This window comes from Rhipicephalus microplus, chromosome 3 (assembly GCF_043290135.1).
Source record: "Rhipicephalus microplus isolate Deutch F79 chromosome 3, USDA_Rmic, whole genome shotgun sequence".
In the NCBI taxonomy this organism is placed as follows: Eukaryota; Metazoa; Arthropoda; class Arachnida; order Ixodida; family Ixodidae; genus Rhipicephalus; species Rhipicephalus microplus.
In genome coordinates this window covers 89939849-90004529 of record NC_134702.1, presented here as the reverse complement: position 1 = coordinate 90004529, position 64681 = coordinate 89939849, and the positions used below count along the sequence as shown (strand labels likewise).

Genomic DNA, 64681 nt, shown 5'->3' with positions numbered 1-64681 from the left:
TGGAGGCGCAGCACCCAACGTCCAAGATGGCCAAAAGGGTTCTTCAGAGAAGCTAACCCACAGAGTGCCTGATGGTCAGTGACGACGTCGAAGGTCTTTCCGTACAAGTGAGGACGAAACTTGTTTAACGCCCACACAATTGCGAGGCACTCTTTCTCGGTGACAGAGTCGTTGGCTTCCGCTTTTGTGAGTGTGCGGCTAACATATGCGACAACGTTTTCTGGAATACCAGGCTTACGTTGCGCGAGTACTGCGCCAAGGCCGACGCCACTAGCGTCAGTGCACACTTTGGTCGGGGCTATTGGATCATAATGACGTAAAATAGGTGGCGCAAAGTGTCGATGGCGTCCGATGGCGTCATCGCATGCTTGGGTCCAATTAGAAAGGTTGGCAGGCGGAGCAAGTAGATTCGTGAGCGGTTCTATGACTGATGCAAGGTTACGGACGAAACGACGAAAATAGGAGCACAAGCCGATGAAGCTCCGCAGTTCTCTGAGTGTGATTGGTTTGGGAAACTCGGCGACTGCACGAAGTTTTTCCGGGTCTGGAAGCATTCCATCCTTTGAGACCACATGGCCAAGTATGACCACATGGCCAAGTATGCCCCGAGTTTCGATAGATTCGGTGAGAATTTGTCACGAAAAGAAAAATATAAATTGATTCGGTTAACTGGCTTTCACTTTCCAGTAATACGTCAGATGAGCCAACATTTGTCGACCCACATTGATTAGAAGGTCATGTTTTGATTGAAGTTCCCAAATGAAACGTAGAGGGCTGTAGCGAGTGTAAAATCCGAAAACTTCTTTCGTGGAAAACCGAATTCAAAGGACTAATACGCCTGGAGATGGAGAACAGAGCGTCTAGACGTCCGTTTATTGCGACGTAGATCCAAGAACCACCGTGCCACGCGCATCCCTCCTCTTTCCCTTCCTCTCCTGCACCCTATATCCACTGTTTTTAACATTACCGGCCCACGAATTGCTGCGGGCGCATTTCTAGGAAACACAAATGTTGAATAGGCCGCGTTACATTTTTCCCATCTGCTAGCTTTAGGCGACATGCACGAACAATGCCGTCGTTTCCCGTATTGTTCTTCAGAACACGTGCGGGTTTCCAACACAACTTGGGCAGAGCATCATCGCGCAATATCACTATATTGCCTTCCGCAATACTAGTAATGTCCATCACTGGCCTATTATGAGCGCTTCTAAGAAGTAATAAATATTATTTATACCAGCGATTCTAGAAGTCTTTTTGTAGCTTTTGTCGCTGTATTCAAGTTTTAAGAAGCTCCGTATGAGAGCTGGGCACCACGTCTGCAGTTTGCAAGTCGGGCAGCACCGTCATTCACTTGCCATGTAAGAAATGGGCAGGTGTTAAGACTTCTAGTTCCTCTGGTGCAGAATACAAGTACGTCAGCGGTCTAATATTTATGATCTCATCAATTTCTGCTAGGGCTGTGCTCATTTAACCATAAACTTCCTAGAGCTTTTCTCAAGTTGTCTTTCACTGACCTCACCATACGCTCCGGAAATCCGCCCCACAAAGGAGCATGGTCAGCAGAGAATTTCCACGTGATGCTATGAGCAGACAGATAATCGCCGACCTCACTTCCCCTAAGAGTGTTATACACAGCACGAAGTTCACGAGAAGCATGCTTTAAACGTTCTCGTTCAAAGCACAAAGCGTTGTCAGAGTAAATCACTGAAGGAAATCCTCGACGTGCAGTGAAACGCCGAAAGGCTTCCAAGAAACTGTCTGCTGTTGAACGTAAAACAAGCTCTATATGAACAGCGCGTATACTACCGCGCAAGTGAATAGCACGATGCATGATTTCGTCATGCAGAAGCGCTCTCGAAGTTCTGGGATGATTGTTGGGACTCTCGCCTGCAGAAGCCTCTGGTGTAAGCCGGTGGCGATGAGTTCAGTGGCGATGTGGTCACCGGCAAGCAGAATCGGGCGTTTCACGCCCTTGCGGTACTCGACATTACGAAGCCTTGCTTGATCTCTCAGCAATATACATTCTCTTCCGCAAGAAATGTGAGCAAATCCCGAATTGTCGACGCCTTGGGTAGATCTCGCCCAAGCTGGAGGACTGCCACTTCAAGGCCCAATCGTTGTTTTCGGGTAACGGTGTCTACTTCCGCATTTTATTTCGCATCGTCTTCAACATCACTTGGATTGGGGGTCAAGTGTTTCAACCATTCTTCGTCTTTTGCCAACCAAACTGGTATTTGCCACCAAGTTTCCCTGCCTACAAGCGACTTGACGTGTCTCGGGAAACTATGCCCGCGGCGCTTTCCTTCCAAGCGTATAGCCATTTGAACGCTTGCGTAGGACAATTGTGCAAAATCTTTAAAGGCGTGTACACTTTGCATCTTTGATCGTGTAACTCAATGGTTCCATTGAAATCATTGCAAACCGTTTCATCGTGAGAGGATAATACATCTGCATTAGTGGTCTCTATGCTTTCTAGCTGCCAAAACTTTCTCAGATTAGAGCCTGCACGTTCCTGCATCTGTTCATCGCTCATACAGCAATCCGTCCGAAGTACACACACGTTTGCATTTGTGCGTGGCTGAATGGTTTCGTTGCTTAATGGTCCTGGGAATGTCAAATCCAGTGCTACTTCAATAGAAAGGAGACCATTGTGGTCGTCATGCCAACTGACGTCTTCAAGGAATTATTATAATTGGTCTGAGCCAATCAATAGGATCATGCCTTGTTCTTGAACTATGTGGGAAAAGCAAGGTGCATCAGCTACTCGTTGACCACGATTCTGAAACCTTTCGATGAATTCATGACTTTGGGGTACCTCAACAATGGCTTCACAGATGTATCCCATTTCAATGGCTTCAATGACATGCGGAACATTATCGTACTGGCTTCGCAAAGTTACTTGAACTAGTCTTCGACCCGTACGTCGACCACCATGTTTGGTTCCAAACACGTCGTCGAGTAATGTCGATTTCTCCCAGCACCTTTAGGTTCAATTTTCTGAAAACGTCTCTTTGATAAAAGAGCGCTGGCTATCGTTATCCAGAATGCCTCTTATATAGCAGGAACCCTTTGCGTCATTTATCCATGCTCTGAATGCTTGCAATAGTATTGTATCAAGGCTTCTATTGCTATCTGACACAGCATACATGGAGGTATTGCTCGTAGCGTGTTGTGGTGGCGTCATTATTTGAAGAGCTTTGCTAGCCTGTTATGAGCACATCCAAGAAGCGTGTCTTCCATGACAATGTGAGCAGCTAACCTTCTGTCGACAGTCTCTTGCTTGATGTCTTTTTGTGGTACATCTGAAGCATGCAGCACCCAGTCGTCGACACAAGACGCTTTTTTTCTGAGTCAGGAAGCGATGCGTCGCAGTTCAGCGTTGAGTGTGACTTCTGGCAGAAAAGGCAAGCCTCCTCCTTCGTAACAGCACTGTTATAGAGGACTGCAGCTGATGCTGTCGGCTAATTATCACGGCTGCCGGAAGTCTTCTGATCCCTGGTTGAAGTAACTCGCCACTGGTAGCTGGTGAACTCTCTGCACTTGACCTCGATGCGTAGGTACTTGAGCAAGTGTCGAAGTTCTTCCGAGCTCAGCGGGTTGTTCGCATTCGACGCTTCAAGTCGCCATTGTCGGTGATATTCCACCCTTATGTCCTGTGGAATTTCTTTCATTAGCACCTTGCACAACATGGCAGAGAAGCAGGATTTCGAGACACCGAGGCCTTTGAGCCCTGTTATGTTGACTTGAACGAAGTCGTAAAGGCTTCTCAGGGCACTAGCATTCGCCGATGTAATGACGGGACGTAGAGTGCGAAGATTTTCGAGATGCCTCTGCTCAATCATGCGCACGTCTCCAAACCGCTTCTTAAGTATAGAAACGACGTCCTCATAACTGTTGTCGGTTGTGAGTATGCCTACAATAGCCTTTGCCACAGGGCCGTTGAGAAGAGATGGGAGGTAGTGAAACCAATTGACGTTACTGAGACGTGGGTTCTCGTGTACGGAGTGTCGAAAGAGGTCCTAAATTGGCAGCCATATCGTGGGGGACCCCTCGAATCTCATTAGGTCTAGCTTAGGAAGTCTTGCTCCTGTACCGGCGGAAATATCTGACGGGGCTGCTTGACGCGGTAAAAAAGAGTCGGTTGGCAACTCACCATTGGACTTGGCTGACCCTGATGTTCGGACAGCCAGCTTTTCGATGTGATGTTTAAGGAGGCCAACGCTTTCTACAGTTCAGTCCTTGTACTCTAGCTCCGAGATCGCCAGCACTTCATCATCCGTCATGTGGGCGTGTAGTGCTTCGTTAGCCTTGGAGAGCTCGTCGGGGTTTTTCTCGAGGCGCTGAACAATGCTGCGAAGCCCCGCCAAGTCAGATTCATTGGAGGCTAGAAGCTCATCAATGGCATTGATGATCTTGGTGCTGTGCCGCCGTCTAGCTGCTCTCGTGTTTCGCAGGCGTTCCATGGTCCTCCTTGAAACCGGGTCGGGTTTCGGCACCAATGTAAAATTCGAAGACTTTTTTCGTAAAACACCGGGTTCAAAGGACTAACACACCTGGAGATGAAGAGCAGAGCGTCTCGACGTCTGTTTATTGCGGCGTAGATCCAAGAACCACCGTGCCACGCGCATCCCTCCTCTTTCCCTTCCTCTCCTGCACCCTATGTTCTTAACAGCGAGGATGCTGCTCAACCAGTACGAATAGCGCGATGAGTGAACTTTTGAGGAACTGCGCAAACTGCGATGGAGAACATAAACGAAAGGCGGCACATGGGTAAATTGCCATCTTAACATGAAAAATACATTTACGTGAAAGTGGCGCATGATTGCTAAAATATTCGTGAGAAAAGAAGACGGGACAAGTCAAAATTGTTTTCAAGAAACCGTCCGACCTGATAATTCATTGAATGCAAGTATAATCAATCTGCATGTTGTCAAGTTGTCAGATTGTTGGCTGAAGCTTTTCGTACGGCTCGTTCGCGAGTAAACATCGATTCATAACGTCAGTCTCCATTGTTCTTGCCAACCTTTTGATTCTACATAAGCCAACATAGCAATTGGAGACGGGCAGCTTGCATGGTCAGTGATACTGCATACAATGTCGACTTATACCGCTCTGTTGTTCATCTTGGGTGCGGGGACGTCTTCGGCAAGAGTTACAGGCAGCACTCCTCGTGACTGCAGAGAAAATGATGATGGATGGGCGGCAAGTATTTCTTTTCCTGTTGTCGAAACAATTAGAACAAGTTGGTAATAGGTGATTTTTTTTCACTGACTACAAACCGAAATACTGTTGATAGTGCTGCAACAGAAATGTGAAAGCCGGCGTACTATGGCTGTAAAGCGAGAGCAAACTCTGTCAAAAACAGTGTTTCTTTTTTTCGAGGCAGGCTCGCTGGCCTTGTGGCCTGATAGCAATTTTGTTATTTTGCAGTTTTGGTCGATTCAAAAAAATTGTCGCATTTGGTCAAGAACATGGCGCGCGATTCATTTGAGGTCATTTGTTCATAAGTATACTTTTTTGAGCATTACGGAATAAACTAAAAAAAAATACCTTCCGAAACTAGAGACGTCCACTTCTATGACTGTTTTGGTATTTCCATACTAATACTGCCCTTCTATAAGGTGAAGAACACTCTGGGCGCCTCTACAGCAAAGAATCGATCGATGATTCGGGTTCTTCATTGCCATCTCAACAAACCTACGCCATTTAAAAACGGACGTGACAGCACCTAAAGAAAAGGAGCATTGATCTTATATTGGTCAAAGTTTGAGCCCATGGAGATGCAGAACTATGGTCTCGAAAGACGTGACCATTAAGTGACTGCATCTTTATTGATGATTTCATCGAAATTTTAGACGAAGCATTAACTCGATAGCGTTACAGAGCTGGTTTCGCAGAAATTCTGGAGTCGGCGTCGGCATCGTTAGCTGTGAACGAAAAAAGAGTAATCTTGTGCGTAACCCAAAAATCGAGAAAGATGCAAATAAAAAATAAATAAAGAATACTCAGGGTATGAGTGGGGATCAAGCCCGGGTCGTTTGCGCGGCAGGCGGGTGTCTCATCACGCAGCCACGCGTCTGATTCTGAATACCGTGAAAATAACTTCCTCTGCTTGAAAATGAAGTGAGAGTAACATGCTTCACCGAACACACGGCTCCTGTACATATGCTTCCCAATACAACATGAAATATTGCAGTAATAATGCATGGCAGAAGCGTAGATTGCCATCGGGTGTCGGAACATGGGATTGCAATAATGACTTCATGGTTGATTGATATGTGGGGTTTAACGTCCTAAAACCACCATTTGATTATGGAGACGCCGTAGTGGAGGGCTCCGGAAATTTCGACCACCTGGGGTTCTTTAACGTGCTCTCAAATCTGAGCACACGGGCCTACAACATTTCCGCCTCCATCGGAAATGCAGCCGCAGCAGCCGGGATTCAAACCCGCGACCTCCGGGTCAGCAGCCGAGTACCTTAGCCACTAGACCACCGCGGCGGGGCTGACTTCATGGTTCAAAGGTGGTCACCCGTTACAAAAGGCACGCATGTTACTGCGCCTATTCCTTTGAGGCCATGTAGGGGTTGCATAGCAAATTCGAAAAGATGTCATTCAGTAAGTGCTTGAAGTACGTATACATACGTACAGGATATCGCGTTTACGTTCAAACCTTAAAGATGGTGTTTAATGATCCCCCAATTTTCGAACTACGATTTTAAGAAGCGTTCGCAGCAACAATAGTTGCTCTCCATGCCAAGAATTGTTGGCCTTTGCACAGACATTCATAAACAGGGCGTAGCTACCAGCGATGCAGCGAATTGTGTACTCCCCAAAGGCTATCAACAATCGAAAAAAATCATTTCATGCCAAGAATTTTTGGCCTTTGCACAGACATTCATAAACAGGGCGTAGCTGCTAGCGATGCAGCGAATTGTGTACTCTCCAAAGGCTATCAACAACCGAAAAAAAAATCATTTTCTATGAGTGACCAAGACGCTGCGAAAGAGCAAATAAGCTGTAATTTAGCGCAAAAAAGTAGTTTTACTCGTCGCGAAACAAGGAATGTTAAAGCGAAATCCACAATTACCATGAATAAAAAGGCGAAAAAGTTCAGGACAACTTGCCATATTAGAGAAACATGGCCAAATGGCGCTTGGCTAGGGCGTGTCTAACGTCCAGTTCCAATTGAATTATTATATAGAGACTCACTTTATAAATAATTAAGTATTGATACATTCATAGGCAGCGGTGGTCCCCAAATGCCTTTTTTTGGGTTGAATCAGCATGACATCTTTCATTTCAGTCATTGTTCGGGTTCTTTTTATCATTCGTCAGCCGGTAAAATGGGCCCGCGAAAAGGTCAACGACAGCATACAGTAATTTTGTTTCCTGCGCACATAGGGCCAGTGGAGGGAGCTTTGCGTAACAACAACGAAGCGGTGCCCCACGAGGCACGAGGACTATAGAGTGCCGCGCACTCTCTGACTGGTCTCAATCTCCCGCTCCTGAGCTTATAGACCAGCTATTACCTTAGAACGAGACTACCAAGCACTATTTCCTATAGGATATTCCCCTTGTCACACTCGGGAAATAATGGCCCAAGGCGGTTATATTAGGGCATCTGCAGACACGCACGTATACTAACCCGATGGTCGTGAACAAATTTAATCTTGACTGTGAGGCTTGGGTGTTGGTGTAAGCTTGATCTAGACCATATGCTCTGGGGTGCTGCTCGGCGTCGGCCAGTGATGATTCTCAAAGCGAACAGTGGTGGCGGCGGATGCTGTGCAGTGGCGTGCTCACGAACGTACCAAGGGCTGTCCAGAAGGCTTTTGTTGTGGCGAAGGGGCTTGGCCTCTCTGTCCCGACAATCTTCTTAGTATGAATATGCTAAGAATAGCTATCTTGCATGCTCCCGTTTCAGTTGGTTCTCAGCACTATGCGCGTGTCGTGTTTTCTTTTTTTTTGGGGGGGGAGGGTGAACATGTCTCACAACTAGATGTTGCGCGTTGTTCCTTTGGTCGCATGACTAGCTGTCAGGTAATTGCTCAAGAAAACATGTCATGGTACTTGGTGTTATGTAGCTTTATGGAGAAAATACATGTGGCTAGCTGTTACGTGTTGTTACATCAGTAGTTAAGGGACTTGTTGTAAGGCGATGTTAAGTGGTCTATGTCACGCGACTAGTTGCGGTGCTATGGTACATGACTTGAATAAAGTGACAAGTTGTGACGCGTTATCACGTGACTTCAGTCACGTGTATAGCTGTTTCGTGGTTTATGGTGGGATCATGTGTCTTCACTAACTCTTACGTGATATTACATGACTTCAGTCGTTTGCCCTAATCTTACCTGATTTAAGGTACGCGAATAGATGTTGCGGCAGGTTAGTCACATGATAAGTTATGTATTATTGTGTAATTTTAGTCACGTGACCAAGTATTACATAATATTTCGTGATTTATTGACTTGGCAGTTTCTATACGTATACTGTTACGTAATTTTAGTCGCTTGACTTTAGTTACAGCATGTTACCTGATTTTGGTTTCATGACTAATTGTTCCGTGATGCTACGTGACCTTAAGTCACGTAACATGCTATTCATCGTATATCTAATACATTCAAAGGCAGGACACAATCAGTGCATGTGTTGCGGGAGCGAAGAGAAGCCCATGCAAAAGGAGAGCGAAGAAAGTGCATGCTGGTTGATTCCTGCTCGCACTACCCGGTGCAACAAAAAGCCCAGCAGCTCGGCTGTTGAAATCTCCGTCGTTCATGTAGAAAGAGCAGTGACCAGGCCCCATGTGTTTTTAATAAGTAAACTTTTAACTTTGAGTGTTATGGTCTCCTCAACGTTCCTCTTGCGCTCCGGTTTTACCTTCGCAAGCGGAAGCAGGAAGGAAAATAGGAAGAAAAGAATGACAGGGAGCCTAACCAGTCTATAGGCAGCCGGTTTAATACCATGTGCATGGGAGGGGGATGGAAGAGATGAAAGATATAGAGGAGAGAGGGAAGAGAGATAAACACAGCACACTAAGCAGCACACACGCGTAGTGGAAAGAATAGTAGCAGTGCGGGATAGGGTAAACGATCGACAGATTGTAAAAAAAAAATTGGCTCCGTATCTGCATGTTGTTCTGCAAACGTCGTCGAAAGACGGTAGTCTTGCGTCTGAACAGATTGAAAAAAATGTTTATTTGATGTTCTGCGCAAGAAAATTGGTGAATGGTATTCTGGAGGCGCTGTGTTAGAGTGCCTGGAGCGCGCAGCGGAGGCGAACGAGCGCACCAAGTCACGTTACACGTGAGGCATGAGCGCTATCTGGCAGTTATAGTAGAAAACTAAACGCGTGGCTCTGAGACGAACGTGCGCGCCCGTCTCAGAGGTGATAAGGTGTAGTACGCAAGGCGACGGGTAGGTGCCACCACCATGTCGTCTTAGCAAAGCTTTGGAAACACTTTCCTTTTCGTGCGAGCGTTGCACGGTCAGCGCCGCGTGATAAACGCTACGGTTCTTAGAATTACTGATGTATGTCTCTTCTAGTATAAAACGCACATACAGAATACGTATGTGTTCTTATGGTGCGTCACATATTCGCGATAATTGCTCTTTAATTGACAATCGCACAAGTGTGAACGCTAAATCGTGGGCAACATTGGTGGGCGCTGCGGATGAGGTCGACCATGTGGGGTGTCCGCTGATGCCATTCAAAGTGCCCGGTACCATTAAAAGTGGACAAACAGACAAATGGAGAGACATATCGAAATTTTTGCTACGATGGTCCCCAAGAAAGACTTGACATAGTGGGCACCCTGCCGTGGTGGTCTAGAGATTATGCCGCACGATTACTAACTTGAAGGTCGAGGGATCCAATCACGGCTGCGCGGCCGCTGCATTTTCGATGGAGGCAAGAATGTTTGAGGTTCGTGTACTTAGATTTAAGTGCACGTTAATGAACCCAGGTGGTAGAAACTTCCGGAGTCACTACGGCGTCCCTCATAATCATACTGTGGTTTTGGGATGTTAAACTTCAAATAATATGAAGACGGAATATGAAGAAAACTACTGCTTATATAGAGAAGTATGTTACTAATACAGTAATCACATGTTGAAGAAATTAAACAAATAAGTTTCAAGTTAGTTGTGTATTGAAATGTCATTTACAGTGTGCAAAAATTATCTAAACAGAAACAGAAATAAAACAACGTTGTTTGTCTACTTTCGCGAATATATTCCCGTAGTGTTCTCGTTATTTGAACTTCATTATAAAAGTAGAAAAAAAACTGCGCATAAACTACGGAGAAGACATAGAGAAACGACGCAGGACAAGTGCTGTGTAACAACTGAATTTGTATAAACAACGGTGAAAATTCGCGCTGTCCGTGGCCTGTAAGTGGCGTGTGAAGTAGACCAACGGGGCGGTCCGTGTGATGATAGCGAGCGAGTGGGAGAGCATGAAAGCGTGCTGTAGAACTTGTTTTCATAAATGTAATCACGCCAGGCCGTTTTCATTAAGTGGCACCGCGGGCCGTATATAAATAGATTTGAATTACGCGGGAAATCAAGGGGAAATCAGTAGAAATTTGTTAAACACCATCCATACGGTGGCAAAAACAAAGAACAACTAGCGAGCATTGAGTGCCACGATTCTCTGCTGCACTTACCCGCTTGTGTACGCAGATGCCACGCCAGTTTCCCACGAATAGATGTTGCGACTATACACACCATTTGCGGCTGCAATGTCGGTTTACTAATTGAACAGCAGCTTCATTTTTTAGTGTGACAAAGCTCAGACACTCGGTGTCTTGTAAGGCGTCACGGTCAGTTTACAAAGAGGAAAAGGGTAGAATTGCACCATCTATGCCATACACAGCGCTTTGTCACTCGTGAAAACAAATCGCGTCAAGCTGTAATGTTGATCAATTGATTGAATTATTGATTCATATGTGGGGTTTAACGTGCCAAAACCATCATATAAATATGAAGGACGCCGTAGTGGAGAGCTCCGGAAATTTTGACCCCGTGGGGTTTTTTAACGTGCACCTAAGTCTGAGCACACGGGCCTAGAGCATTTTCGCCTTCATCGAAAACAGACTCAGCCACGCAACGAAGGGCCATACAGCGGCTTGAGGAGGCCCTGGCAAAGCAGAGGGCAAAGGGAGCCGACGCCCCGGGAGCGGAGGAGCCCGAGTATCCAACGCCTAGCCGGAGCACAACGTCCTCAAGATCTAGGCCCTGGGACTATAGGACTATTAGCCATAGTCTTCAGATAGGGAATGCCCGCGCCCTGCGTGGCCGGTGACTTCCCGCACGCCGGAGGCGTAAATAAATGTTGTTTCTCTCTTTCTCCATCGAAAAACACAGCCGTCGCCGCCGGGATTCAATCGCGTTACCTGCGGGTCAGCAGCCGAGTACTTTAGCCACTAGGCCACCGCAGTAGGGCAAGCTTTAATGTGATGAAGAAATTTTTTATCTCTGAATGATTTAGACCACTTGAATCATCATCATCATCATCATGACTACGTCCACTACAGGACAAAGGCCTCTCCCATGTTTCGCCAGTCATCTCGGTCCTGTGCCTGCTGCTGCCAATAGGTGACCGGTAAAATGGGCAATCGCAGGGAACTCTGGGATACGACGGCTTCCGGTTCGACGCACCACACGGGTCAGCATCGGCACGCGCGCATTTTTGTTCTGATCCGTTGAAAAAAGCACCTCGCCGTGCAATGTCAGTGCTTTAGGAGTTGTTTTTTTTGTTGACCAACCGTGACTGTGACAATGACAAGCTACGAAAGCCATGAACGGTCCGGAAACATTTTCGTCGCACTAAAATGATGTGCAATGTTTTTATGCTTCTCGGGGGTGCTGTCAGTTTGACTAGCAGATCAGTCGATACGCAAAACAGTTTTCCTTCTATGATACCGTACTGCAGATAAATAATCAGCATTTTAAAGATGTCAGGGAATGGGGATGACTGTAGCAGTGTGCTAAAAGTTCATTTCGAGATCGCTGCTTCGGCCGAACTCGGCAGTCGATCAACATGAAGCGCAACACTTATTGAGCGCGATGAGATATATATTTTTTTCTAGCCTTCAGCGCGCTATAAAATGAATTTCTTAGTCGAAGCCGGATGCTTATTTAAACTCTGGTCTTGGTCAAGCTGCACGGCACGGTGGCACATAAACAATACAGTCAGACATAGACGGCGCCGAATAGTCGAAACCCTGCGCTTGTTTAACGCACTTCCTTTGGGTGCCGTCCTGGCGCGCAGTTTGACCAAGATAACTGCAAATGGACTCGTCCAGCGCTTCGTGTAAACTTACTCTTGAGTGAAGCTTTCGCGTTTTTTTTTCATGTATATTGGTGCAATGGCCGGCGCTCATCTCGTATGGCAGGTAGATTTCGCTCGCGCGTTCCCATATTATTCTTGCTAGGCGCATCTGAGCGACAATTTATTTCTCAATATATTATTCGCAGCAAAATTATGCGTACGTTTTTTTTTTAGTGTGGAAAACACACGTACCTGTGATAAAATGGTTTTCGCACACTCTGGCTTCAATGTTACGTATTCAAAGGCTACCTATCGCTGTGGCTCTCTTCACAGCCGCGGCCCACCTCATTTTTTTCTTCATTCCGTGGAAATTTTACCTGCGCTTGCCTTTCACACTCAAGTAGGAGCAGCCAACGGCTGAATAACCGACCGTGGTTTATCTGGACAAAGATAAACGGGTGACCGCGCGTGCGAATCCCGAATAATCTGAGGCTTGCGGCGAAGTGGTTCGCCGTTGTCTACTCTTCTCGAACCGGAAGCTGGTAGCAGACGGTGCATCCCACCATCCCTCGCTCTCTTACTGGTCACCTATTTATACCCGCAAACTTCTTGATCTCATCTGCCCGCCTAACCTTCTGTCTCCCCCTAACCCGCTTGCCTTCTCTGGGAATCCAGTTAGTTACCTTTAATGACCAGCGGTTATCCGGCTATACGCGCTAGTGGCCCGGCCCATGTCCATTTCTTCTTCTTGATTTCAGCTATGATATACTCAACCCCCGTTTGTTCCCTAATCCACTTTGCTCTCTTCTTGTCTTTTAAGGTTACACCTATCATTTTCCTTTCCATCGCTCGCTTCGTCATCCTCAATTTAAAATGAGCCCTCTTTGTAAGTATCCATGTTTCTGCCAAATAGGTAAGTACCGGCAAGATGCAGCTGTTACATACCATCTTCTTGAGGAATAGTGGCAATCTACCAGTCATGACTTGAGAGGGCTTGCCAAATGTGCTCCACCCCATTCCTATTTTTCTAGTTACTTCAATCTCGTGGTTCGGCTCCGCAGTTATTACCTGTGCTAACTTTAACGACGTGAATAAAATGCTTTAATTTACTTGATTTAACATGAGCATTAAGCTTGTGAAACAAATCCTTTACAGGTATCGGCAGTCTTGTTAGGAAGTTTTTGAAGTCTTGTAAGAAAAGATGCACGTTTGTCGGGTGAAAGGTTGGGTGGTTTGGTGAAATTAGGAAGCGCCCAGAAAATGCTGACATAAGTAAAGCACATCTCGACAGTAATACCCCAACACACATGACTCGACTAAGAAGAGTTCTTTGTATTTTCATCTTCTTTTATCATATTTTTTCTTGTGACCTAAACGTGACAACTACATAGCAGTCATATAGTGCATTCGGCGAAGCAACTTCGAGCACGACCAACTTCAAGCAGGGGCGTAGCTCTGACAATAAAGAAAGAAGAGATGACGGGCGCATCTCTTTGGTACAACAGCCGTAATGACCTGGGTTCGTTGGCGTACACAGCTGGTTGGAGCCTCGGTGGTGCCCCCCCCCCCCTTTTTTTTTGCCATGGCATACTAGAAGCGGCCCAAAACGTGTTAAAATGTGTTCCAAAGACCCAGTAAAATTTTCCCATCCATCTATGGCACACAGCCCAAAGTGACCTTTTGCCTGCCCGGCGCCCTCTTCATACCAAAAAGGTGCTCTCCTCCCCCCGGAAATAAGTTCTGCCCCTATTCTATCTGCATTTACCTCGAGTTTGTGCTGACGGCCAACGCTGATTTGTGCTCACAACCAATTACGCTAACATCGACACCGGAATTTCCACAACATATGCTCTTTAACGCTATTCTTTTAAGCGTGCATACGTAATTCGTGATCCCACAAACAAGCAGAAGGCACCAATACGCAATAATCCTGAATAGTTTTGTTGATGAAGGCTTTCGCGAGCTTCCGTGTCCTTTTATACTCGTGCTTGAAGAAAATGACAGTGCTACTAGAAGAAGCATTACGCTCAGAAGTCTTGCAATGAGCTAATAGGTGCGACGTCAGCGTTCCTTTCGAGGTGTTTTTGTGTCGGTGAAGTTGTTCGTTGATGCAATGGCCTGTTTGTACTAAGTATAATTTTCCGAAGGAGACGAAAATTCTGTAAACAACACCAATATCGCAGGCAGCTGCTGGGTTGCAATGCCTAACTAAGATTCTACAATTGCTGCTCCTCTAGCCTTTTTCTCAATGGCAGCACATGCTTTTCCGAATCGCCCCGCCACGGTCGTCTAGTGGCTAAGGTACTCGGCTGCTGACACGCAGGTCGCGGGTTTGAATCCCGGCTGCGGCGGCTGGATTTCCGATGAAGGCGGAAATGTTGCAGGCCCGTGTGCTCAGATTTGGGTGCACGTTAACCCAAGGTTAACGAAAACGAAAACGAAAGTAATGTACAACAACCTCGGCAAGGAGCAGCGCTTCGAGATAAGTAATAGTGCACTTGAAGTTGTGAAAGACTATGTCTACTTAGGGCAGGTAATAACCGCAGAGCCGAACCACGAGATTGAAGTAACTAGAAAAATAAGAATGGGGTGGAGCACATTCGGCAAGCACTCTCAAATTATGACAGGTAGTTTGCCACTATCCCTCAAGAGGAAGGTATATAACAGCTGTATCTTGCCGGTACTTAGCTACGGAGCAGAAACCTGGAGACTTACAAAGAGGGTTCAGCTTAAATTGAGGACGATGCAGCGAGCAATGGAAAGAAAAATGGTAGGTGTAACCTTAAGAGACAGGAAGAGAGCAGAGTGGATTAGGGAACAAACGGGGGTTAAGGATATCATAGCTGAAATCAAGAAGAAGAAATGGACATGGGCAGGGCATGTAGCGCGTAGACAGGATAACCGCTGGTCATTAAGGGTAACTGACTGGATTCCCAGAGAAAGGAAGCGGGTTAGGGGGAGACAGAAGGTTAGGTGGGCAGATGAGATTAAGAAGTTTGCGGGTATAAATTGGCAGCAGCAAGCACAGGACCAGGTTAACTGGCGGAACATGGGAGAGGTCTTTGTCCTGCAGTGGACGTAGTCAGGCTGATGATGATGATGATGATGATGATAACCCAAGGTGGTCGAAATTTCCGGAGCCCTCCACTACGGCGTCTTTCATAATCATATGGTGGTTTTGGGACGTTAAACCCCACATATCAATAATCAATCAATCATCAATCACTTTTCCGAATCAAAATTATTCGCCATGATTCTATATCTCAGTCTTCTGTTCATTTGCTGGATTGCAAAGTATGCGTGCTCCGAAATTTTGTACACGTGATACAGAATCCTGCGCACACTCGGCGTTGGTTTTACGCCTGGTCAGTGTTGTTTTTATAGATTTAGGTTATTAGACAGCGCTCGCTTTAGGTCTTTCTGCGTGTTCTCCATCGTCTCTATGATGTTTTTTTTTTCTAAATACGCATCAATTCCCACTCGCCCACCTTTCTACCTTGCAGTTTATGACTGGGAATTCTCGGATGTACTTGATTGAAAGAAACTTTAACACCGACTGGAAGAATCGCAACGTCACCGAGTGCGTTTCTGCAATAACACTGTGTAAGGATGAAAGGACGCACATTTTCGTGCAAAACATCACGTACCATAACACGTCGTCTGACGTTTGGTAAGTTTTTACATAAGGCTGTGTAAGATAATAATAACGCGTTTCTTTTAACGCTGGTGACTCTCGGAAACTAGCATGCTTGCTTGCATTCTATGCTTCCGTGATGAAGTGATCTCGGGTACATGGCTTTAGGTGCATGTTAAAGAACACCAGATGACCAAACTTCCGGAGCCCTTGATCTTCTGGGTCTCTCATAGTCAAATGGGGTTTCGGTACATTAAAGCCCAACAGTTATTAATAATGAATAAAGTGATAAAGATACCTATAAGAGGACGTTTGCATTGACACATGAAGATGAGTCACGTGAAGGAAAAGTGTACATTTATGTATCGTATGTACTTCAAGAAGTGCAAGTGAAGGGGTTATAAAATGAGTTCGCGGGCTTCCAGCCACTCATATATATATTTGAACAAGCTAGAGCCGGGGAAAGCAAAACAGGTGTTTTAACTCGAAATAAAGGAAATAATGGAACACAAAAATAACAGGGCAGGGGAATAAAAAATAAACTAAAGGAAGTTTCATCTCAACTAATATAGGCAGCATGAATTCGCCTTTTTTGTATTTATTTTGTGTTTATCAGCTCTTTTCGGCAGTCTTGTGTGCTTTTCTACTGATAACCGGCTTTTGCTCTTTTCGTGTGATTATGAGATATTTTATATTGCGGTGATGGAACGTTCTATTCCTTTTCCTGTTGTTTTCTTCCGATCATCGTCTTTATCTTGTGGTTACGAATTTTGTGTTCTATGGTATCTTTTCTTGTGCTCTCAAACTGTTAGATATTCAAAGCACGGCGCGTTGAACTCCTGGTTTCGTCGTTTTAGGGACGAAGCTCCTAAAGCTGTAGGTCTGTCCCTTATAGCTCGTACGTGAACGCCTAGTTCAATGACCCACTCAGCAGTTGCGGACGGACGGACGGACGGACGCACAGACAGACAGAGAGACAGAAAGACGGACGGGCGCACGGGCTGACGGACAGACAAACAGACAGACAGACAGACAGACAGACAGACAGACAGACAGACAGACAGACAGACAGACAGACAGACAGACAGACAGACAGACAGACAGACAGACAGACAGACAGACAGACAGACAGATGAACGGAAAGACGGATGGACACATGGATGAACGGATGATTCACGATTTACCAATAAAACCCTCCGAAGCCTCGCCCCACTCATCATTCAATTTGTGGATATGCTGGGATTTTTTTCTTTTATGTAGCAGCCGACGCAGGCGTATCGCTGTCGCTTTCCTAGCTCGGGCAGACGAATTATCCCTTCGAATAAGTACACTCCACCTTCGGCGTCACTTGCCGCCGTCAGAGGAATGGAGAGTGAAGAGCAAAATAAGGACGTGATGAAGAGTCATCCTTTTCTTTTTGCAATCTATATTTCATGTTGTTCCCCACCATGTCATCGATCGGCTTTACGTGATTCGGCATGACCAATAGGATGTATCTGAGCATTTCGGTTGTTCAGCGGTCTGGCTTTCTGCTCATGCTCTGCCCTGGCCAGCCATTCCCCAAAGGACACAGAGGAGTGTGCTTATTGGACAGTGGACATTTGAGAGAAAGAGAACAGACTTTATTCGCAGGATCCTGCGTGGGGTAGGTGCCGGCATCGCAGGGCGTGGTCTACCCTTCTAATGTCCTAGTCTATGCAGTCCTAGAAACACTGGGCCAAGAACATCTGGACATTTCACTCTCCATGCTATAAACACAAAGGCCGTGTTGTGAGAATCATGCGGATAAAAAGACAATCGCAGGGCTTTGTTCAAGTGCTGACGCCTTCGTCAAAATAAGAGAAGGTACTTTATTAGAATAGCAGTAAATGATCATCAGGAAAATTTCTACCTCCCCACTCGCTATAAGTTGTATGTCTGAATTCTTTGAGACACTGTGGCGGAAAGGGCTGGACCGATGATGTCATTCTGTACTTTAGGGACTTGGTTGCGCAGCAGAGCGTCTGAAGATCCCACAGCGTGTGAGCTATGATACTGGGTCGGACATGTCCACATCAACATAGACGGAACTCGCTGCCTCATCACATTTTTACTAAGACCTAAATACGCGTGGTCCCACTTGCTGTAGAGTACGGGTTTGAAGAAAAACCAGTGTTTAATTTTTGCCCCCTTACCTCCCATTTATTCATGAGTTATCTGTCTGCTCAAAAGATAAGTAGCGAATTTAGTCTGACGCGGGCTGTGATTTTTTGGTATGCACACATATCCTCTCTTCTGTTTTATCTTTTAGTGACTTAGGAGGTAATGGAGTCTCACCTGTGAGTAAGGCCTCTGGCAACCGAATAAGCCTGCCTATTCCCTTCAAGTCCCTGGTGAACTGGTGCCACCACCCTTCCCGGTTTGTTAATTCTGGCAGATTTTCTGCAATTGTGGATGGCCCCCCTGATCCTCTCTTGACTTATGACCAAGGCTATGGCAACTTTCTCAGCCTCCATCACCTCTACGACTCTGATAATATCACTTTTTGGCTTGCTGAAGTAGGCACAGTTCACCCACATCTTCGCTTACAATTATTTGCACTGATGTAAAAATTGATTGCGCCTGTATTTAAAATATTGGAGGCCTAAAATTTATCTTTCCTTCTTATTCTCGGCGCCTACAACGCGGTTTCTTTAAAGCCTAAAAATTCAGCCACTGATTGTCATAGCCTAGACGCTATATGTCCACACTAAGTCAATGTTACAGTAATGACATTTGATGATGTCGCCTAACAAATTAATCGCATTGTCAATTTAAAGTGAACGTGCAAACAGTCACGCCACTTGACGTGAAAGAAATAAACAGTGCGAGGTGGAACTTTAGTAATTCAAGTGAAGTTTTAAGGCAGCGATAAAACTGCGCACTGAAAAGTGTCAGTGGTAAGTGAAGAAAAATCAAAGCCTGATTCAACCTTGGTGACAACTCTACGAACAGCGAGGCATTAATTCACTCCTCTTTCATTCATGTTTATCCTATGTTCATCCGGACTTTTCAGGTGGCTGGTAACGTTGCCTTGAGGCCACTGTGAAACATCAAAATCGATATAACAGCACGGGTTTGGGGTGCACTCCTCATTTTGCGAATTTTGTGACAGCACCTATACTTCCTGCAGATCACGAGCTCAGCCTCCAAAAGCGTAAATTTACAGAAGTTAAGAAAAGTGCCAAAAAAAAAAAACGCCAGGTCTGCGTAGAAAGCGCAGCACAGTCACACTGAAAGCTAGACGAGCTGCATTTCAGAGCATTTTCTAAACACTCATTGGGTAACTGCTGTAAGCACACTTGCTTGATGCCAACTACGGCATCAAAAATGAAATGTTAGGGTAGTAGGCCAGCATTCGCTATGTCATTTTTCGTCATTCTTCTGAGAAGCTTGGTATTCGCTTATCTATTGCGAGGAATTTCGTGCCAATTGTTCATGCGGTGACTGACGACGATGAGGAATTATGCCTGAAGTGCACGTATGCGCCACAGTTTATAGCTGAACAAAAAGAAGCTTTTGTAATGGGTTGAAGCATTGGACGACCACCACGTTGCACTATTCGCATTGCGCGACGACTGCTTGTTCTTTCGCAGTTTTAAAGCGCTTTATATGTAAGTCCTATTAACGCGATTACTTTCCCGACATCAAGCCTGCCTAAGGCAAGTTTGCCAGGCGTGACTGAGTTGTGGCTCAGTGGTATAAAGGCGTGGCTCAGTGGTAGAATGCTGGGCTCGCACCCAGCGGATCCGGGTTCGAGCCCCGCTGTGTCATTGGTACTGGTTTTTTCCCTCTAATTTCACGCGATGTACGGACACCGGCGGCGGCGGACACTACGGCGCGGCGCTAGACCCGAGTTGTGATCTCAAAACAGCTTTCGATGTAAAACAAAAAGTATACAAGCGCCAGATGAAGACAAACTTTGAAAAAAAAAAAAACAGACAACAGCCACATACCACACATACAACCTGGTGATTACGTCCTTGAGAGAAAAGAAGTTCCACCTTCCAGTACTAAATATAACGGACCATTCCAAGTTGCTAAGACAGCATCTGAGCACGGAATAGTAAAAAAAAAATTGAGGTACACTGGAGCGTCAGGTAAAAAAGAGTGCGTCGTCATCGGGAACGTAGTCAAGTATTACACCAGAAGGTGTAATCAACGAAGTTAGGAGAAGTGAAGCGGTCTGAGCTCACTGCAGCAAGAAAGACGAAGAGTTGGAATCAAGGGGAGAAGAGAAGAAGGGAGAATAAAATGGCGGATGGTGCCTGTGTATTAGTGGTTACGTCCTTTTAATGTGTTAGTTTCCAGGAAGAACATACACCCTTTATTTTCGAATAATTATCTCGTATTTTTGCGACTATCTGAATCGTTTTGTGATTATCTATCTTATGTTGTATGATCTTCCTTTTGTTCTTTCTACTACTTGCTGATCCGAGAGCGGTGCGCCCAACAATTCTGGCACGGGTGTTTTGCCTCCGCTTTTCTCTTCTGTAAAGCTTTATGCACCACCCGAAGCTGGTAGGGATGAAGAACTATTACAGAAAAGAGGGCGTATGGACCCCCGAAGGCACCCTACAGACTAGGTGGCATACTCAGTCCGGGTCGGCATAGGACTGTACCACTGATTTTGGTCACGCAATATGTTGGGACCTGAGTTCTAGCACTTACGCTTCTCTGGCCTTTCTGCTCCACCGGGGTTCACGGGGAAGCGTGCGCTGGCGTTCCAAACATGCAGCCTACGAAGCTTATGTGTATAAAACTGACTTGCCGCTTTTAGTTGCCATTTTGTTGTACTTATCAACATGTATACTTCTGACAGGAGGTCCCCTTCCAGCTTTGTGCTATGGAAGGTCCTTCTGTATATACTGACCCCAATGCGTTTATATCTTTTCCAACAAATAAAAATTTTTTGATTGATTGATTGATTGATTGAAACGCGGGACCGGCGTGGGGTCAGCGCGATGAAGACATGATAATGCGTTGAACTAGGACAATCCCTGCTCCGCAGTTATTGACTGCGAGCAAGCACTTTTTTCATTGTGTCCTTCCTATTTATTGTTCTAGGATATCATTCGAAAAGAAATTTACTGCAAGGGCTTGGGGTACCAATAGCACAGACTACAATTATTATACTGCACCTGGCCCAGGTACGTGTTATATCCCTATTTTTACTATCTATCTATCTATCTATCTATCTATCTATCTATCTATCTATCTATCTATCTATCTATCTATCTATCTATCTATCTATCTATCTATCTATCTATCTATCTATCTATCTATCTATCTATCTATCTATCTATCTATCTATCTATCTATCTATCTATCTATCTATCTATCTATCTATCTATCTATCTATCTATCTATCTATCTATCTATCTATCTATCTATCTATCTATCTATCTGTCTGTCTATCTATCTATCTATCTATCTATCTATCTATCTATCTATCTATCTATCTATCTATCTATCTATCTATCTATCTATCTATCTATCTATCTATCTATCTATCTATCTATCTATCTATCTATCTATCTATCTATCTATCTATCTATCTATCTATCTATCTATCTATCTATCTATCTATCTATCTATCTGTCTATCTATCTATCTATCTATCTATCTATCTATCTATCTATCTATCTATCTATCTATCTATCTATCTATCTATCTATCTATCTATCTATCTATCTATCTATCTATCTATCTATCTATCTATCTATCTATCTGTCTGTCTGTCTGTCTGTCTGTCTGTCTGTCTGTCTGTCTGTCTGTCTGTCTGTCTGTCTAGCCGCTTACGTTTAGGTGCACTCGTGGTTATCCCTTAACTTGAGGCCAACCAAAATCAGCATGGGAGGGTTATATGGTTTCACGGACATGACGCGTTGGTCAAGACATGAATAATGTCACATTCCCGTCTCGTACATCGTCAAACACTTCCCGCCAGACTTTGGCACATACTCACGAGTGGGTATGTGCCACTGTTATGCGGGTACGTATGTGCCACAGGTGATAGACACTTAGTATCTACCCAGGAACGACGAGAACACACATCGGCAATTTTAACTCGTGAGCGTTAAAAAGTAACCGACAATAATAGCACCGACCAGATGAATGCAAAGACTAAACGTCAGCGTACCAGCAGGAATTAAACTCAAGCAATCTGCGTGGCAATGAAGCATTTTACCACAGAGCTATGCCAGGTCTCGAAACTACTTTTAAAATCTACGCTTATCATCGTGAAACGTCAATAGTGGCTGCAGTGCTGCCTACCTAATTTTAGAAACACTACATATGTACTGCTTTGATACAGCCATCACGTTGGGTTAACGTCAATTGTGGTTGGTTGCCATGCGCTGAAGTTAATTTATTTAGCAGTGTCAGGGGCCAACATCCTCGTGAGCATCAGCGCTTCATATCAACTTCTGGTGTTGCTGATACACATGTTTCATTTGGCACCGTTGCGCAAGGGCAAACAACTGGTTATATAAACATCTGCAACTCTTCAACATATGTCTGTGCGTGCAACATTTGTACATGTATTTAGCTTCATTTCATGACGCGTCACTCAATAAAACAAAATTGCAACACGGTCACCTTCACCCCGCTTGCTTCGCATAATCTCGATTCCCGGGATTCTGGGATCTGCCGAATGTTTAGTAATAATAATATAGAATAAAGAATCTAATGGCATTCTATTCAAACCGGTACTGCAATCGAATAGCACATAATAGAAAATCTGAGTATTTTTCGAATAATATTCATTTGATGAAGAAACTTCTAAGGAACGAAACGCTGAAACAAAGTGTTTTAACGTCGAATCACCTAGATGTATGCAGCTTAAGGTTGTTCACGACTATTGGCGCAACATTGTAACAGTATTGACAACTGGGCGCTTTGGCAAAGATTCATATTATATACCTATTACAGGATGAAGGCGTGCGTTGTAGCTAAGACTGAAGTGTTACCAAAGCGCCAGAATCGTCAGTTTACAATCTTTACTATGACATTCATGATGTTGACTCAAGAATATTGTTTATTATGTACATATCAAACTTTATTTAAATGTTGAAAAAAGATACCTTGAATACTGTAGTGACTCATGTATTGTAATCTTTTACAGTTACAAGATAATTCTAAGACTACAGTAGCTACTGAATGCGAGCTTGCCTCAGTTTGTGAAATTGGGGTATTTCTTGATAAAAGTAATAGCAGTGTTTTTTTTTGTTAAACTAGATAGTATTTGTTTCATTTGAAATACGACATTCTCGAGATGTTTTAAATATTGTTACATGATCATAATGATTGATTTGTGGGGTTTAACGTCCCAAAACCGCCATATGATTATGAGAGACGCCGTAGTGGAGGGCCCCGGAAATTTCGACCACCTGGGGTTCTTTAACGTGCACCCAAATCTGAGCACACGGGCCTACAACGTTTTCGCCTCCATCGGAAATGCAGCCGCCGCAGCCGGGATTCGAACCCGCGACCTGCGGGTCAGCAGCCGAGTACCTTGGCCACTAGACCACCGCGGCGGAGCATTGTTACATGACCACTCTAGGGCTATTTAAAGATGGTTCTTTTACTATTGAAAAACCATTCCAATAAGGTTGGATTCGTATTTTAAGTTGACTAACTATGATCACTGATTCCTTCAATAAAGGTTCGGCTCTAAAATCGATATTCAGACACTTTTACTGTAAGGCCTCTAAAATTTTGATTTTAATGAGTATACGGAGTACTTTCATATTTTTTAATTGTTTTCACCCCGGTTTTCACTCGTCTAGTGAACTGGCACATTGGCTAGAGGCAGCGGCCTTAATTTTTGTTTACCTAGGAATGACTTATTGTTGCATAATGACTTATTGTTGCATAATCTAGATGAGATGGTCTCCCACCTCTCATGTGGAGCTTTGATGATACTTGATCATGTCGTCTTAGAGTCGACACCTAACAGGGTTCATGGTACGTAGTCTAGAAAGTGCGTTTAGAGGACACTAATGTGATACACTAACTGAATTCCCAGAGAAGGCAAGCCGGTTAGGGGGAGACAGAAGGTTAGGTGGGCAGATGAGATTAAGAAGTTTGCGGGTATAAATTGGCAGCAGAAGCACTGGACCGGGTTAACTGGCGGAACATGGGAGAGGCCTTTGTCCTGCAGTGGACGTAGTCAGGCTGATGATGAATGTGATACTTTCCAGAAGCAGGTCTAAAACTCATAAATTGCTATTTGAACGGCTACAAAATATTGCAAACCCCTTAAAATAGCCATTCTGAAACATCGTAGAATTCACTAAGAGATATTTAGAAATTTCACCAATAAGGAAATAGAGTAGAGAGCCCACTGCGTAATCTCATAGGTTACATCTAGCCAAGTTGCTACGAGGCGTGGGAAAGGCATATTAGAAATGTTCTGAATGCGGTTGAAATATGTCTTCATGAGGAAGAATTCTTACTAATTCTGTGAAGGCCTTGTATGGCTTATTTGTTTGAAATAGCTCTTGTCTCGTATTCTACAGGTAACAGCACTTTGACATACCTGATGCTGCACGCTGATTCTGACTGCATGGTCGCAAAGATGCTGTACCGGAGTAGTGGTAAGCATAATTTTTACTCTCCGTTGTTGGGGTAAGGGCATAATTTGTGTTATTTGAGGGCTCAGGCAGCTATATTGTACTCGATAGTAAACAAAAAAACGAAGACACGTTTGCTTTCACGTTGCACAATGCCACTGACAACTCACGAGTGTTAAGTAAACGACAACAAACTACAATGAACTTGATTATGGGACGCAAAAATGTCCTACAGCTAATAGACTCATGAGTTCAAGTGTAGACTTCGCCGAGCTCAAAGCCCTTCTAAGGTCGACGTAAGCACAGAATTCGAACATCCACTTCAGCGGCGCCACGACTAAAGTTCGATATATAGTACTTGCTGCAAATGGGAAACAGGGAGCGCCTATGGAATGATGCTTCGGAATTGTATCGAAAAAACCCGTTGGAGCCACCTACACTGTTCTTCCGCAGGGGCGTCTGCACGAGCAGGCGTTTGGTGTGTGGCAACACCACGGACCCGAGCTGACGGGGGGATTTCGATCCTCTCCCACGCCTAGCCGTGCATGGCTGAGCCGTGTCCGGGGAAAAGGAGATCCTGGGGGTTGAGCCGACGCTGGATGTTTGAATCTTTGAGGCTCCTCGTCAGAGGCAACACATCTTTTTGCCCCTGGCACCACGTAGACGGCACCCCTGGGCTGACCCACCGAAGCAAAATCAGCAGTTACCTTTTCCTGTCTCAATCTCGTCCTAGATATTCGTCTTTCTATATTACATTCGATCTTTCCTGTCATCTTCTCACTTTTTATTTCCTCGTTTCTCACCGGCAAGGGTTGACGTAGTGTAAGTATCTAACCTCGGGTAGATATATTCGGTTGTAGCGGTCATGTACGGTTGACCCTTGCTTTTCCTTCGCGTCTCGCAGCGCTCCTTATTGGGCTCGGGGGTGCATGACTGACATGGTTATCGAATAAGGTACATAATTATGAGAACTTCTGGCCCCTTCCCAACCAGTCGCCCCTCCATGAGGTGGCGCCCTGATTGAATTTTAGAATTTCTCCCCACTAAGAAAGATGACTTCACCAAATACCACATCATTCACTGCAGATGTAACAAAAAACAACCATTTCACAATTACTTGTAACCGAATGTCTTATAAAAACTTAAGGCGTGGGCTACATAACTACCAAGACTGCTAGTGGTGACCTTATACTCGAAATAAAAGACTGCGCACAGTACCGCAGACAGCATTACCGAATACCACTTATTAATCAGCTCATCACCATCACACTATACCAAACGCTATGCAGGGTGTCATATCGAATGGTGACGTCGTAGAACTCTAGGATGATGAGTTTCTAACAGGCTGTAAAGATGAGAATGTCGTACAGGTGCAGCGCATCAAAAGAAAAAAGTCAACAAAATTTCCACAAAACACATCATACCGACTTTCCAATTCATAACTCTCCCCACTGAAGTAACAACAGGCTATTTCAAACTGCGAGTCAGACATTACATTCGCAACTCGCGGCGATGATTTAAGCATAAGCCGTTTGGGCATTGTCCCCAGAGTTGTCGAGGCCAGCTTACCTGCGTGAAATGCGGCAGCACAGGTCATTTTGCTGATAATGACTGCAATTCTCAAGCACACTGTGCCAACTGCAGTGGTGACCATCCTGCATACTTCAGGCCCTGTGTCACCTGGAAAAGGCAAAAAGAAATAATCACCACAAATTTGAAGCTGAGCATAAGCTTTTGTGAGGCGTAGTAGCTTGTTTCCCCACATTTAGCAAAGAACACATCTTAAGCTAAAGTTGTACGATGAATGAAGTGGCAGTGAATGCTCTGGATCAAGGAGGGTGTGCTGAGGCAAATGCCAGCAGCCCCCACGGGAGGACGGTGCAGCATCGACTGCCCCACCCTCCCTGAACATGACCCCTCCAAAGGCCCCTGCGAATCCTGGCAGAGGCCAATGCGGACATGCTCGATGGATTCCGTGCTAACCGGCTTCACCCTCGGGATCTCTGACGACAGCGCAGCCCTAGACGACTGGGCTCGCCCTACGCCATCTACTGATTTCTTGACGCTGATCTCCGACGACAGCGCAGCTCTGGCCGACTGGACTCGCCCTACGTCATCCTCACACGCCGACAAGAGCTCTCGTCGAGTGGTGCCCCGTCCTCGGACTCCTGCGACCGTGTCCATCTTTCTTATCTTAACTTCTGTCGCTCGCTGTCCCTGCGCCTCGCTCTCTTCTTCGTCTCTCTATATATACCTCTTAATCCTGTCCTTTTAATCTATCCTTACCCCCATCCCTTGTGAGCTACTCTTGAGGTGTCGCACTCTAATGCAGACATTTACGGGGTTCACTTTTCTTTTCTTTTCCATTTAAGAACCCCGTAATAAGAAAAAAAGAGGCCAGAACAGCACACAAACTAAAAACACCCCACTGGCCTCTGTCCTGGTGTGGTCGAAGGCTTCGTCCACTGTGACGAAGCCCAGTCTACACGCATGACCGTCTGTGGCCTCTCCAGAGGGGATGAACACCACTAATCCACCGGCACACACTGCGCCGGAGGAGCATTGAGAGCCCCTCGAGCGCTCAAAAAGAGACAAAAAGCTAATTACATGGTCTCCCAAGGGCTCTGCAAAAAATAAGCGACTTTCCCCTATTCAGACGGCAATTACTCCCACTTCGTACACGCAGCACTTTTTTACTTTCTATAAACACAAATGATAAAATGCAGCATCAGAAGAGCTGCTTCGAAACCTCGACAATGTTCAGGAACTTCCACATCAACATTCTCCAAAAGCGCTGTCTGTTGCAGAAACCGATCCAAAATAAAGAATACAATTTTTTTGGTGATATGCTGATACCGAAAGAACAGAGATGATGCTGTGGTGGCATCTGGTGGCGTGGCCACCATAGTCAGTCAAGTAGTGGAATGTACTCACGTGCCACTACAAACATGCCTAGAGGCGAGGCAGTGGCTGTTCGAGCAGTTTTGTTGAATAAAATTGTCACCTCTGCTCTGTATACGTAATACCCCCTCCCCTCCAATACCTGCTTGAAAAACAAGAATTCCAGTCTTTAATAGAGGAATTACCAGAACCTTATCTGGTCCCTGGGGACCTTATTGCGTATAGCGTTCTATGGGGTGATTCTCGCTGCGACGCACGAGGTCGCTTAAATCAACAGTTCCTATTTTCTTCCGGTGCGTGTCGGTTGGATAGAAAAGAGCCGACACACTATAGCCTCGCTAAGAAAACGTACTGATCCATAGACCTCAGTATCGTATCATCATCACTTGTACACCTACTCCAGGGGAATGTCATGAATAATCCTTTTGGAAGCGACCACTTTCTCTTTGTTTTGAGCACGCCAGTACGAAATGATTTTCCTCTAGAGATTTCTAAATTGCCCACAAATAAGGCCCATTGTGAACAGTTTCATATGATTACTCGTATAACTTGTACTGACATATGGTGTTTAGGCATATGGGCAGCTGCACAGTACTTTACAGCTTTACTAACTGATGCTGTAACTCAATGCATTCCGCAAACGTCTGGATGGCCCAGCAGATGACGTGTTCCATGGTGAAACAATGAATGCCGAAACGCGCGCAAGAAGCAAAATAAAGCATGGAAGTAGCTTCGGAACTCTCCAATAGCGGAGAACCTTACGAATTTTAGAAACACTAAGTCCCAAGGTAGAAAGACGTGCCGGCAGCCAAGAAGAAAAAGTTTGCGAAAATTTTTATTGGGCATTACTTCTTATATAGAAGAGGGAAAAGTTTTTAACAGGGTCAGGAAGTTGATCAGAAGAAAATTGCATTCTCTCCCTCTTGTAAACACACAAGGAGACAGCTTGGAAGACCAGGCTAACTTCCTAGGCGCCCAGTTGAAGCAGATCTCCTGTTCGGCGAAATGCTCCAAGGTTGTCAACAGTAGAAAACGAGAATAGACAAGCAGAATCTCGAGCGCAAACGTACAAAATATGAAGCATACAACCAACCTTTTAGCTTGGCTGACCTGCAAACATCGCTAAATAGCTGCAGTGATTCCGCGCAAGGTTCTGATTGTGCGGTGTGTGAAATGTTGAAAAACTTACCTCCCGAAATGCGACAGACCTTACTTTCCCCGTTACAATTACATATGGTTTTCCGGTGAGATCCTCACTTCTTGGAAAGATGCTATTGTGCTTTCAGTTTTGAAACATGACAAAGAGCAATCATCCGTAATGAGTTACAGGCGGATTGCACAAACAAATTGCCTGTGTAAGGTTTTGGAAAGGATGATTGACCACCGACTACTACATTTCCGGGAAACAAAGAACCCACTGGACCCATACCAGTGTGAATTTCGATGGGGTAGATCCACCACTGACCACCCTATACTCATTGAGGCACAAATTCACGACAATTCTCTCCATGAACAATTTTTTATTTCAGCATGTCTGGGTATGGAAAAAGTGTACGGCACAGCATGGTGCTTTGGCATACTGCGAGACCACTCACACTTAGGTGTCCGAGGCTGACCATAATTGAAAGTTATCTTTCCTACTGCACTTTCGTGTACGGGTGGGGAATGTCATGTCTCGAACTTTTGTACAAGAGATTGAATTACCGCTATTTGGTGTCCTGAGTTGCACACTGTTTATTATAAAAATGAACACACTGCATTACGTTATTCCATGCAATATTGTTTACGACACACATGTCGATGACGTGCAGATCGGTTTCAAATCCTGCAATCTCGCAATGTGTGAGTGGAATATTCAACTTGGTTTGAATACAGCTACCAAATGGGTAGATAAAAATGGATTCACCCTTAATCCGCGAAATACACACGTTTTTTATTCTCAAGAAAGAGAGGTGTCTATCCCGATCCGAACATTGACCGGCTCCGTCAGCGGCTAACCGAATACCAATCTTTAGGGGTAACTTTAGACACAAAATTAACATTCGCAAATCAAATTAAACATATAAAAACAAGTGCTTGAAGGCTGTGAATGTACCCAAGGTTCTCTCGCAGACATCATGGGGCAGTGATAGAAAATGTCTGATGAATCTTCATTAGAGTAGATACGCACGCACCTAGATTATGGGGCGATAATATATCAGTGCACAGCACTAAGCGTCCTACAAATGCTTGATCCTATCCACCATTTGGGCATGTGGGATGCGCCGCCGTCCCCATAGCGAAGCCTCCCGATTATCTCTTTTTTATTCGAACAGGCTGATCTGATCCTAGTGATGATAGTGGCGCTCGTCGTCGTCTACATAATATACAGCACGTTATTCATATTTCTACGCGTGCTGTTTGAACAAGCCCCGTAGAAAGCCTGTACATAGAATAGAACGAGTGGTCACTCTACCTGCAGCGATGCTACATACCTTTTGTACACCATCTGAAAGTGAACGCAGACAAGGAAGACACATAATACACCGCAATCAATGAAACGTCCAGAGCCCTATTCACTTCATGTCAGAGGCCTAGCCGAGAAAACAGGTGAGCAACTTGAACGCCGTTTGATGGCTCCTGCAGCACACCTGCCACCATGGCAGTGGAAGAGTATCTACTTCGGTGTGTCTTTCGTGGAGGTTGTACTCTCTTTTGAGCTGACGACGTCGTCGTCTGAAGTGGGTGGCATCCTCATTCCAGGACACTGTCGAATTTTTTCGAGGCGTGTTACCCGGGCTTTGAAACAACGAATCCTGGGTAGCACACTTCGAAAACATTTTTTTTACATCGGAACTAGAGTTAACCATATAAGCAATCAGCAGCTACATACATACGTTATCAGCGGCGCTGGTGACTAAAACCCGCCTAAAGTGTCTATGTAAGTGCAACCGTGATGATAGGTTGCGCCTGCGCTCCAATGCCCTGTGAGAAAGTGCAGATTTCCCTGAAAAAATGTATGCTTACTGCTTGCATTACTGGTGTAGTGCCAGAGAGAGTGGTGTAGAAAAGTTCCTGCTAAATATTTATGCTTCTATAATTGTTGCCGGCTATGTCACCTGAATCCACAAATGGTTTTATAGAAAACCAACACAAAAAGCCTTACATGGTTCGTATCCATGCATATACATAAACTCATATACACTTAAAGATAGGCGTAACTGGTTTTTTCAGATATTCATTTTTTACCGTCTGCTTAGGTACAACCAAGGTGGGTACACCTAGTAACCAGGAATGAGGACATTCACCCCGATTCTAAACGGGTGCATTTTTCCACCTTTCTTGCAGAGAACCTGCGTGCCTGCGAGATTTGGGGATATGACAGTTACTTTGATCGTACGCCCTCAGCTCTTTGTTGCCAACATTTCTATAAGATTTATTGTGATAAAACAAAACAAATATTGTATAAAAAAGATCAGTGCTCTGAAAAGGAGGCACCTACAAAAGGGAAAAGGTAACCAGTGAAATACCCCTCTGATGTCGTAAGTCAATTACCATGGAACTCTATGTAAATAAAACACTTTCAGTTCAGATTGTTGACGGCTTAGCCGAGTGCATTGTTTGAAACGTTTGGCCTCGAACAAACGTACTCCACAGACCCATACAGAATACTGTCACGAGGTCGTGACGCAAATGGAGGGAGCAGACTGTAGGTAGAAGAACGAAACTGTTTATTTGGCCGAACTTGTGGCCCGAAAACTGAACGCCAGAGTACAGAGAGACACGCCGCCGATGATAGCGGTGAACAGAGCGTCGGCCGTCGATCAACTGCCAAGCGGCGAAGCACGTCGGCATTCATACATGTGCCGTCAAATATTCCAGCGTTATCCCTTGTCATCGCGCAAGCTCTGGAATAATCTCGAGTGTTCGTGTCTTGCGCGAAATCGTGACAGAACGATCTGCGATAATCACAAACCTTCTCGAACAACGAGGCGCAGTTCGTGCTGAGCATTCCTGACAGGCTTTGTGGGCGAAAACCGAATGAAACAAGAGTGAAAATAAGGAACACGTGCGGTAATAGATTTGGTAAAATGTAATGTACGTTTTCCGATTTGCAGGGTTGGCACCGTGCATTTTCATATTCAGAATTCATTATGTGTACCACCCTGCACTCTTTTCACACGAGGCTGTTGCGTTGGGAGATCGCGGTCAACATTCAAAAGAGTCGCTGCACGTATAAATGATGGTTGCACCGAGCCTTGGCGTTCTGATAAGTTTACGATGCGAAATATTAATTATAAAAAATAAACACGTGCTTGCTGTTGCATGCATCAACTCTCGTATTGAAATTTCTGTGCAGAGACAGCCATTTATGTAAACTCATGAGGACGGCAAGAATTACCGACTACAGGGCGGTAGAATTGTGAAGCCAGACTTACAGTCCTCTCTTTTTAAAAACTCATCCCCCATTTTCTTCCGATTCCCACATGATGGGTATCGGCGATTCCTGCAGAGATAACACCAAGAGCGGCAGCAACTATAACGGCGAAGATGTCAGGCATTATGACCTTACAGAAAGAGGGACACTGCCACGCTAGTTTCAAGGATTATTTTAATGATAGATGTGTAGAGTTTAACGTTGTAAAACCACCATATCATTACGAGAGACGCCGTAGTGGTGGGCTCCGGAAATTTCTACCACCTGGGGTTATTCAACGTGCCCCCCAATATACAAGCACATGGGCCTACAGCATTTTCGCCTCCATCGAAAATGCAGCTGCCGCCGCAGCCGGGATTCAACCCCTCGATCTGAGGGCCAAGGATTCTTTTAGCCTTGAAACTAGTGCGTGTGCCACTTTACAGACTTCTCAATCGAGCGACTTGCAGTACTGTTTATTGAATCGCAATCCATTTCATTCCCGCGTCTCTACGTTCACCGTTCAGAAGCAAGAGTTGCACCCAGCAGGACTTGAACTTCGGACTTTGGAATGCACATGACCATTGAAGCGAGTGGTTTTGTATAGACTCCAAGAGGTCCGTAAACAGCGTATGTCTTACACATTTTACCATGAGTGTACGTATTTAGGAATGAGGTCATAACTTTATTAAACAATCATGAACGACTTATCGATAAATCCCGCGAAACAGAATAACTATAGCATCTGTTTCAGAAGAGTGTTTAATATTTATTGATGGAATGAAAAGACATGAACGAACGTCTCGCAGAAGAAGTGATATCTTCGGCAACAGAAGTTTGAAAACATTGCTATATTCGTACGGGATGACTGAACAGCTTCACCGAGAAAAGCCTATTCAGCCACCAATTTAGACAACACGTAAGAAGCATCTTGCCTTCATTAAAAAATAGTGGAGTGCTAGGGCGCCCTATTTCCGAAGTGTAATGGGCTATTGATGCCGTGAGCTGGTAGTTGCACGCTTGCTAATGCGCTGCCGACTCGTGGTACCAAACAATGGAACATAATCTTGAACTAATAAACTGCTATTGACGTGCTATATTGCACAAAGACACTGCGTATTCATGTAAGACGTACGCGAGATTTTGGGTAAACCTTTCAGTTATTTAGTATATTGGACAGTCGAGAGTAACCATTATCGTAACGTAAGTTGAACGCACTGTAAAACACCACAGTATCCACTAACACATGTTTATAACCAAAGTCGCAGGGGTTGTTGGTGCCGAGCAATACGCGATTACATCTTTACAATACAAAAAATGATAAATACTTTGCAGGAGGAAGATATGTCTTGGTATTGCTGACCAGGTTATATTTTGAGGCCAGTGCAGGACGGCCTTCATCGTAAGTTATGTTCAAGGCGAGCACTTAAAGCATATGAATATAAGCTGAGGTCGCGGGATTTCAAATTGAACATTAAAACATACAATGAGCATACGTTAAAAATGAAACCAAGGCTTCGACGGATGCCCGTCTGGCCAGGAAGAATCACGTTTAGGCCACGTATTGTGGACTAATTAAGCACTCAGCTTCAAGATTCAGCTTTCATTGTGAACAATTAAAGCATGGCGTTCTCAGTGCTGGAATGTCTTATATTTTGATCTCTTGTGGTCCGCGTCTTCATATTTTTTTATTCAAAGAGTGTACATGAGCATACAGGAGCAACCAACCAAATGTTTCCGAGCTTCTACACAACTTCTCATCCTCATGAGCTTTCTGAGCGAAAGCTCTTCACACAGTTTCGGCAAAGATTACGCATCACTCGTTTTTACTGATTTATGTCTATATATCTGCGCTACTATTTTACAAAACTAGGCTGCTACTCTCCATACTTCATTCTCGATAGATAATGATAATTATGTCCTCTGAGTCACAATAATTGAACTATCAACAGCAGAGTGCGAAATAGTTCGCGCAATGTACGTGAAATGTTGCTTTTCCTGGGTAAGATTTTTTGCTCCACCATGAGGATCAGGGTCGACGTCACGGGCATTCGTGCTTGTCAATTATATTCACTTTCGCGAGCTCGTGCGTGTAGTTTGCGGATCCCACGATCCTGGCGGTGCCCGTGAGGTTGACCTGCGACGGCCGCTTGTTGCACTGATTCTCCCAGTCTTCGCACTCGACGTCGAACAGTGCCATGCCGATCTGGTCGTACACGCGCCTGATGCTGCAGTACTGCAAGAGAAGAAGAAGCTTTGTCGCTCGTATAAACACATTGCGACGACCATTTGCTTCCCCCTTTTGTTTTGATATCGGGGATAAATGAAGCGTCCGAGCCCGAGTGACAATTCAAGGTACAAAACGCAGCACAAATGAAAGGCACAATGTAGTGAGCAATAGCGAGGATAGGCAAAATGACTGCATGAGCAACAGCGTAGCCAGGAACGCGTGAATTGTGCAAGGTTTCGTGAGAATAACTATCGCATTTATAAAAAAAATGGCGTGAATTGGCATCCGCAGCCGTATAAACTGCTAATGACATATGAAATTGAAGAAATGGAAGCACGAGTGGTTTAGAATACCGTCATGTGAAACGACGTACGGGAAACTCACATTGTTATACCCTATACGTGACCTCCCGCACAACCATAGTTATATCCACGAACATATCAAGCAATGTGGTTACTATTCTGTCACTATTCTCAAACTAGCTTACTGCGTTAAATATACTTTTCTTTTATGACCTATTTGTATTTTATTGCTCTAAGAACAGTCTTAAGCATGTTCTCAATTCCGTTTACAGCTTTTTTTGGTTTATTTTTGTATGAGTGGATACTGTTTAAATATGGTGCGATACCATATTACGCGCGTGTTGGCCATGTTATTTCTGCAACTGAACTGGTGTTCATCATGATTTAATGTTAGAAAATCACGTTTTTTTGTCACTGTTGCTACACAAATTTTTGAGCGCACGTACATAATGCTGAGTGAATCACCATTAGGTATCTTCAAGCTGTGAAATTTGCATCTGACGTAAATCAAGAGAGGATATTACCGCTAGAAGGGACAGTACAGATGTTAACCAGTGAAGCCGACACATGCGGCGCCGGTGTTTGTTATTAGATCAACCTGCACGGTTAAGCTAGCCTTTCTCAATAACTAGTTGCGTCAGCTCGGAGATCTTAACTGACGTTTGCAACCCATGTGTTCTTTTAATTTTTAATAAAACACCCATGAGCAATAAGATTGGACCACTTTCTGAGGCAATCGTACGCGCTAGGAGTTTTCACTGATATGCGATAGATAGACGAATATTAGCGTCATTTAGTCATATACAGATTTAATGTACAAGAAATTCAGTGGAGACATGCTGCTGTGTAGTTTAGACCAATAACTCACTCAGGAATGTACGAAGTAATGTCGATTTCATAGCCCCTCTGCAATGTGAGAGAAAATATCACTTTGCCCGAAGTACACACGTGTGCGATTCATGACAAGATTGGGGATATAAAGCGCACCCTTCACCTTGTCGTCGAAGAAGGTGGATTCATTTCGAGACCATTTTCAACAGTTCATCTCTTTTAACGCGCCATAACGCCCTTCTCCCCACGAAGAGAAACACCGACATCAGTTCTAGGCCAAGCTAATCTCTATCGAATGTAGACGGATGCTTTTTTTTACCTCGATTCATAGCTTTACGCGCTGTGCAAAGGAGAACAAGTTTAATGCAATGAACATGAGGTAACGGACGTCGCCTATGCGCTGAACAGCAGTGTAGCCATGGAATGGTTTATAGAGATGAACAAATGCCAAAAGCAAAGGGAGACCAACCGAAAATGACCTACTTTGTACTGAATGGTATGCAAGCTTTCGTACGCCGTCATTATGTCATCTTGCGAGCTCAGCTGGCACATCATCACAAACTGCTGACCGTCAGAAACTGATCCGTTGTACCAGTCCTCGCTGTCCAGGCAGGTCTGCAGGAAGAGAGTAGATAGAAAAAAGAGTTATGTATTTCCGAATTTAGAGTGAAGCTGTAACATTTCCCGACAAAAGTATATACACGACGTGTTTGCATCCAACTCCACGCATGCACCCCGATTTCGCAAATAGGTGTCGTCGTCTGGCAGACTAATATATGTGGGGTTTCACGTCCCAAAGCTACGTTGAGAGAAGCCACAGTGGAAGGTTCTAAAAATCTTAACCATCTTATGTTCTTTTACGTGTACTGGCCACTTACAGGACACGGTCCTCTAGCACGTTGCTTTCATCGAATTGGCAAGGCCGAGCCCGGGGATCGAGCCGGATGACCTTACTTTCTGCTCAGCAGCATAGCTCCGTAACCTCTGTGCCACATGGCGGAACGAAATCTTCGCGGGACACTCGTTTTGTTGAAAACCATGCTTCGCTCAACCCACAGTCATTCTTTTTGATATGAGCTTTGCTCTGTTCTACGACATTGTTGTACACATGGCACAGACACAGTTCTTCCCTTTTTAAATGCGAATACATATCTTAGCCGGGCTATGTCAGGCGTCCGTCGGGATCCGTCTACCACCCTCTCCTAGAGTAACAGCTGCGGGCGTGTGCGTCCCTAGCAGTCGCAGCTCCCGCCATGTCACGCTTCGGCGTCGGCCGCTGTCAGGAACAGCTGCGGGAGTGCGCGCTTATTTTAATCGTGGACGGAAGCCGCTAGAACTAGAAACGTGCATACCGCGTTTAACGGCACGCGTAGCAAATGGCACTATTCGCTGCATGGTGCAACAAAAAGAAAACATTTTTCTTTTGCCGCTGGGTTCTCACGTGCGAAACGCCATTGTGGACACTGCGCTATGCATTCGCATTTCCTCACGCTCCCTTCGAGAAGATGAGGGTATTTCTTTTTCTTCTCAATTTACCTTGTGCTTAATTTTTTGTAAATGGTCAGTATTTGTTACCATTTTCTTCTTATATCACTTGTGTTGTGTGAATCACTTATTTAGGGAACACATTCATGGGATGTGTCCGCCAGCACACTCACGTCCGCCGACGTTCTTGGCGGAGGCGGGATGCCAGCGGATGGAACGCAGACCCTATCCAGGCGCGCTGGCGGCGTCTGCGCCGTGTACTGGCGGGTACACAGCGAGAAAGAGATGGCGAGTGAAGGGTAGTCGTCGATCCTCGTGATGTTCTCCAGGTCATCCACGCTTCTTCTCTGGAACATAGGGAAGATTAACGGAAAGGGGTATAAGGCGCTTGAATGAGGCAGTGTCTGAAACCATACACTTACGCAGGCCATGTTATGCAGACAGTAATGCAGGCCTTGGCTTCTGCTTGAGAACTGTCGTCTACTCCTTATAGAATCGAAATCTACCGATAGTTGCCCGTGCGAGCTTCTTTTCTTGTCACTGGTGATGCCTCCACACCGATGTTGCGCCCGTGCCTCAGCCGGATGTAGGTGTCAACTGACGCGTGGTTATACGTTACAATGCAGGCCTTGATGTCGTATGTGCATGGGTCCAAGCCTCACAAGACGTGGCATGTCTTAGCTATTTTTGGTCATATCATATGCCATGCGGTCCTTCCGTTTGCATTATAATCAAACACTTGCTCACTAGTTGCGCGTCGTTCTGCTCTGGCAGTATTCCAACTGGCTAAACATGAGATAACCTTTTAATCTCTTGCTGGTAGTTGTCGTTGTGAGCGCTCGCAATGGCATTCACAGCTACAGGGAGGAGCTTCATATAAAGAAAAAACAACAACGCAGTGTTCAACTTTCTGATCACTGGTCTTTCTTACTAGCGAAAGTGTTCGGATATTGACATAGATACCTCCCAAGGGACGTGTGAGGCACCGAGGTGCAACATGCACACCAATATATTGAAACAAAGCAGAAGTATGGTGTCCGTACTTCTCGTTCACGATCTACGTTGCGAACACTCAGGGCTGTGACTATCACGGTGAAGTAATTTGAATGTCGTATTATCATAGAAATGCGCTAGAGTGAAATTGACGCGGCAATGATCGATGAAAAAGATTTGCAGCGCGACACATGTACGACCAGCAGTACCAGCAGGGTTCACAAGTGCGATGAAGGGGAACTTAAGGACCTTGGTACCAGTAACTGCATCAAACTGGTTGCCATTATGCTTGAACAGCTAAAGCAACCATGCTTGGAACTTTTCCATTGTGTCATCGAACGTTGCACTTTACCATTTTTTCTTGAAGAAAGTGAGAAAATCTGGGCCCGATAGGAACAGATTTAGGGCTGCAAAAAAGACCTTGACAAAAAATGCACAGGTTGCGGAAAAATAAAGAAGAGATCGCTTGTATTTATTGGCGATAAAAAGAGTTGGAATAAGTAATCAAGCTCTGAGAGGTTTTTGTACCCGACTTCAATGTAAAGAAAACATATACTCTATACCTCTATTTGCGAATACATCATCATGTACCACCCAACTTTATGCAGAGCGTGAAACACTGCCTCTGAAGATGGGCCCCGAAGTACTTTTTCATTTGCAGAAAACGCTGCTGATCGGTAGTCGAGGCTCGTGGAAACGCGTGCGCCAATCGTGATAACGAAACTTGAAGCTTAGAATTTAGAAATAATTTTTAATGTCAGCTGAATATCATTCCGTCTTTTTTCTAAAAATGATATCATAACTCAAATGACCACACCATATAACCGAATTCACGGTCATTGGCTGATTTGAACATCGTGGGCTACATGGTTACAGTGGCCGCCGCAGGAGGCCACCACGTGCCTGCTTACACGCTCGAGATCTCACTTATGGTACGCCGTGCGTTTGAAGAAAAAATATAAAAAGTGCTGAAGGTGCAGACAGGAGCGTGACGTAACTTCTTTCCCCCTTGCCACCTCTTCCTGCTCAGCTGAAACCTCTTCGACGGGACGAGAGAAGAGAGAAAGCAATTACAGCGTACGACCAGTACCTGTTCCCCCGTTCACGCTTGATGGTTTCTAAACATTTTTGCGGCCGTCGATTTGAACGAACTCTTTTAGTGAAGCCCTTTCATAGCTACTTATAAAAGTGTTTCAGGACCCGTTTAAGATATACTAAATATGAACTACTGCTCATAATGCGTCGGGGGGATCAAACGGCGTTATATCTTGCAACGCCTGCTGCGCTCTACAAAAGCGCAACATATGCGAAGAGCACTGGTTACTATATCTATATTTCTGAGCAATTTGGCTGACGTGGCATATCTACAGACCCTTTCACCGCTTATAAACACAAACCCTTGATGACATCCAGTTTCGTCCACCGATGTGCCTAATAGCATCGGTGGGCAAAAAAGTGCTTTAGAAAACAGCCCACTTATTTTCTACATTTTTCTTCCACTAGTTGGCAAAGTATATTTAACTAATGGTTTTTTTAGTTACGTGAAATTGAACTAATGGTTTTTTTAGTTACGTGAAATTGATAAGGGATTCTTTTTAGCTTTACGCACGTTCCTTTTATCGGAAAAATCAAAGAAAGACTTTCCTTACCATTGAAAAAAAGCTTGAGAACGTGCTTTCAGTTCTCAAGTTAAAAGCTGGTAAATGAGGAGAACGGAATTTTTTCGGGGTACAACGCTTCCTATCTTAAAACCGTCTACACCCTTCCTAGCGTTTCGCGCCTTACTCACCATGCCCCTGACGTATTTGTTGACAGTATCGTCCACTCGGTACGGCGATGGCCCCGTGATGATGCACTTCTTGATGTTGACCGTGAACTCGTCCTCGGTGATGTGAGTTTGCACGATGAAGGCGTCGACCGCAAAGCGTCTGCGAGACCACGAAAAACCACCGGTACGGTTCTGCAGATATCTCTTTCCCCCGGCTCTACGTCGTAAACGTTATGCAATTTAGCGTTTCCACTATTGTTAAGCGCTGTAGTGCCAGCAAGGCTATCAAGTTGGGCATGGTGATTATGCATGATTGATCACGTAGCGCAAAAGTTTGACACAGGTCAAGAGACGGGACGAAGACGAGCGACATATTCGTCCCTTCTCTGGTCTTGAGTCAAGATTTTTCGCTATGTGATCAGTTGTGAGTGTCAGCACTTTTCAAGCGATGTCGCGAGTAAAAGTGGTTAATTCACTGAGCATCGATCAGTACGGCTTGAACTGGCGTCCTAGTATTAGAATTGAACTATGACGCTGTATAACCAGCATGTTCCAAAGATGGGCTCACTACGTGGCATGGATATCATAAGTACATCTATCATGCGCATGCTGTTTCGTTCCTCTCTTGGCAGTGTCCTATAGCGTATACCGGCCACGTCTGGAGGTCTTTGAAGCACGTGTATTGTGTCGTCATTCTGGACCTATGACCTACGACGTCCTCGCCACATCTCAACAAAGCTGAAGCACGCTACTCGCTGGAGCGAACTTGTTGCTTTGACTTCGTGTAGCTACTATGCATCATGTTTACTGATGCTGTCAGCAATGGCATCTCTGTTTTCAGTTTCACGCAAAATTAGGAGTACAAGGGTTTCTACTTTCAGTATATTTTGTTATTTCGTCCCATTTTGGTTTATTCAGACTCTGTGGATAGCGGCATGAAACTATGGCAAGAAGCAGTCCTCCGTTAGCATGCACATTTGCATCGTGAGAGATGATTACTTCTTGAAAACACAGATCATTACTAAGGTAGCGATGAGAACCGAAGAAAAGAACAGTCATACCTAAATAAATAAACTCATGGCATATCGTGCATAGACACGGTGAACGAGACCTTACACGGCGAGTGTAAGCCTTAGTTCACTGATGCTGCACGCGGAATCACTTCTCTTGCCAACATAGGTCAGCAAAAATTCCAGAACTCACTCGCACTCACTCATAAAACATATTTTACTTCTATAACTCACTTAGACTCACACTCACCAAAATTTTCCTCACGCGTAATCACTGTAAGATTACTTCATCATACTCACTCTGACTCAAGACTCTCAACTTCATCTGAAACTGAGCAAGTCGACTTATGTGTGCATCAGCGTAAATTTAACTTCACAGACACAAGTTATCAATGCTCTTTAGCAGTATTTTCTCGCATAATCACTGCTACGCTGGGTGCACTTTCATCTCGTACTTTGAAATACGTCTGCAATCCAAAGGGTCATTTTTACAAAAAATAGATGATCCACGAGATACCTTTATCGAGAATTCCCGTGAAAAATCTGTCGGCGAAGGTCGAGGTAACTCACCCGCGCATGGCTGACGCTTGGGATCAATAAATATCTAGCTGGAGTATGAATGCTAGTATGTTATCGTATGCGTGAGTATGCGTGTAGAAACGGGAACATACGCAAGGGTGATAATAATGCAGAATTTCATTAGTTACCACCATAGGTCGGCACAAAAATGTGGGGCTCACTCAGACTCACTCATAAAATATATCTTGTCCATTAGACTCACCCAAACCCACGCTCTCCAAAATATTCCCCAAGCGGAGTCACTAAGAGTAAGGCTCACTATAGACTCACTAGAATTAATCTCAGCAGGAGTGACTCGGACTCAAACTCATGAAAATCACGGTTTCTCACCGGGACTAATCGACACTCAGACTCACGGCTCGACCAAGGTATCAGTGGGTCTGCGTGAGTTGACTCACGAGTCACCTGCGCTTGCCATAAGGTGATGGAAGGTCTAGGAGTTCAACGTCTCTGTCAAAATAACTGAGCCCATGGAGCTGCCAGAGAGGACCCATGCGAATAAGTTTTTCGACTATCTGGCATTCGTTAGCGTGCCGTGATATCGCACAATACACGCACCTCTGTAGTATTTCACCTCCATCAAAGTGGGACCACCCCGGCCAGGATAGAACGCACGTCTTTTGACGTCAGCAGCCGAGAATGTTTACGACATAGTCATCGCAGCTGCTGTTGCGAAGAAGTGTGGTTATACTTCACTGCGCAGCATTTTTATGAAACCTAATAGCAACATCGGCATTGTATTGTTCCCGGTGGTGATGCGGCCCCGCTGCGGTGGTTTAGTGGCTAAGGTACTCGGCTGCTGACCCGCAGGTCGCGGGTTCGAATATTGGCTGCAGCGGCTGCATTTTCAATGGAGGCGGAAATGTTGTAGGCCCGTGTGCTCAGATTTGTGTGCACGTTAAAGAACCCAAGGTGGTCGAAATTTCCGGAGCCCTCCACTTCGGCGTCTCTCAAAACCATATGGTGGTTTTGGGACGTTAAACCCCACATATAATCAATCAACCGGTGTTGATGCTAGTAGTGGAGGGCCGCGAGAGTGATGATGTGTGGAGTTTAACGTCCCAAAACCACCATATGATTATGAGAGACGCCGTATACGTGGAGGGCTCCAGAAATTTCGACCACCTGCGGTTCTTTCACATGCGCCCAAATCTGAGCACACGGGCCTACAGCATTTTCACCTCCTCCGAAAATGCAGCTGCCGCAGCCGGGATTCGATCCCGCGACCTGCGGGTCATCAGCCGAGTACCTTAGCCACTAGACAACCGCGGCGGGGCATCCGGCGCGAGAAGCTACACTGACGTATGGGCTAGTAATGGAGTATAGGTCCTGCTTGTACCAGCTCGACAAATACGACACTTTGACGAGGAGTAATTCTTAATAATTAATGCTGCTTTTTGTACAGCATCACCAGCCCTGTCTTTTTCATCAGTCACTTAGAGACCCAATAATACTATGATGGAGAACGACACCGGCGAATAATGGCTGCATCTTTAATAGCAAACACCATCGAGCTAGGACCGTGTACAATAACTACTCATTAGACTCAATTGGTATAGATGTCTTAGTGATTAAGTTCCGCTTCATTGCTTTTGCTCGGTAACAAAAGCAGGTGTATTAGATCAGCCATTTTTGAAAGGGCCAGTCAACAGATTCCGAAGCGCGCAGGAAAAGCTCGCGCATTTTTCCAGTGCGTGACCAACCTTCTTCAACGCGCAGTGACGTCAACTCGGCGATCGGCGACGTGACGCAGAACGGAGCTCGTCGATTGGTCTAAACCAGGTCAGAACAAAGAGTAATGAAGCCAACATTGCCGATCACCGAGTGGACGTCGGTGCGCGTGGAAGGAGGTTGGTCAGGCGTACGAAAAATGCGCGAAGTTGTTTGTGGGTGCAGAAAGAAAAAAAAAAACGCCGGAGCTTGTTGACGGGAACTTTGAACAAAAGTGCACTCTTTGGCAGTGACATGAACGCTCACTCTGTCTTGGGGTGACAGATGCGAACTTATATTGATGATACAAGCCTGTATAATTAAATGATGACATGCGCATGTAACATGCGCATGTTAAGCTGTGCAACAGCAGTTTTCACTTTTTGGTCAGTAATTGTGTGCATTGTTGCCCTTTACTCCCGATCATTACGCGTCATTGTCGACCCACAAGATGCTAGAAAACGGTTTCGGCCCGCGTAAGCCGCTTTGACGCGCGGCAACTGCAATTCATGACGTCTCTATCCCGTGGGTAGGACTTCGTGTTTCTGGAAATAAATGGGGAGGAAAAAAGGGCCCCGTACGCGTGCTGCCTTTGAAGCTCGTAGACGAAGTCAAGCTGCGAGTCTGGCCAGACACGAAAACCGAGCACGACGAAGCCACGGTATGGTGCAGGGGGCGCAGGAAAGCTCTGTTTCATTCTCTGCTGCTGCCTTCGCATAATCTGCAGTAAGGAATACGATGTATTAACAAACAACGGGGACAACAACACGAACAATGGCAGGAACAAGAGCAACAACAATGACTCCGACAACAACAATGACGACGACAACAACAACAAACAACCTTGTGGTTCAGTGAGTACACACGGCCAACGTTCGGAAGGCTGCAAAATTTACCTTCCAGTAGCACGCACTAGCAATTTACCTGTACTTAGTGCAATTTTTTCTTAACTATCTTTCGCCTCGTTAGTAGACATGATGGCTTTGCGGTTCATGATGGCGGCACTAGCATTTGTGAGTGTCATAGCAACACTGCTTGATTATAAAACAAGTGGGCAGAACCAGTAATACAACGCAGTTAAAAGTGATGATGGTGTATTTCTTTTGTTTTTCGATTCTTCGCAACGTACCGAGAACAATTGAAATGTTGTGGGTTAGATGCATAACTTTTTTTGATAGCGGTAACAAATACAGCCGAATGACACCCAAGCTATCTCTGACACTCGTTTTAGATGTTGAGCATTATATAGTCGCACCTACTTGCGAATCCGGCGTCGGCGGTTTCATCTACACCCCCACTGCGCATGCTCGCGTCGCGAGTCTCGTGCCGACTGTCCCCCCCCCCCTTCCTCCTCTCGCATCGCAAGGCTGACTCAGGCGTCGGCTGCTAGTAAAAACCAACTGTTCGCGCTGCACAAACGTTCACTGGACACTCCATATATGTAGGCACTGGATCGCGCGTTCGGAATTCATTGCAAGGCCGTCTTTACTTGGCTTTCGTCTGACTGGACGCTTTGCTTGGCTCGAGTAGATGCGATGGAAGCAACAGTACCTTCAACCAGCATTGGGGCACAACCGAACATCAGCGTCTCACCACTGGTGTAAAGCAACGCTTCTCTTTCATTCAATAAATTAGAAAACAAGCAAAATAGACCCCCCCCCCCGTCCTCCCCTTCCCTACCACCACCACCACCACTACCACCAACACTCTGTGACGCATTTACTCGAGTTCTACACCATGGGAAGATGCGTGCGACTTTTTTTTACTCTACCTACTTCTCGTACAATTCAATTAAGAAGTTAAATAATGAGAAATAAAACTAAGCAATATCATAATTGAGCAGCGCCACAAAAAAGTCTGATAGTATTTTTTCAGCCTACAGGAAGCTTTCTGATGCACAAGAAAGCGTGCCCATGGACACTTAGCGTTGTCATAATTGCCACGCGTTGGCCTGCGTGATTTCTCAGAGAGAGAGAGAGAGAGAAAGAGAGAGAGAAAGAGAGAGAGAGAAAGAGAGAGAGAGAAAGAGAGAGAGAGAATAAAACATTTATTGTTAATAAATAAGTCGCTATAGTGGTTGGGCCTCCTAGTCTGGAAGACCATTGGCTCTTGCCGCCGTCCGGGCTCGGTACACCAGGGCTTGTTGGTGCACTGGGTCAGAGCTGGGCAGGGTCGCTTCCCACTCGACTGATGTAGAATTATGATTGGCCGGTATACTGAGATTATTTTAGCACTTCCAGACCATATGAAATAAAGTGGCTGTCTGGGGACAGAATTTTCACTGCGGATTATACATTGAAGGGTCTATCTTAGACAATACAGAAGGATTTGGAAATGCTGATGATTGTAGTCGTCTCCACGTGACTTGCGATGCCTTGTCTAACTTAGGGTAAGGTGAGGGTTGAGTGCGTCTACTCAGCCTCGTGTGTTGCGAGATGTCAGTACACGAAAGGAGAGGCTGGGGATCGTCCTGGTCAGCAAGAAGGTGCACTGTGGATGAAGCAACGGAGGCCCGGTGTAAAAGATCGCGGGCGTGGGCATGAGCGCGTTCATGCCTCCAACTCCTGTGTGCCCTGGTACCCATAGCAGTTGTATCCACTGACCCTCTTGACGACGGGCCGCAGCCTGTTGGAGAATTGAATGTGCTAACCTATAGACTTGACCTCTGGCAAAATTGCGATACGCCATCTAGGAATACGTGACGACAAAAGTTGCTTTTGGGTTACGCATGGCTAAGGCTAAACCGGGCTCTTCCATGGCTGTGATGTCTACTCCGCTAGCTGAGATGCAGTCCACGACATCTCTCCTGTTTACCACAGCTGCCGTGGCGTGGTTATGCACGGGTCCGGTGGCATCCACAAAGAAGGCGTCTTCACAATCTGAATATTTGTCATATACTTTGGTTCTGGCAGCTCGTCTGTTTTTGTGAAGGACGCGGTGCATGTTGCGTGGCAAAGGCCGAACATTGACTTCCTTTTGCCATTCTTGTGCCAGTGATAGTTCACCGGTGACCTGCATTGGTGGATTTATGCCAAGAGCGTCTAGCGTGGCACAACCTGCCATGGTACGTGCGAGCCGAATCACTTCGTTTGTGTGTTGAGCTTCGAAGAGCTGTCGAGATGTATTATATATGCCAATCGCAAGTAATCTGCCATTCATGGCCCATTTGGGTAGATTGAGGGCTTTCCAAAATGAAAGTCGAAGTAGACGGTCTAATTTGCGTTCATCTTTTTTTTTTCAGGATGCGCAGGTACTGAAGGCTGTAAGTGAAGAGACTGATCACATAGGCTCGTACAAGACGCAATATGTCTGCTTCCTTCATGCCTCGGTGTCAATTGGCAATTGGCAATACTTGTACAGGTATGATGCAACTTTTTGATCGCTACCTTGTTGTTGCCCTGATTAATAATGTACGCTCCGAGGACGCGGATAGTTTCTACTTCCTTCACTGGGGATTGATCAAGTTGGATATTCAAAGGAATCTAATTGCCGCGCTGCCTGAATACCAGCAATTCTTATTTAGAGGAGGAGCAGCGAAGCCCGCACGTTCGACCAATGCGTTCCACAGTATCCGTGACCCATAGAAGCGTTTCTTCCATCTGTCATATGCTGCCGGTGTTCGTCCATATGGTAACGTCATCAACGTATATTGCGTGCTTGGTTTCGGGTATTTCGCTGAGTGCTCTAGAAAAATCCAGTAATGCGATATTGAATAATAGGGGCAAAATTATGGCCTCTTGCGGTGTTCCGGAATCTCCCATTGTGATGAGGGCTGATTTAGAGCCGCCTACTCATATGTTCAGTTGATGGTTGTGCAGGAAGTTGCTCACGTAATCGTATGCGCGTTGACCGCTTCCCGTTTTAGCCAGGTTAGCCAAGATAGCCGAGTGCCAAACTACGCTGGGTAGGCTCCTCTGACACTCCACTACCGCACCCTTCCCTTTCGGGATAAAGTTTTTCTCCTCCTCCTTCAAACATTATCAAAGGCTTTTTCAAAGTCTATCGCCAGAATGGCGCGCTCCTGTGTCATGGCTCCACTGGGGCGATTGATTTTGCCGTGCTTTAAGTGAAATAGAACATCCTGTGCTTATTGATAAATGTGCTCTAAAACCAAACATGATATTTGGGAAAAGGTCTTTAGCCTCAATGTATTCAGCGAACCGAATGTACAGTGCCTTCGGTATTACCTTGCCGGCGCAGAAGGTTAAGGAAATGGGACGAAGGTTACACATATTGATCGGTTTTCCGTGTTTGAAAATAAAGGTAATTTCGTCCGATTTCAATCCCTGAGGAAGTGTGCCATCGACCCAACACTTATTAATCAGATTAGTAAATATATTGAGCATGTCGTCACTTAAGTTGGCCATAGAGGTGGTGGTAATTTGGTCAGGACCTGGAGCCGTTCCACGACGCATCATATCAATTGCTGCTCTAATCTCCACAGCCGTGCAATCTAGGTCCATTTCCGGGTTTGCGATTTCGTTGTAATCGGGGGCGTGGTCAGCGATCTCGGAGGTATTGATGTATTTGCAATTTAGATCTCGAATAGTTCAGCAGTGTCTACTGTGTTAGCATGGATTGCTCGCTGAATGTTTTGAAGGGCGGCTCCGCGGGACTGTTCTGGGTCGATAAGATACCGGAGTAAGGGCCAGGCTGGTTTAATGTGTAATTCACCCATGAGTGTGTCACACTTCGCGAATCAATTATCTTTTGCAAGTTTGGTTGCATATTCTTCTGACAGTGCTGTAACTTCCGCGATACGGAGTTTTAGCTTGTTGTTAAACTTCTGGCGCTTCCATCGTCTGATCAGCTGACGTCTTCCGTATCAGAGGTGCAGCAGATGCTGAGCTGCTGCTGGTGTTTCCCGGTCGGTTTTTATTTCTGTGATAACCTCATTTCTCAGCTGAATGAGTGTTCGTGACCATTTGTCATAGGAATCAGGCGGCTGGTAAAATGAAAAGTTTTCTGTTTTGTGGAAAGCGTGCCAATCTACAAGTTGGACTGATTTATTGCGTGCTTTATGACGGCCATATGTTATGGTAGTATGGATGAGACAATGATTACTTCCCAGCGCTTCCTGGGAGTTTAGCCATTTCGGTTGCGAAGCATTCAGAGCCATCGTAAGGTCTGGGCATGTGTTTTGTGATACGCTGTTGCCAATCCGCGTGGGATAGTCCACGTCCATGAGTAGCGTGAGCCCTTATATGGTCATTAGGTTGTGCAACTTGCACCCTTTCGCATCTTAGACGATGTAACCCCAATCTGCATGTTTGGCGTTGAAGTCACCCAGCACTAGCAGGGCAGCGCGTTATGCTACGGCTTTCACCTTGCGGATGGCCTCAGCGAACGTATGGTGTCGGCCCGCTGGGTGACTGTATATATTTAGAGCGTATATTGAATTGTTACTTGTTGGACAGAACAAATCAGATGAATATATATTGCAAGCTAGCGTCCCTGAGGGCAAGGTTTTGCTGTAGAGTGGCATATTGTTTATTGACGAACGTAACTGCTGATATGCCGTCGGCACTAGCGTAAGCCGTATACATAGAAAGTTTGGTTGCGTGTTGACCGATACCTTGTAAAGCTATTACTTCTGGCACTGATTGTAAGGTTTTAATATAGTGAAGCATCGATGCTGCTTTACGGCGCAAACTGCGACAATTCAACTGTATTACTGTAAACTGCGCACCTCTGCTAGCCATCACGGGGCAAGGTGGAGGCGTCGTCGCTATCTAGATGGCTGTGCAGGGCTGTAGCTGGCATGTCACGCCACCCAGACAGCTGCTTGACCTCCTTAAGATGCTTGCCTTCATTGAGTTGTGTGAATTGTCCATTGTATTTAGGATTAATTCCATCTGATTGATGTAAGGCATTGTAAGTTCCCGACATTGCGGCGCATTTTTGTCTTCGAGTGTGCTGACATGGCTCAGAATTGATTGCTCTATCATCTGAGATATAGTTGCTGTAAAAGCATTGAATTTCTTTTCCAGGCCTTCTCTACTAAGTCGGCAATTGAGGCTGGATTCTGCGAGGTCAAGCTGCTGCACTAGATAGATCCAATGTCAGTTTCTGGTGTCCTAGAGGTGCCACGGGCCTTTCGCAGTCTGCGGAAGTTGCAGAAGATGTCTGGGGACACTGATTTCTCTGTGTAGTTGCCTGTCGAAGACTGTGAATTTCCTGCTTTTGTAGCAAAACTAGCGGCTGCAGTTGGGCTAGCGGTCGATTCTGTTTCTCAATAGTGCTTATGAGCTGTTCGATTAACGGGGTTTCTGCAGTTTGAGATCTATTTTGTGTACCCTGGAAGGCGACCTTTGATGCCCAGCTCGCCTGAGGAGCCGTCGACTAGAGGGCCAGGGACGGTGTTGCAGAGGTCTTGTCGTGCTTGGTGTGCTTCTGGGCTGACTGGGGTCCCCTGGACCAGGACCGCAATTTGGATCGGGACGCCGCCCACTTGTTGGATAGAGGCCGTTATGATCTGGCGGTGGTGTCATTGCGAGCCACTTTGCTGCTTATCGTTGTTCCTTGTGGTCACCAGATGGTGTCAGACTGTGGTCGCGAGCTTGGCCAGCCTGCTGGACCAAAGGCTTGGCGGAGGCTGGTTGGCGATATCTGCGTGGACAGTCACGAGAGCAGGTAGTGTGTGACCCGCCACAGAGCGCACAGCTTGGATGACACTAGTGTGGGGGCGACACGTTCAGTCCAGTTTTGCCGCGAAGCGAACACCGTTGGGTCTTCGACACGAACACAGGGCACACGTCCGTTTGGTGTCCAGGCTTTCCACACATGACACAAAGTTCGTTGGGTTTCCTACACTGCTGCCCCAAGGTGGCTTCGTTGAGGAAGAAGACGAGCCTTGGGATATTGCGGCGCTCAAATGTGAGCGTCACTACATATGTGCAACCAAGCCTTCGGGCCCCGATGATTGGGTTGTTAGGTGAGGTGGTGTTCGCCAGAATGCAATCTGTGGTCAATGTGTTCGCCAGCCGGATTACGCCCTTGCCCATGTTGTGAGTCGCCTTGAGGTAAGCTTGCTCGTTGAGGGTTTTGTCGGTCAACTGCAGCTGCTCCAAGCTGAGGAGCATGCGCAGCACACACCCATCTTTGATGAAGACGATGATGAGATTGTGTTCCCCCAGTGGTTGTTGGCTGTATTGGTGTGTCAGGTTCGGGGCTTCTTTGGCAGCAACACTACGTTAAGAGATGGTTGACCGTATGGCGTTGCCAATGCTGCTTGTGCCTCTATATTGCTTTAGGTTACAAGTCTGCCTGGGTTTGATGACGATCACGTACTCATCGGAAGCCATGCAAGGTGAGTAGCGTGGTGCACCTATGTTCTTGCTGGGTTTACCCCCCGAAAGGCTGGATATAGCACCTGTAGAAGAGCTTTTGGTTGTTAGCGTCTCCGCGTCCGTCGGAGGTGTGCGAGCGCCTGGGCGATTGCGACGCATTTTTCTAAGTACCCCTTCGTGATGAGGGGGAAAATTGGCCGATGATGAAGCGGCCACCTGGATTTCTTGAACTTGCATGCTTTCCGGGTTGTAGCCAGGAATTACGGGCTGCAGATGTTGCGTCGACATGCCTTGAGTGGAAGTCGCGCGTCCGTACTTGCTGCTAGGCACGATGTCAAGCAGCGTCTCACACACTCGCCAAGGTTTTTCGCTGATAGAAGTCTAAAATAATTGGCCCACCTGGTTGTTCTGTTTTCCACGGACTACTGGTCACTCGCGGAATCAAGGGATATTCGGTTTGGCGTCGTAGTCCAAAACTGGCGCATACAGCGATTCTCAAAACCTAGAAATTGCGAAGCATGTCTCTGCTCCGACTCGTGCGGCTCGCGCGTCTCCATCGAAATCGGAGTAACCGCGTGATTTCTGAACTCCACGCAAAAGCAGCCGTGTAATATATCCCCCACCTCTGCTATGGAGATTAGCCTTATTGTAAGAACTTGCAGCTTCCGGTATTAAGCCAAACTTATGAAACAACATTAATACTTGCACAGCTACACAAGAGGTCAATACTCGGAAAGTGGTTATTAAGATGGGCAAGTTTGTGAGTTAATAAACAAAATTCAAAAGAAACATAGCGATGCCCAGAAAAATCTGTGTGTTCAATATCTATTCCATGCTGAATAACTAAGCATGCTATTCTCGCGGACAACTATTCTTGGCAATGCGGTAAAGGCTACGGGGTACGGGCTTCTTCGCATGTATAGATCTATACGACAAGTAGTTCGCTTTGGCGCACGTATCGTACCGCCACGGAAAGTGATGGCTTAACAAAATCAGCCTTGCGCATCGGCTCCAACGCCACTCGAGGACGCGTGAAAGCTGGGTGCTTTTCACGAGCGCAAAAACGCGAAGAGACAATGCGGAAGGGGAAACAAGCAGTTCAGTTTATTCATATGACATTGCAAGGAGGCATAAGTATTGATAACTACTTTTTGAAAGAAAGAAAAATGGTTCTGTCGCATGCAAACACAGCTGTATTGCCCTTCACTTGCAGGAAGTTAAAAATTTTCAATATTATTTCAGAAATAAAACCAGTGATCTCTGTGGCACAGAATCGATTTCCCGGAGTAATACTTGATTGGCAGCAATCAAGGGCACCTCCCATAAAAAAACTCGAAAGCGAGGTGAATATTGTCACGTTTCTGACGACAAACTTGATTTAGTGGGCTCGTTGAGCCGACTAGCCAAGCAGCAGCTGAAATAGATCATCTTTTTTCTCCTGCACTCATGGATCTCACACAAGCCGACCACGTGGCAGTAGTACCCCCCCCCCCCCCCCCCCCCCCCTTGAAAGCATCTCCTCGAAGCCCGTAAAGAAAGAAAAATGGTTCTGTCGCATGCAAACACAGCTGTATTGCCCTTCACTCGGAGAAAGAAAAAAAATGAAGGCATACACACGCAGATGTAGAGAACAAAAAAAAATGAGAGTGCCACTACTTGCAGCGCAAATAAGGAAGTTTGGCCAACACTTGCGCCCAGCGCAAAGAGAAAAGGGATAAAAACACAGAACACAAACAGCAGCAGCAACGTAAAGTCACGACCTGTTGTAACACGTGAAACCACAAGGACTACTTTCTTTCTTTCTTTCTTTCTTTCTTTCTTTCTTTCTTTCTTTCTTTCTTTCTTTCTTTCTTTCTTTCTTTCTTTCTTTCTTTCCTTCTTTCTTTCTTTCTTTCTTTCTTTCTTTCTTTCTTTCTTTCTTTATTTCTTTCTTTCTTTCTTTCTTTCTTTCTTTTTTCTTTCTTTCTTTTTTCTTTCTTTCTTTCTTTCCCTCTTTCTCTCTTTCTTTCTTTCTTTCTTTCTTTCTTTCTTTCTTTCTTTCTTTGTTCTTTCGTTCCTTCTTTCTTTCTTTCGTTCTTTCTTTCTTTCGGTCTGTCTGTCTGTCTGTCTGTCTGTCTGTCTGTCTGTCTGTCTGTCTGTGTGAAGTAGGGCTTCAGCCGAACGACATGCATGGGTTTGGGCCGAAGCTGTCGACGAGAAGACACTGTGCTGTCCGGAAATACTTCGTAGGTAAAGTCTGTGACACGTCTAAGAACCTCGTACGGTACAAAATAACGGCTTAGGAGTTTTTTGGATAAGCCTGCTCGCCGGACAAGGATCAGCACCCATACTCAGCCCCAGGGTGGTAGGCGACGTTTCAATGGCGGAGGTTGTAACGCCGTGCGTCTGCATCTTGTTGCTGACTGGTGTTTATGCGCGCTAGCTGACGAGCTTCTTCGGAGTACTGAGCACATCGCTGAGCCTCTGGAGCAAGTGCATCACTTTGGTCACATGGAAGAATAGCATCGAGCATGGTTCACGTTGCGTCCGTAAACAAGGCAGAAAGGCGGAAATCACGTTGCTTCTTGCGCTGCCGTATTGCATGCAAACGTGATGTATAGAAGAATCTTGTCCCAGGTTTTGTGTTGTACGTCCACATACATTGAGAGCATGTCTGCTATGGTCTTTTTAAGTCTCTCTGTCAGTCCATTGGATAGCGGGTGATAAGCCGTTGTTTTTCGATGACTTGTCCAGCTCAATTAAAGATGTCCTCCATCATTTGTGCTGTAAACGACGTCCGTAATCACGCATGACGGGACACCATGCCGCAGGACAATTTGGTGCATGATGAACTTCGTGACTTAAGAGGCCGTGCCATGGGGTAACGCTTTTGTTTCAGCATAACGAGTAAGATAATCTGTCGCAACTATTTGTTCCCGGAGGACGACAAAGGGAAGAGCTCGAGAAGGTTCATTCCCACGTGGTCAAGCGATGTCCGCGGTGGTGCGATCGGCTGGAGCGTACCCGCGGGTCTCGCAGGCGGAGTATTGCGGCGCTGGCGCTCACGGCAGCCTTTCACATAGCGTTATACACTAGTTGATAAAATACTGTTGGCGTACGGTGGTGAGAGATCGCGAATAGCCCAAGTGTCCCGACGTGGGTTCGTCATGACACGCAAGGAGGATGTCATCACGCATGTCGGTAGGAACAATTAGTAGGAAGGCTTTGTCGCTACCACAAGCGATTTTCTTGTAAAGAATTCCTCTTCTTAGGCAAAAAGAGGACAGCTCGCGAGCAATGTGTTGAGGGACCTGGGAGTTCCGGCCTTCCAGGGAATCAATAACTGGGCGTAATTTTTCGTCTGCCCGCTGTCATGAATTCGGGATCGCTAACTGCTCCGAGAAAGCCATTTTCATTCCTCGAAGCCCATGACAGCGTCTCCCACAGATGCTCGAGAAAGCGCGTCGGCATCCTCGTGTTTGCGCCCTGACCTGTACACAATCCTAATGTCGAACTCCTGCAAACGCAAACCCACCGTGCGAGACGGCCAGAAGGATCTCTGAGATTGGCCAGCCAGCAGAGCGAGTGGTGGTCAGTCACCACTTTGAATGAATGAATGAATGCAAAACTTTATTACAAATATTTTTTTCCGGTGAAGGTGGAGCCCTCAGTCCAGGGCCCCTGTGGCCTTTGCCATGTTGCAAGCTCTGTCGATCAGCTTGAGCTGTTCTTCATGCTTAGAGCAGGACAGTGCTGCCTCCCACTTCTCCGGTGTTGGTGTGCAGTTTCTTGGAACTACCTGTATGTGTTGGCAAGCCCATATCACGTGGTAATGTGTGAGGTGTTTTCTGCATAGCGGGCATTTCTTGGCGTATACTCCCGGATAGATTGTACTCTATAGACTGAGATTGGGGTACGTATTAGTCTGCAGCTGTCTCCAGGCAACCGACTTCTCTCTGCTGAGGTCTTTGCGGGGAGAGGAGTATATCCTCCTCAGGGCTCTCTGGTGCTCTAAAATTGCTCCATTGCGTCTACTAACTGTGCCTGGTTCCTCGCCGTTGTGCGCCCCCCGGTCGGCGTATTCTTAGGCAATGGCGTCGGCATGCTGGTTCCCTGTCACAGTTTCATGGCCTGGTGTCCACGTAATGGAGCAGCTCAAGAAGTTGATTTTTCTTCCCTTGAGTATGCTGATGGCAGCACTGGATATGCGTCCACTGCTGTACCGTCGACACGTTTCTTGCGAGTCAGTAACTATTTCTGTAGTAGACTCTTCGCTCTGGTGTGTGATAACGAGCGCGATCACTACTTCCTCAGCCTGGAGGATATTGTTGCTTTTGATCGAAGCGCTGTTGACTTCCCTAAGTTGGTGATCAACAACGCTTACAACTGTCCCGGAGTGCTCTCTCTCTGTGGTCGCATCAACGTACAATACGTAGGTTCTCGCCTTGATACTTTTTTCTTGTGCTTCTGATCTGGCTTTACTACGAGCGTTATGAATTTTTGGATGCATGTTTCAAGGTATTGGGCTGACTTCGACGATTTGGTGAATGTCCTTTGGTATGCTCGCCGTGTTATTGATTTCTCCGCAAGCATCCCTCATGCCCAATGTCTGCAGCGTGTACCTGTCCGTAGCCGTCAGCAGTAGTCTCATTTTCTGCGCAAGAAGATGCGCCTCGATGTGTTCTTGCACTGTGCTGTTTATCCCGAGTTTAAGGAATTTCTCTGTCGAGGTGCTGACAGGTAGACCAAGGGCGCATTTGTAGGTTTTTCTAAGGATTGCCTCTAATGGTTCTTTTTCCTGCGGGAGTGGTGTTTGTTAGGGGACACTGTATACAATCCTGTTGACCACGAGGGCCTGTACAAGCCTACAAGTGTCCTCCTTCTCCATGCCCCGTCTTCTGTTAGAGATTCTGGTGATCATCCTCCTGATCTGCGCTGTAGTGTTTGATAGCTGTCTGATGGTGTGGTCTATACGACAGTTGCTTTGTATCCACATGCCGGGAATCTTAATTTGGGACACTTCTGAAATCTTCTTGCCCCTATATCGACGTCTATAGAGTTTTGCTGATCGTATCCTCGTCTATAGACTCTCAGGAATTCTGATTTCTCCGGAGAGCAGACTAGGCCGCATTGACGCACGTAGTCGTGAACTGTATGTGCTGCGCGTTGCAGAAGATCTTGTTTTTGTCCTAGAGATCCTCTCGTCACCAAGATTGAAACATCGTCTGCGTAGATGGTATGTCGGAGTCCAATGTTTTCGAGGTTCCGAGCTAAGCCAATCATAACGATGTTGAACAGCATTGGCAATATCACAGAACCTTGGGGTGTTCCTTTGTGGGCATATGAAAGGTATCAGTGCGGGTGCCTCCTATACTAATTGTGGCAGTTCTGTTATTCAGAAAAGCTTTGATGTAGTTGTGTATTCTCTTTCCACAACCTAATTTGCTAAGCCCCTCTAGCACAGCCTTAAAACTGACATTGTCGAAAGCAGCCTTAAGATCCAGTGCAAGTAATACGTTTTTGCCATATTTTGGGACATCGGTAAGCACCTCCTCCTTGATTTGTAGGAGAACGTCCTGTGTTGAGAGGCATTTTCAAAAAGCCAAACATGGCATGAGTTCGTTGTCTTCCAGGTAGGTCCCCAGTCTCTGAAGCACGATTCTCTCTTATACTTTTCCAAAACATGAGGTTAATGAAATGGGTCCTATATTTTCCAAGCTTGGAGTCTTTCCAGACTTTGGAATCTTTATTATTTCCGCATGTTTCCAGTCGTTTGGGGCGGTACCCTGTTTACAATGTTTGTTGATGAATTCGGTATACCTTGTGATAGATTTGTCATCGAGGTTCTGTATCATTGCGTTGCTGATGCCATCCTTTCCTGGCGTAGTGTTCTTTGTTGCTGACATCATAGCATGTCGAACGTCTGTGGTAATGGGTTCGTCTAGAGCGGGATTAGCTTCACCAATGTATGCCAAACAGCAGTCAGTATTCGTTGTATCGCCAATATAGCGCTGCTTGATGTGTTCTAGCAGTTCATGGTCTGTGCCTTCGAATCGGTGTGCAAGCTTTTGGATCGTTTTACAAGTTTCAATCTTGGTCGTGGTTGGGTCTATGAGGGCCCTCATCAAGGCCCATGTCCTTTTCCAACCTAGTGTACCTTGTAGCTCATTGAATTTTTGGTCCCACTTGCGCCTTGACAACTCCGTTGCTTACACTTCGGTTTCCCTGGTGACTGAGGCAATCCAAGTTTCAGTTTTCGGTTGTTTCTGCCGCTTCCATCTTCTTAATAGGCCCAGGAGGGCGTCCCGGAGGTGTAGGAGATGCTTGTCCACCTCGGGCGTGTTTGTAGATAGGATGACTTCTCGGGTTAATTGTTTCCAGTCTACCTTGATTCCAGATACCCAGCTCTCAATGTCCGCAATTTCTTTGTCCCCAAATTCTGCCCTAGTTATTCTAAAATCTTCCCAGTCTGTAAGTAAAGCCAGGCCATGTCGTTTCTTAATCAGGAGGGTTTCTATCTGTATACGCAAAATGCAATGGTCACTGTCAACCGTTTCCCTGCCGTTTTCCCATCGGGCCGTATTTCGGTTGATACTGTTCCCCACTCGCGTTGGTTGAGTGTGGTCTGTAATGAGGCTTAGCTTTCTGCGATCAGCTTCTCTGGCCAAACCCCTGCCTTTCTGAGTTTCCTTGACATATCCCCAGCTCTTCTTCCACGCATTAAAGTCTCCAAGGATGACCAGACCCTTTTTGCCTGCTGCTTGTTCTGCCTTGCGCAGAAGGGAGCTGAAGTTGGCTTTCCGCTGGCTGGGTGGGCTGTAGATATTGAGGAGAAATATGCTTTCGTCGGTTCTTTTTGTCGTTTTTTTGTTATGATTTCATTGAAAACGTGGTCGACGTCTGTTGTATCGATGCCATGTCTAATTGCAATGACCGCTTTGGCAACCGAAGTAGCGACCTTACTTCGGCCAAGACCCTCATAAACCGAAAAGTCAGCGAGTTTCGGTGAGCAGCTGGTTTCCTGGAGGGCGATGATGTCTGGTGGAGTTGTGCATTTATTGATGTGTTGATTCAGAAGACCCTGTTTTCGACAAATTTTACGACAGTTTCACTGTCATATATTGAAGGTTTCTAACTAGACCGAGCATTTACGGCTGCTCGCCATACTCAAGTGATAGCCGAGCATAGGGTTTGCCTCTGGATTTCATGGCCGTGAGTGGAACCAGACGTTCTCTGTCCTTGCGCGCCTCATCTTGGATGTTAGAGATGAGGTTGCTGAGATTTGCTAGGACATTTTTCGTGGCAGCCATGGTAGTTGTTAATTCCTGGTGCCCTACCGTAGCTGTCAGACTCAAGTCTGTTTGGGGGGTTAGCATTGGTCTGTCTTGTTCTCAGGGCCTTCAGTTCATCTATGAGATCGTTTAGTTTCTGCCGGAGTTTGGCGGTTTTTGCCCTAAGCGTCCGAATAGTTTGCCTTAATTCTATTACTTCTTCGTTAGGTGGCGCACTGCCATTTTTACAAACCAGTACTGTCTGTGTATTCGTGTTCTTTGGAGCAGTGGGAGAGGCAGAGAAAAAAATCGCTTTCCTGCTCACCGTACCATCGTCTTCCTTCCTGGTGACGGGTTTCTTCCGCTGCTTTTTCTTGATTTCTGGAACCTGGCGGGTCCTGGGCGCCAATTTCGACCATGACCGTGATTTTGATGCTGATCAGGAACTGGATGGTGAGCTGCCATCCCTGCTGAACCAGTGTTTTCGGGCCCGTCCGGGTCCATCGGCACTTTGTGCTCCGGCGGGCGTCTGCTCTTTTGTTCTTGGTCGAGGGCTTCTCGGACTCCTGAGGCGTTGTACTCCTTTGCCCGCGTAGGGTGCGCTTCCTTACATAGCGCACACCGGGGCTCACAGGTGTATCCGTGCTCTATGACGGGCTCGGTTCAATTTGAGCAGAGAACGGCGTCTGGTGCCGGGCATACGTCTGCCCTATGCCCAGGCTTGAAGCATATAGAGCAAACTTGCCGCGATGATCGATAGAGGTAGCAACGTGTCTCACCACCGTAGTAGTAAACATAGCGCGGGACGATCTTGCCCTCGAAGGTAATGACGGCACTTTGGGATTTTCCAAGCATTCTTGCGTAAAGTATTTTCAATCCTTGGGTACGCACCCGAAGATGGGCTAGTAATTCGGTTGGCGTGGTCCCGGCGTCCAGACCGTGAATTGCACCCTTGCACGAGTTGTCCGGCGCGGCTACGTAAGCCATCACTGCATAGTCTTTTGCACCAAAACGTAGACTTCGAAAGCTCTGCACAATTTTGGTGGTCTCCATGCTTGGACTGCTGATTATGGCGATAATAGATCCATTGCGCAGCCGTATAAGCAGGTTCCCTTCGTTGCAGATGTCTGGGTTACCACATGCCATAGTTATAGCGCGCGCCATCTGATGCGTGCTTAACTGACTGATGTTGAGCCCATCCCTCGGTCTAATGATGACCTTGAAGTCGGTTTTTGGCAGTGGAGGCAGTTTCTCTTTTTGAAGAGGATTCCCTTTCTGTTTAGGTTCGCTCGACGCTGATTTGTCTACCACTTTGGCCCTGGTCTCCGGAACGGCGATCAGCCTTGAGTTGTGGTACGTTGCAGTGAACCATCCCCCGTTGTCAAAAGGCTTCTTTTGCGAGACGCTGGTTGCATTTTCTCCGCCTTGAGTTTTTTCTTCGATCGATGTCGTGGCTCCGGTTGACGCAGCCGCGTCGTCGACAGCAATTCCCGCGCGTTGCGCGGAAACGCGAATAACATTTCGTCGGGCCAATGGCCTGAAGCCGCTTAGGCTTAGAGCAGTGTTCTTTGCTTTGGATCTTCAACAAGCAGACGTTGAGGAAATGTAGACTTAAGGTTAAAAGCCGATTATCCGCTGACTGCGCTTGATTAGTAGAAGACGGTCCAATACTTCATAGGTGACGGCGATGAGGTTTTCCGGGTGAGATGAGGCGTCGAGGTGGGAGCTCATGCGAAGCACGTTTGCTTCGTCTGGCCCCCTAGCGTCATCCCACCACTTTGAAGGGACGAGAGGTAAGGCCGAAATTTGGTCGTCACCCACACGACTGCGAGGCATTTTTTTCTGATATAAAATAGTTGGTCTCGGCTCGAGAAAGAGTACGACTGGCATAAGGTATTACACGATCAACGGCGCCATGTAGTTGTACAAGGACAGCGCCAAGTCCGACGTTGCTGGCATCTGTGTGAATTTCTGTAGCAGCGTCCTCACCGAAATGGGCAAGAACAGGGGCTGTTTGCATTCTATGTCGGAGCTCTGTGAACGCTGTATCTTGTCTAGTGCTCCAAGTAAAGGACACGTCATCTCGGGTGAGTCGTGTAAGAGGTTAAGCTATCTTCGAAAAGTTGGTGATAATCGGCAATAATACGCGCACAAGCTGAGGAAACGGCGTAATGCACTTTTGTCTAATGGAACAGGGTAGGCGGCGACGGCAGCACTTTTGTCTGGATCAGGTCGCACTCCATCCGCACTAACGACATGTTCGGGAAATTTCAGCTTTTCATGGCCGAAATGGCAGTTTTGGGGTTTCAGCGTGAGTTCAGCTTTGCGAATGGCTTCTAGAACCTTTTTCAGACACTTGAGATGTTTTTCGAAGCTCTCGGAAAAGATTACCACATCATCAAGGTTGACAGGACAGCTTTGCCACTTCAAGCCAGCGAGAACAGCAGCCATCATTGTCTGAAAAGTGGCTGGGGCAGAACAGAGGCTGAAGGGAAGAACTCGGAATACGTAAAGTCCGTCTGGAGTCACAAACGTGGTTTTTTTTCTCGGTCTCGTTCATCCACTTCGATCTGCTGAAAGCCACTCTTCAGATCGATGGACGAAAAATACTTCGCACGTCGTAACCTGTCGAAAGAGTCATCGACCCGTGGAAGCGGGTAGATGTCTTTTTTTTCGGAACAATATTAAGCTTCTTTAGTAAATACAGAATCGCAGAGTTCCGTTCTATCTACGCTGCTGATCGTCTTTGTCCCTTTTCAACCAAGCAGACCACGTGGCAATATGCTAATGAATATACTCCGCAGGATTGCTGGGACATCATGGGGTTGATCTGCATCATTCATGATCGCTGTTGACAATGCTTTAATACGACAAAGAGTTGCATATTCTGCAGCAGTCTTACACGGCCTTTCCCGCACTTCAGAGGAGCGACTTCAAAGACAATTAGCTAGAGGACTGCGCGTCTGCCTAGGCGTTCCACGAGTGACTTCCAGCAGCCTTGTCATAGCAGAGACTCGACAAATATCCTTTCTAGTCATGAGAACAATCGAAACATACCACTATTTTATTTCTCTTAGAGACGCAACACAAAGACTACCCATTGACACTGGAGGTTTTACGAAGAAATGAAAGCAATGCTCATGAATAAATACAGAAAAATCTTCTTACATTACCAAGGAACGAATTTTCAAGCCCTGAAGTGAACTATCCTCCATGGCTGCTTCAAATACCAAGCATTGAATTGTCAGTAGATGGTATCATCAGAAAGAGATGCATGTTCATCTATTCTGCTCAACAACTACTGCTTTATCAGATAAGCATGCGGTATCGAGGATACATACTCGTTTACACAGATGGCTCAAGTATACAAACATAGTCAACATAGGAATTTATTATACCACAGTTCAATATTCAGAAATCATTTAAATTAGGTCGCATGATGTCATCTTCAACAGATGAGCTCTTCGATATTCTCTACACGCTATGAAGTTTATAAGCATTGAAGCAGGCGCAATAAAATGGGTACTTTTCAGCGATTGACAGGCCGCATTAATATCGCTCTCCAGTACAAACATGACAGTAATTAGGGATAGTATGACATGAGAAATGCTTAGAGAGCTTACCAAAGCAAGCAAGTCTCAACATGAGATCGAATTCCAGTGGATACCTGGTTATTGCAAAAGTCCTGGTAACACAGATGCCGATGAAACGGCACGACACGCAAATAGTAAGATGTTACTCTTTCTTTACCAATTCCGGAAAAAGAATTGCGTAGTGTTACAAAGGCTTCAGCTTGCGGAATGTGCAAAAATACTTGGTTTAACCAAAGTACATACAGCTCTGGTTTACATCACATCGATTCATTCATTGAATTGAAAATTACGCTAGCATTACATAGAAGTATGAAAACACTCATTCACCGCTTAAGGCACCGCATACACAAAACATGTTTTACAAGAAATTGGCAGAGCTGAAACCAGCGGTAAATCCAGCCACTCACTTTAAGGGGGGGGGGGGGGGGTCGCCTGAAGTAACATTGGAGAGGAGGCATGGTCGGGACTTTTTGTTTTTACTAGCAGAAATACCACTTCATAGCATAAATACTGTTAATGAATGCTCACAGTGGTTTCACTCATTTGTCCTAATTGCTGATAGTAGGTGGACAACAAGCACTGAAATGAGAGGGGTGCTGACAAAGGTTTTTTTTTGGGGGGGAGGGGGGTGATCACCCCTACCGCCTCCCCTCCCCCTCTGGATCTGCAACTGGCTGAAACTCCCGAATGGAAATGTGAATTTGGAGATGAAGAATATGTCATCTTCTTATAGACTGTCCACATCATGAGACACCGAGACACCGTCTTAAACCGGGACTGTAGGCATTAGACCGCAGATCATTTAGTATCAAGTAACTTCTGGACCCGTGGCCAACTGGTGCTTTATAAACGTACACTTTAAAAGCATTAAAACATTTTTTAGAAGACAGCGGAATCACTGACAAGTGCTGAGAAATGACTAACTTTCATTTGTGTTACGCGTGACGTACTCATTATGCTCATTATTATGTGACATCTATTATATGTGTGTGCTGACGTGCATGACGTGTCCACATGATTGGATACATCTCTATAAGGACCAGACGTGTGCATTGATATTTTGTGGCAGTTGTATTAGATGTTAACTAAAGACATTATTACAGACATTATTCATTGACTTTCAAGCATTTACTTATCTTTGCGTTGGGATTGTTTGATAAGTGTGATAAGCGCATAAGTGCGTTTTTGCATATGTGTGCTCGGTGTTCTTTTTTCCGTCCATTGCTTTTAATTTTTCCTTTAATAAATGTGTTGAACATTCACTCAAGGACTATGGAATAGCCAACGCCTTATTTGTGCGCTAACTTCTGGCTATATATTGCCGCATGTTGTTAGGCACCTGCCGAAGTCCTGCGCCGCTTCCTGCTTTTATGAATTCTGCCACACCAACGGACAAGCCAAACGCGCCAAGCTATAAACGCGCCATGCAACGCTGGCTGCAGGTGTCACCACGTCACGCGCTGGACAAGGAACGCTGGCGGTTTTTTCGAGGACAGTTCAAGGCGAGACGCAAGAGGAGTTGACGAGGTTTTGACCAGTGAGCTCACAACCTTTGTGTATTTAGTTGACGGGCACAAGTTCGCCATTAATAAATAGCTGTTCCAGCTTCCGGCACTGTATTTGTTCGTTACAATATCATATCAACAAAAAAGCAGACATAATTCACCGATGGGAGCTGCGTGCTCTCTGAACGTGCTTCAACTAGAACAATATGAAAAAAAGGTTGTTTTTAAACATCAAACATAGAAAATACGTGTGCACTGTGTAACTACATTCACTGGGGGTAGAATAGGCGCAATTTGGCACTGTAGCATTCACTTGATTGCAGACAAAAGTTGCGCTCGAGTATACCAGCTCTAAGGAACAAGTCAAGTGCATCACATGCAAACTTAAGAAGACACACGCATGGATTGGGTTTATACCATTTTCACACGCCAAATCCAATGCCGTTTGCAACAAATGATATTAGGCTGACATAATGTCGTTTCTTGCCGTCACACGACGAAAACAAATGTCATTTTGAAATGCTCAGCATGCCCCCTGAGCCCCTTCTCAGCTGTGAATTTCGGGAGAAATAATGGTATACTAAATTTGCATGTAACATGCGTGTATCAACAAAACTAACGTTTATGGACAACAAAATGCTCCCAGAACATAAACGCGGCCGTTTTACTTCACTTGTGACAGCTGCACGGCACACTCGAAAACCAACATGGCTGACGATATGACCAGGTGCGGGTACAATGAACTGAAGCGAAGTGCACGACCAACTTCCCATATGCAGTTGCAGAAATACGATGGCGGGAAGCGATATCATGCAGTCATCATTATTTTGTTCACCCCAACCACGTTAAGCTGCCGTGCCCCAGCACATGCAACCGGACTATCAACATTTACAATACAGGCAAGAATAGTGAAACATGGCCAGCGTCTAGCCGCTGTAGATGAGAGCGTGTTAACAAAAAGTTGTTAATGATTTACAGTACTCGGTACTGTACTACGGGAGAGCATAAAGCCGTCCCGTGCGCTTAATTTCAGCGATACCTTCTTGTTTACATTTAGTCTGTCTCACTTATCATCTTGTCACCAGAAACGGAACATCCGTAGTTCCCACCAATATTGATCTGGTTTCGGCATTCATAATTGTACGTATTTTCGATTAAAAGAAAATATCGCCCGTATCTGAGGCACAAACTCCACACGTCGATTTTTGTGGTGTTTTTCTTTATATTATAAAAGGCAAGCGCAAGTAATTTCAATGCACGTAGCGTTTATTACGCTTTGCTCACAATGTAACACTATGCGCGAAAAGGCGGGTGTTTCTTGCGCTTTTCCAAGACGATAGGGCGGTGGCACCTACCCGTCGCCTTGCAATCTACAAATTATGGCCTTCGAGATTGCGCGAACATGCCGCGCGATCCCTATATCACAGGCCATGCATTCGTTTTCCAAGTTTGCTGCCAGATTGCACTCATGTCTCACGCAGCACCTCCAGAATCTCCTTCACTAATTTTCTCGTGCACAACATTTTATAAACGTTTTGTTCACTCTCTCCACATGCAAGACTATCGTGTTTCGAAGACATTTGCAGTGAAACACGTAGATACGGGGCCAACGTTTCTAGAAACTTTCGCACGTGCTATTACATCATCAAACCAATAATAAGTTGATCTAGTAAAGAATAAGATGCTTACAAATGAGAAAAATTACTCATACGTAAGTTCACAGCTTTCTCCTTATAATTCGATGGCATCGAGACTACTCATTCAGTTTGAATTGAATGCGAATGCGTTTCGGGAACTCATTCAACAAGAAATGTCATTCTCATCCACTATCATTAGTTTATTCGTGTGACAGCACACAAATGACATTACAAACGAATGTATTTCGCTGTAACTTACATATGCAGTAAGATGACTTGACAACTAAATATTTTCTACCCGGGAAGTCACGCAGTGTGAAAAGCAAGGTCGAGTGATTACTGGTGTGAAGGAACACGCACCTTGAGGATATCGTATGTCCTCGGCACTATCCTCGCTCTTAGACGTTGAACGTCCGGCGACAGTTCAACATTCAGAACGCCGTAGTGGAACACCTTGTAACGGTTCCAGTACGTATCCAGCTTTTGCAGTGCTTGGGGTGTTCCGATGTCCATCAGGATCGCATCATACATCCTGCAGTTCCACAGTGGCTATAAGGTCCGAAGTTTGTGTCGAAATTCACGGCACTTGCTTTCACATTGACGTCACTTGGGGAGAGGCGGGGGGCATAGTGAACGCACGTATATCGAGAAGCCCCGTGAACAAATCAGGAAGAAGTTTACACTAGCCATGTGAAGTTTAGA

The 64681-nt window shown here is 45.7% G+C and overlaps 2 protein-coding genes across 2 annotated transcripts; one reads left to right on the top strand and one right to left on the bottom strand.

Annotated features, from left to right (window-relative positions):
• The first annotated feature begins 5068 nt into the window (after window positions 1-5068).
• On the top strand, window positions 5069-30974 carry LOC142803256 (uncharacterized). The gene is made up of 5 exons (XM_075888378.1): window positions 5069-5202; window positions 15776-15942; window positions 20992-21074; window positions 24447-24524; window positions 30729-30974. Exons 1-5 carry the CDS (start codon window positions 5095-5097, stop codon window positions 30896-30898), a joined length of 606 nt encoding a protein of 201 aa, XP_075744493.1. The 5' UTR covers window positions 5069-5094; the 3' UTR covers window positions 30899-30974.
• A 2513-nt stretch (window positions 30975-33487) lies between these two features.
• LOC142802866 (uncharacterized) lies at window positions 33488-49196 on the bottom strand. The gene is made up of 7 exons (XM_075887932.1): window positions 49033-49196; window positions 45261-45330; window positions 43287-43426; window positions 39428-39566; window positions 36819-36992; window positions 35644-35775; window positions 33488-34033 (listed from the first exon to the last, which is right to left on the bottom strand). Exons 1-7 carry the CDS (start codon window positions 49194-49196, stop codon window positions 33839-33841), a joined length of 1014 nt encoding a protein of 337 aa, XP_075744047.1. The 3' UTR covers window positions 33488-33838.
• Between the last annotated feature and the right edge of the window lie 15485 nt (window positions 49197-64681).

What these genes read in the sequence shown, in the direction of transcription:
- LOC142803256 (XM_075888378.1), top strand. Translation starts at nt 5,095, where the DNA reads ATGTCGACTTATACCGCTCTGTTGTTCATCTTGGGTGCGGGGACGTCT. An exon ending in AAAATGATGATGGATGGGCG is followed by an intron (nt 5,203 to 15,775) that starts GCAAGTATTTCT and finishes TCTACCTTGCAG; the next exon opens with TTTATGACTGGGAATTCTCG. An exon ending in AACACGTCGTCTGACGTTTG is followed by an intron (nt 15,943 to 20,991) that starts GTAAGTTTTTAC and finishes TTATTGTTCTAG; the next exon opens with GATATCATTCGAAAAGAAAT.
- LOC142802866 (XM_075887932.1), bottom strand. Translation starts at nt 49,196, where the DNA reads ATGACACCACCGCCAGATCATAACGGCCTCTATCCAACAAGTGGGCGG. An exon ending in CGCCAAGAACGTCGGCGGAC is followed by an intron (nt 35,776 to 36,818) that starts GTGAGTGTGCTG and finishes CTCTTCCTGCAG; the next exon opens with ACCTGCCTGGACAGCGAGGA. An exon ending in TGCATACCATTCAGTACAAA is followed by an intron (nt 34,034 to 35,643) that starts GTAGGTCATTTT and finishes CTTCTCTTGCAG; the next exon opens with TACTGCAGCATCAGGCGCGT.